This window comes from Haliotis rubra, unplaced genomic scaffold (genome assembly GCF_003918875.1).
Source record: "Haliotis rubra isolate DU_JTF1 unplaced genomic scaffold, ASM391887v1 Scf200, whole genome shotgun sequence".
In the NCBI taxonomy this organism is placed as follows: Eukaryota; Metazoa; Mollusca; class Gastropoda; order Lepetellida; family Haliotidae; genus Haliotis; species Haliotis rubra.
This window is the reverse complement of record NW_025766004.1, coordinates 831,659-903,747: the sequence shown is the minus strand read 5'-3', so window position 1 is coordinate 903,747 and position 72,089 is coordinate 831,659. Positions and strand designations below refer to the sequence as shown.

Below are 72,089 nucleotides of genomic sequence, written 5' to 3'. Positions count from 1 at the left end.
CACGTACTATGTTTATCTGAAAGCATGTTTATTAATGATGTTTTTTCAGTCAAAACCGCAGTAACCACTGTCAATGTGCTTTTCAGGGTAAGAACGAGAAGGTGAGTGAGCAATATTCCAGCAATGTCACGACAGGTTTACCAGAAACTGGCTTCACACACGAGACATCGAACCCGGTTTTCTGTGTGACGAGCGGAGATAATGAAGTTCACAACCACATTGTTTAACAACCATGACTTGTATTTTCTTGCCAAATAAAATGCTTTTCTCATCTTGATTCAATTCTGACTATGATGCCATTTCATAAATAGCTTGGGGTCGAGTCATCAGATGACTCATCTTTTATAACCATTCCTTGAAGATCTAGATCCTTAATAATCCCTGTGCAATAAACCCCCGTTCATAAGTTAGCCATGCTAGACTCCCCATCCTCAATAAAGAAAAACCACGATCCAACCCCATCCTTAGTTTCCTTACTATATGTACCCACCAGAATCACATCCAACAGAAACCCAATCCTTAGAGAACAATATTAATTAGAATCGTCCAATTATGAACTATACCGTTGGCAACTGTCACAAACATATGCAATGGTCAATCAATTGTTCCCCTATAAAACTCACATCAGTTTGGTCATTAATGCTTCAAATTTGGAAATGTTCCCATAATGTCCACTATGAAACGTTTTACTAAACCTTACTAAGGCTTGTTCATACTTCAGAGCAGGAGTTACTTGAATCAGAGACCATATAATAGATAATATCTATTATAATATGAATAGATAATATCTATTATATGGTCTCTGCTTGAATCTACGTAGAAAGAGCATACTCTGTTGTTCCCACAAATGTTTAAGGTAGACATCACTGTACAGAGTTGCTATGATAGTGCTTGACATAAAGGGAAGATTGACTTCTGGAAAATGAAGTCATCCATCCCGTCATACAGTCTTTATTACTCCCAATATTTATGCCTTGCGATAAGAAACAGTACTGGTGACCTCTGTTCTCTTTTATGTCCTTCCCCGTTTTTATTGCCCCATGGACAGGGAGTTGGTGCACAAAGTTGAACGTTTTCACAGAATTGAACTTGGTTGCAATAATCGAAGCTGATACTCTGGGTTTTGAGAAACAATATGGCATTCATCACTTGATGGGAATATATAGAAAATCGTTTCTTGACTGAATTAAGGTAATAACATGGTTAATCTTGTGACAGAGATTTGGTGGAATGTGTGCTGGAGACTATGGTGTAGTTCGCTTTAGACAGATTTGCTCATGGAGTCTTTGCACGACATTTAGGGGTGATACACATAAAGGCAACAATTGATGGATGTCAACTTCTTTATTTCATAAATTCCTGCCTTTACGTTTGCTCATGGCTTATTGTTGAAGATATATACTGTACAGAATCCACAACTTTGCTGATGCATAATTTAAAGGTCCTAAATGAACCAAAAATATGAGCATCCCGATCTTAAAAAAATCAAAGTTTATTGATTACTCATCTTTTACGAACGGTACATCACATAACACCAATTCTTAATGAAGCACATTTATTATGAGTTTGTGTACTTGTCATGCCTTACGTGAATCATACCCACCACAATCACCATCTTCTGTGAAACATACTCTGTAGAATGATACCCTTAGTGAAATATAGACTTCCAACTCTTAATTAATTACACTGCATCTGATCTCAACCTTAATGAACCTCACCGTACGGAATTCCCATCTTTAATGAATCATACCTTAAGAGCATCCACTCTTAATGAATCATTCTTTATGCATCCCATCACTACTGAATGAAACACCGCCTCCGTGGTGTAGTGGTTAGAGCGTCCGCCCGGAGAGCGGAAGGTCGCGGGTTCGATCCCCGACCGCGTCATACCAAAAGACGTTAAAATATGGTACTTGTTGGTCCCTGCCTGGCGCTCGGCATTAATGGGTACAACAAGGACTGGTCGGCTCGGAGTCAGTATAATGTGTCTGAGTGGGGTATCCATGCTTCACTGCGGCATGGTATCTCAATGGGCTAGCACTATAAAACCAGCTTCAGTCTGGGCTAGTACAAGCAGCCGCACATACACACACACACGCATGCACGTCGTCATATGAGCGAAATATTCTCAAGCACGACGTTAAATCCAATTTCACCTCACCTCACTGAATGAAACATTACAGACTCTAGCTCCCCTCTGTTAGAGAACTATACTTTCAACAGAATCCCAATCCAAAATGAACTTAACTATATGAATCACTATCCTTAAAGAACCAAAGCTTACTGAACCCCCGATCTTAATCAACCAAATATTAAAGAATTCGCCTTCTAAATGAACCATACCGTAGAGAATCTAAAACCTTAAAGACCAATTCCTTATAGAATTATTATCCTTAATGAACAATGATTTATTAAATAAATATCCTAATGAACGACACCTTAAAGAATCACCACCCTTAATGAGTCGATCATTAATGACTGACTGACTGACTGAGTTTGGTTTTACGCCGCTTTTAGCAATATTCCGGCAATATCACGGCGGGGGACACCAGAAATGGGCTTCACTCATTGTACCCATGTTGGGATTCGAACCCGGGTCTTCGGCGTGACGAGCCAACGCTTTAACCACTAGACTACCCCACCGCTCCGATCATTAATGAACTGTACCTAACACAATCCACACCTTTAATGTAAATAGAAGCGACAAAACCCTTTCCACATTCATAAGAACTCTCTGCCAAAAGCAGAGTCGATTGTACAATTGTGACTATGTCATGAGCCCCCATTCAGAACAAGGTACCAATTCTCAGTACACTATGTCTCATATCAATCCCAAATCTTAATGAACCAGACCTTATATAGAACCCCCATCCGTAATGTAAAAAAATTCTTGGAGTGACTGAGTTTGATTTTACGCCGCTTGTAACATTATTCCATCGATATTACAACAGGGGACATGAAAAACCGGCGTCCTCCATTGATGGGGATCGAACCCTGACCTTCGCCATGACTAGCAAAGGTTTCAACCAGTAAGATCCCCCACCGCACCAGAACTCTTACAGAATCTCCAAAGAGTACTCTAGCTTCGTTGTCTCTCTGTGAATCAGGGCCCCATATGTAGTCGACGAGTAAGTGTGCTCTACCATGTACATCATAATCGTATTTGAAAGGATGACATAATTAAACGCACCAACAGCAGCAAATCAGCGAGACAAACACCTCACCTACATCCTCCTGGGGGTAGATGCGGAGCTTGCACTGATGCGATGCTTGTCTCTGTGTTATATTCATCTACCTTTTGTAGATTATTTCTCTGTGCTGCCCTACTTGGTCGTTTGCCACTAATTGGGATATCACAACATGTATGTTAATAATGTAAGCCCTGCAAACGCATATTAATACATTGTAATTACATTGCACCACACTTCCTTTGCTTCAGTGGAGTACGAACGTCTTAGAAAGTGATCCATTTACGCAGAGTGTTACTACATGATAACGTCAAATCTAACTGTACGTTATATCACGACATTGTTGACGTCGAACGCCTCGTCAAATCTGCTGATTACTGCTAATTAATCTGCGAGCCTAATTATCATTATGCTTTTGAACTCAACCAGTACTGAGATTCGAGGCTGCGTCACTGAAACTACTGGCGTACACTTGGATTTCGTGTACCTACACCGTTGCCAACATTTTTCAACTATGGCGTCAGTAAAATGATGCAAAAAACGCCGTCTTTACGTCAAGAAAGTTCATTAACTTGAATGAGTGCCTGAGCTCGGTTTTATACCTACGGGACGGTTGATTATCTGTGCCCTTTGACATCGCCAATCGCTTGCCAAGGCTGAAAGGTAAAAGGTCACGGAGACTCGCAATGATTGATGTATAAACTTTCGTACTGCTCTACGTAACCTGGCTTAAGGTAACGATTTTTATAAGGAAATTGAATATATCGTCTTTAACATGAATATCCTCTTTAGAAGCATGCTGGTTCTACAGCTTAATGTTTCGTCGAAACTCTTTGACGTTAAATCTAATATCATGAGGATGTCAAGCTTAACATGTAAAACTGACCAATATCATCGTGAATTATACAAGAATTACACATCAGACATAACAGTTGAGTTGAGTTGGGCTTTACGTCACATCGGCATTATTCTAGCCATATAGTGACGAGATCAAGTTTCAATTCATTACCATATTAAGTCCAAGGTCTAAAAGAGTTATATTTTAAAAACATATATATTCATTACATTTCTATTTCAAAACAGAAAATGTCATAGCACCAAATACAAAAGCAAGCAATTTGTTATTCTCTTTACAAAGTTACAATTTATGATACAGGTCAACTTCCCTCAGGTAGTTTACAGTCAGATGCCCGCTCACGCGGGAAAACAGATCTTTCAGATTTCTCGCATCATAATGTGCATTCCTTGCAGTCGAAATGTCCACACAGTCATGGCCTAAGTCGGAGAAATAATCCTAAGATATAATTAGCAGATTCCCCTTAAACATTTAAACTATGTCTGGTGCAGTGCCGACATTCATTTACCAAAAACGGCGAAATCTCTTTAATTTGGGTGCGGTGGGGTTAAAACGTTGGCTCGTCATGCCGAACACCCGGGTTCGATTCCCAACATGGATACAATATGTGAAGCCCATTTCTGGTCTCCCCTGTCAAGACATTGCTGGAATATTGCTGAAAGCGGCGTAAAACCTTACTCACTCACTCTTTAATCTCGACGATACACTTGGGAGAACATATGCTAATTATTTGCTCGGCATTACTTACACACAGTAGTGTTCCTGTAATATTAATGACTTGTATAAACCCGACACAACAGAAAAACGTTTTGTGAAACATCTAACCCTCGTCAATGCGGACAGTATAGTTCGATGTCATTTTTTTTTAAAGACACAATGGTACGCAGCAATGTCCACATCACGCAGAAGACCAGAGTTCGATTCTCTACAGTCATGGGTACAATGTGTGAAACCCATTTCCGGTGTCCCCGGCCGCGATACTACTAGAATATTGCTAAAAGAGGCGTAAGATCATGCTCACTCACTCACTCAATAATATCTGAACGAGCGCAGTGATAATCGCCAGGAAACCCGGTTTCCGGACTGACAGGATTTCATGTGTGTATATCATGGTGCAGAATCTACAGTCTAGGTTACTAACCACCGCCAATACGTCAAGCGTAGTTCAAGCTAACACACCTGATTTCACCCAGTGTAGATAACGAATTACCAGTTGGTCGTGCAATCTATAACATCGGATGCTAAGCAGGCAGTAAAACCTTTATTAAAGAGCAAATGGAATTTGACAGGTAAATCATTTATCGTATTTACGCAAACCGCCCACACAAATCCACCCCATCTGTAATAAGTGCTTAATGAGAACGCGGACTATGGGAATCAATCAGTTTCCATTATTGGCCAGGTATTCTTGAAGACATCATAAATTGTACCGATGTATCGTAAGTGAACATTTGCATAGAACCGGTAAGAAAATATTTACATTGACCAAAATAATCCTGAATTGATGCGCCATTGCCCGTCGCCATATAACGGAGAAAGCAAATTATGATAAATCACAATACTGATCGTCATTTATATTGGGAAGTTTATTCTAGACATCCATTTAAGGCATTGTTTGTTCTTCTGGCCAACTACCCATAATAGCAAAAATATTTCCTATTCATATCACCGACGTCGTCATTTTGCCTCATTAGGTGGTGTGCGTTATCTCAGGATAAATCAAATTTCTTTGTGCCCATAGCCATGTTCCGTTCTTTTTTTGCTCTTGTTCAAAGGGTCATGTTATTTTCGTCCAAGAGCTGTTATATTTACAGTTATCACGTGTCCAATCGCCACAGTATACAGGTTGCAACCGGAAGAAAGGATTCTCGAGTCTCGCTCCTGTGATACCGTAAACGAGCGTCTGATCACGTGACGGTCGTTGTCTAAGTTTAGAGGGACTCCCGTCGGCTATAACTTGCCATCTTGCAACATCCTGTCTAGCCAATTAACTTATTTTAACAAGTGTGGCATGCTGAGCAAGGTTATCATTCGTGATGGATCATGATAAATGTATAATATCTATGAAATGTCGTGCAGTTGCTTACATTACATCAGCGGGGGCACTGGCACTTGCCGGAAACAGGTATAGTGTCGCTAAGTGTTGTGTTTACCGCGAGCTAGCCCGCTTCCGGTTTGCGGTTCGGTTCGAATGCCCATTCCTCTGGTAGGGTGGACAGTGGTATTTTGGAGGTGCAGTATCCTGTCTAGGGGACATCTGATCCCCTGCTGCCCATCGCTCCCACTGGCCGGATCTGGGCTATACCCGTGGCCCGCGTTTGACCAAGTTTACGACCACCCCCGCATGCCTAGTAGTGTTTCACTGCGACGATAAGGTCTATAACATCCTCCGTCAAGTAGGCTGTTTAATTAGCTGGCATCGTCGTCCAGCTACTTCCTCAACTAAACGTATCTTTTAAAAGTAACTATGTTTAACTATGCCGTCGTTATGAACAATATAGCACGTCCCACCACGCGTAGAGAGACGCGTTTGACATGGATCGCCTTCCCAGCTCCGCTAACGGATACCCAGCAGAGGCGGAACAATTTTTTGTGAAAGGGGGAAGGGAGCAATGGGGGTGGTAGATGAGATTGTGTGTGTAATATTTAGCATTTCTGTGTTGGGTAGGAGGAAATGGTGGAGTTGGGTTTGAAATATATCCGTTGGTGTTGAAGTTTAAGGCAGGCCTGATATTTTCAGTGTCACATGTTTTTAATATTTTAAATGGCATATGTCCTGAAGTTTTATATATTCAACAAATTAGGTTGATGCATACGTGCAGTTTGTTTCGTTCGAAATATGTGCATGTGGTTTTGAACGTGGTAGGGATTGGGGCGAACCACCGAATACACCCCCACAACCGCCATTACCCCAGCGTCACCAACACCTTCCTTTTAACACGAGATTGCCGGTGGTCGAATGTCAAATCCAACTTATTTCAATGGATCCTTCAATTCGACATATAGATATGAGCAAGTGGTTTTGAAAGTGGTAGAGGATAGGGGCGAACCGCCGAATACACCCCCACAACCACCCACAACCTCGAGTCAACAACGCCATAACTCTTATGGACACGAGACTGTCTGTGGTCTACATGCATCGTGACATCTTTTAGTCGACCCCTCAGTAAATTTAATGGATTAAAAAAAACCACAATGACAGAACTCTTCAAGGGAAAAGATGTTTTACTGAGTTAAAAGTCAGAAGGGAAGTCATTAAGCTGCCAGGCGTTCCCAGTTGAATTTGAGACTGGAGTATTGGTGATATCGCTGCTTGTTTCCACTGAGACGGTACAGCGTAATTTGACTGGAAGGCTATTGTTTGGCGTCGTGGACTTTCAACAAAAGAACTGGACCTGCAAATCTATGACGGTGTATGTACACACATGATTTCTCTTCATTTTACAAGTGATTACCGTAGGTGTATAAGCAATAGTCATGTAATAGATGAGTCCAGCTATTTCTTATTGTCAAAACTCCTTTATCTTGTACAGATAAAAGAGTTTTGACAAGAAGAAATAGCCGGATTCATCTTCTACTCACACGCACGCACACACACGTACTCACAGACGTCTCTGTCTCTCTTTCTCTCTTTCTCTCTCTCTCTCTCTCTCTCTCTCTCTCTCTCTCTCTCTCTCTCTCCTCTGTGTACACAGGTTCTAGCTACTGAAAATGAAGAGACTCTTTAATTCACTGAAAGTCAACTTGAAGAAGTACTCAAACAAGTTCTGAAACATGTTCATTGTTAGTTCAAATGATAGGGTTCGCTTCAATATGCTGCCGCCACTGAGCTTGCATGGTACTCGGTCCTGTAGCGTGTCTGTGAGAGATATATTCTATGGTTCCAAAATGGTCTCAAAAAGAAAATCTAATCAGCTGTGCTTCACATGAAATCAGCATCATATACAATGGAACACTGAAGAGAAGTATTCAGCACCACGAAATATATTTAGAGGAGAGAGCACTGTTCAGCAATTTGCAGTAAAACAACGTATTGCGTTCTAAAAGACGAAATGCTACTCTTGCCTTGGGATATACAACTGAAGTAAAACGAGTTATAGAACACAACTGGAAGACAGTGTGTTTGCAATACTGTTGTAAGTTTGCTGAGGAAGTTACACAATAACTAAAGCTGACAAGGTCAAGTATCACGTTTTCACTTATCACTCACATCATCGCTCGCTCATGGCCGTAACTGTGTGTAGAGTTACCTCCCTTGCAAGGCTTTGCTGGTCGCGAGTTCGAATCCCAGATTCGCAGTGGTTTTGAATCATGGTTTATAACCATCGTACCCGCGGTACGACGCTCTTACCAAATAGTTATTCTACATATTCCGGCTTTCATGTCACACATTAAGCTAAGACACCATGAAATGAGTGGAATACTGTTAAAAGAGACGTTAAATACTTTTAGTGAGCGGCCGTCTCATTATCAGACATATTATTCCAGTTTGTTTCCTGATAACATTTTAGTCATATTTTGGACAAAAGATGAACCTCCTCTTCTATAGAACGATGTTTCTCCCCGACCCCATACCCCTGGTTAGTAGGTTTGGCTTCTTGTTGTACGCCGCATTCAGCAATGTTCCATATTGCGGCGGTCTGTAAATAATCGAGTCTGGACCAGATAATCCAGTGATCACCAACATGAGCATCAATCTACGCAATTGGCCTACGATAACGTGTGTCAAACATGTCAGCAAGCCTGATCATCCGATCCCCTTAGTCGCCTCTTACGACAAGCATGGGTTGCTGAAGACCAGTTCTAACTCGGATCTTCACGGGTCTCATAATAGTAAACATACCCTAGCGTCTTGCTTTCTTGTTCAAATACATGTCAAATTATTAATCATTTCTTTTGTCAATTATACCAGATTCAACCATTCCCCCTTTCTGATCGGAACCTCCCACACCAAGTCACCAACAAGTCGTGACTGCACTACCGTGCACTCTGTAGTTGATTTAGATTGTCAACCGCATCTAGCGGTCCAACACAAATGACACTTTTATTCACGTAATATGGCTGAAATACTGCTGATATGACTATGAATTTTAACTCACTCACTCATTAACTTTAACAAATCAATCTAAGCCCTGCTTTGTTTTCATCAGGTTGAAGATCGACTTATATTCTCCTTTCTTCTGACAGAAGATCAAGTTCAAATAAGACCGCCATTTCTCTTCTCATTTCTACAAAATCAAGTTATATTCCTCAGTTTCGTCCCAAAGACAAAATATGATTTATGCTCGCTGTATTTACTGGTCAAATGAAAAATACCACTTCTCCCTGCTCCATATATCAAATCATTTTATCAAACTCCAGATTATTCCATCAGTTACATAATGACAATTTTGCTCGTCAAACGTCTTACAGTCAAACTTAGATAATTATGTTTTTCATTCAGTTTCTTTTTCAGGTCAGAGAAAGCACTGATTTCCATTCCGTCTCCGCCAGGCCAAAGATGATTCTCCTCTCCCCACTCTCTTTGTCAAGTCAATTAGTGTAATGGCCTTCTCAACCACCAAATCTATGTTTCAGGTCAAAGATGGCTGTCTTCTCCATTCTGTGTCTGCCAGCTCAAAGATATCACAATCTTCAACACACAGTGCGATTTTTATCATTTCTCTCAAGCTTGCCGGTCTCCGTTCTGTGTTTTTTGTGTGTTAGTATAGAAATATGTAACTTATGACTGTATGCCTGGGTCATTGATAATCATAACCTTTCACCACCGCTGTGAGTATCAAGTGAGTGAGTGAGTTTATTTGTTTACAGCGACCGTCTAGAAATAATCGAGTCTGGACCAGGCAATCAAGTGATAAACGGCATGAGCATCGATCTACGCAATTGGGATATGATGACGTGTGTCAGCCAAGGTCAGCGAGTCTGACCACCTGATCCCGTTAGTCGCCTCTTAGGACAAGCACGGGTTACTGCAGATCAATTCTAACCCGGATCTTCACGAGCCTTTGAGTATCAAGAGGCGATGGGATAGCTTAGTGGTTAAAGCGTTCGCTCGTCACTCCAAGGTTCCATTCCCCCTATGGGTACATTATGTGAAACCCATTTCTGGTGTCCCCCGCCCTGATAGCAAAGGTATCTTGTTCAAGGCGGCGCAAAATCTTACTCAACGCATCTGTCAGGTAAAATGTATCTGTCTTATGTCTGACTTTGTGTTGGGTCAAATGTAAGATAATTATGCTCTTCATTCTGTTTCTTTATCAGGTCTTCTAAGCCCTGTTCTCCGTTCCGTCCCCGCCAGGTCAAATATGATTCTCCTCTTTGTCAGGTCAATGTAGTCGTTTACGTTTCCCATGTCAAAATTTCTTGGCTTAGAAAGATGAAAACGGCTTAGGGTTGGACATGCGAAATGACGCACATACGCACGCACGCACATACAGGTTTTAATTTTATGTGAAATACAGTGGAAGCTCTCAAAACCGGCAGCCCTCCAATCCGGTATGCTCTCAATATCGGCACTAGAATTTGGTCCCGGGAGAAGTTAGTTAATTCATGATCATTTGCACGCCCGCTAATCCGGTGTCAGTCTATTCCGTATTTCGGCACAATTAAGACCGCCCTATTGACTGTTTGTACAGCAATTAACGCTCTCTAAACCGGCATCCGGTATCTCGGCTTTCACGATACAAAACCAATCATTTCACCTTACCCAAACCGTACCCTAGTTCATACCAAGTTGTCTTATCACTCAGGACCGACTTCATCTCAGCTGTCTCTGGAAGAAGAAGAACAACAACAACGACAGCAGCAGCAGGAAAAACAACAATTAATGACTTGAGACCCCTGTTTGAATGACCATCTAATGCAAGGTCAGCGTGGCCTTACATTCAAATACACTCTCGCGATGAAGAACCCTGTTCAGCAATCCCGAACATCGATTCTGACTTGTTAGCAAAACAAATATTTTTTTCTCATTTATGAAACAACTAATGGGTTATGAACAAATCGCTTGCCTCGTTCACCTGATCCGACATATTGGGATCAATTTCTTCCCTTTTTGTGTAACTTTCCCGCCAGATTTGCAAGTAGGCAGACACAGTTGGTGGAGAGTAGGGAAAATGGCTGAAACTGGAAGGAACTCTGAAAATGAAATTTAACAAAAAAATCCCAAACCCCTAAAGTCCCGAGACACAGGCTTGAGTTCGGACATGAGAGAGATATGCATTGTCGGGCGAGGCGCCGAAGGGTTGATGTATCGATCTTGTGGCAGAGCAGAGATAGTGATCGGCAGGCTCTGATCTCTAGTCTTCTTTCTGCTTCTTATTAAGTCGTCTGTGACCAAGGTTATATAACGCCCAACAATGTTCAGGACCGAGCTCATTACACCGTATTGCAGGGAAATAATTGGAGGCATCAACAAGTGTTCGCCTGCTGTTTGTATCGTTTTTGTGATTTCGCTTGAATAAACATTATAGAAGAACAACAATTTTCTGATTAACTCGGCGTTTATATCTAACAAAGACCCTATTTAAAAAGGCATCAAAGTTTGCATTCAGCCAGGTTTTAAGATTTTCTTGAGAGGAAACACTTCAAAACCACATAATTCTCCATGTCTCTTTCCACATTTCTATCCATCTCTCTCTGTCGCTCTCTCTCTCCCTGTATCTCTCCATCCCCCTCTCTCTGTTCAAATCACTCTATTCATCCCTGTATCTTTCTGTCCCTCTCCATCTATCTTACTTTGCCTCTATCCATCTCGCTATCTCTTCATCCATCTCTCTATCCCTTCATCTCTTGCTATCTTTCTCCACCATCTCTCTGTCTCCCCATCTCACTCTCTCTATCTCTTCATCTCTTGCTATCTTTCTCCATCTCTCTCTCAGTCCCCATCTATCACTCATGTTTATCCCTCCATCAATCTCTATCTCTCAGTCCATCTCTATCTCTCAGTCCATCTCTATCTCTCAATCCATCTCTCTCTATCCTTCTCCAGTATCCCTGTCTCCATATCACTCTAGCCCTCAATTCATCTCTCAATCCATCTGTTTCTCATGCATCCCTTTATGCCTTTCCATATCACTCTATTTATTCCTCTCTCTATATCTCAATCCGTCTCTCTTTATCTCTTTTTATCACTCAATCCAAACCCCACCCATCCCCACCCCCACCCCACCCTCTCCCTCAGTGTCCTGGAAGCACAATAGACTATCCATTGTTGACATTTGAACTGCTATGCCCAGAATTGTGTCCGGTTTCCAACCCCAGACTGGCATTATCAAACATGTCAGTTATCTAAGTATTAAATATCACAAATAACCGCTAAAGCTACCCACCAAATGTGAAAGTGGCATCATGGAATCTGTAATGGTGTCAAAGGTTGCGTTTATGTCGTGGCTCTCGTCACCTCTCGCCACGCACAGCGAGAGAACCCTTTAACTGTCTTTGAAGACATGAGGCTACAACCGAGAACTATCTTATCCGTTGATTACCTCCCTTTAAAGCACATCAGATATGTGTGATTAATTTGAGGGTATCTGGGACCTCCAGGTCGAGGCTGAAATATGATCCCGGGGAAAGTTTATCTTTTAGGTCGTGTGTGTGCGTGTGTATTTGGTTGTAGGCAGGATGTGTGTAAATTGTGGATGTTGATCTTAGGCGCGAGAGCGTGTGCGTTTTAGCGAATTGTGTGTGTATGTTGTTCAGTGTCAAGTGTGTTTGTGGATATGTATTTTGTGACGGGTAGTGCTTTTGTTGAGTAATCAAGGCTAAGTGTGCCTGCGTGTGTATGTGATAGGTAATGTGTGTGAGTGTGTATGTGTATATCGTTCAAGGTCAAGTGTGATTGCGTGTATTTGGTGATAAGTAATGTTTCGTATATTGTATACGGTGTACAATGTATTTGGTGAGGGATGATGTGCGGGAGTATATGTGTATATATTTCTTGGTACTGTGTGCTGTTTTATTTCTGTGTAGATGGTGTGTAGGCGGTGTGAAGTTATTGTCTGTAGGTGGTGTGTAGTTATTGTGTGTAGGCGGTGTGAAGTTATTGTGAGTAGGTGGTGTGTAGTTATTGTGTGTAGGTAGTGTGTAGTTATTGTGTGTAGGTGGTGTGTAGATATTGTGTGTAGATGATGTGTAGTTATTGTGTAGGTGGTGTGTAGTTATTGTGAGTAGGTGGTGTGTAGTGATTGTGTGTAGGTGGTGTGTAGGTGGTGTGTAGTTATTGTGTGTAGGTGGTGTGTAGTTATTGTGCGTAGGTGATGTGTACTTATTGTGTGTAGGTGGTGTGTAGTTATTGTGTGTATGTGATGAGTAGTTATTGTGTGTAGATGGTGTGTAGGTGTGTGTAGTTATTGTGTGTAGATGGTGTGTAGGTGATGTGTAGTTATTGTGTGTAGGTGGTGTCTAGTTATTGTGTGTAGGTGGTGTGTAGTTATTGTGCGTAGATGGTGTGTAGTTATTGTGTAGGTGATGTGTACTTATTGTGTGTAGATGGTGTGTAGTTATTGTGTGTAGGTGATGTGTAGTTATTGTGTGTATATGGTGTGTAGTTATTGTGTGTAGGTGGTGTGTAGTTATTGCGTGTAGATGGTGTGCAGAGATTGTTTGTAGTTCTTTTGTGTAGGTAGTGGTTAGTTATTGTGTTTATTCGGTGTGTACTTATTGTGTGTAGGTGGTGTGTAGTTATTATGTGTAGGTGATGTGTAGGTGGTGTGTAGGTGATGTGTAGTTATTGTGTGTAGGTGGTGTGTAGTCATAGTGTGTAGGTAATGTGTAGTTATTGTGTGTAGGTGGTGTGTAGATATTGTGTGTAGGTAACGTGTAGATATTGTGTGTAGGTAATGTGTAGTTATTGTGTGTAGGCGATGTGTAGTTATTGTGTGTAGGTGGTGTGAGATGGTATATAGGTGGTGCGTAGTTATTGTGTGTAGATGGTCTGTAGGTGGTGTGTAGTGTAAGTGACGTTTAGGTGGTGTGTAGTTATTGTATGTAGGTGATGTGTAGTTATTGTGTGTAGGTTTTGTGTAGTGTAAGTGACGTGTAGGTGGTGCGTAGTTATTGTGTGTATGTGATTTGTATGTGGTGTGTAGTTATTGTGTGTATGTGGTGTGTAGTTATTGTGTGTATGTGGTGTGTAGTTATTGTGTGTATGTGGTGTGTAGTTATTGTGTGTAGGTGGTGTGTAGTTATTGTGTGTAGGTGGTGTGTTGGTGTTGTGTAGTTATTGTGTGTTGGTGGTGTGTAGTTAGTGTGTGTATGTGGTGTGTAGTTATTGTGTGTATGTGGTGTGTATATGGCGTGTAGTTATTTTGTGTATGTGATGTGTAGTTATTGTGTGTATGTGGTGTGTATGTTGTGTGCTTGTGTAGTGTGTGTTGGTGGCGTGTAGGTGGTTTGAATATGGTGAGTTTATTTGGTGTCTAATGTTGCCAATGTTCCTCCTCCTGTAACTGCCAACACAGACACTGATGTCCATATCACGGCAACTAAGTGGATTTCCGACTGTAATGACGCGCGGTATTCATCAGACTGACATTGATATCGATGTAATTTCAAACTCAGTTTCCTGGCCTTGCAAAGGCACTGACGTTAGTTTATCTAACAACCCGATATTATCCAAAAAGTTAGAAGCCGTGAAACCAAACTTTTTTCACCATTGATGCCATAATATTCCGAAGTTACGCAATATAATCATTGTTTGTGACTTGTTGCGTAATTACATTTAGATGCACCGCTCCCATATTGATAAATGCAACAAGAATCATTATGGATACTGTTTCCGTCTCTTGATGGCATTAAAAGACATGCAATATATCCCTATGGATTTGACACAGACGAAAACAAATCTCTCTTGATGAATATCATAGAGAATCAATGCAACCACTTATCTAGATACGGGGAGCGATTTGGGGATATACTTATGACTCAGACACCCATGAATAAAACACTAGCAGGGTGTGGGAGTATGGGGGAGGGTGTCTGCTTGCTGATGCAGGGTTGTCCACAAAACACGGGAGTAGTCTCCCTTGGGTACGACAAGTTGGTCAAATCCGCTGATCATTACAAGATCAGATTACAAAATCACGTAAAACAGACAAGCGAAGTGTATTTGCTGTCTACAATTGACAAACCATTCATAAACTAAACAATTTAAAGGGATTAAGTCTAACCACGTAACTGCGTCTTAATGCGCCTAGCGCTTACCTCATCTCGATGATGTAGCTGTTATATCGGCGTTTACCATTGTTAAATTCCATATGTCTAAATATACTACATTACGTCATTTTATGTCTTATCGACCGTATCATTGTCAATGATGAATAGAAATATTTGCAAGAATGGACTACAGTAAGTGTGAGTTTAAACCATCCATCGAAACATATAACAATTTTCAAATTTCTACTTGGAAGAAATGGACATTTTTACTCCAATTTCAAAAATAAATGCTAGACGTCAGTGCCAGAGGATCTTTTATTGAATTCGATCACGAACACAGTTCCCACCCCCGCGTTCAATTACCATACTTGTTCCAAACCCGGGATCTACGTCCTCCCATAACTCATTTCAATGCAGATACCATAATTATAAGATGGGAGTATTTTCTCGAAGAAAATCTTCAACATCCCCTATCATAAGAAATTGTCCACTTCAATGGAAAAACTTAAGCATAAATATTGAGATAAAGCTGGGTTTATGTCGTTTCTACTTTAGCTATCTAAACTGCCAGACATATGTGCAATCAACCAAATGGACACATGGAATTTTGTCTCTGATGAAAGAATATTTTTGGAGGTAATCTTCATTTCAGAGACAGAAATCAACAACCAGCCTGTCCCGTGACCTAGCTCAAGGTCATTCACTGACAGAATGCTATTTTGATATAATCATAGCTTCTATCGTTCATCTCTATAGTCATGAATGGAGCCCCCATAAAGGAAAATCACCCTATGCATATACCGCCCCCACTGTGGCGAGTGTAGCTCTCGTATATCTCCATTCACATATGAATCACTTAGTCAAATCCACTTTCACAGATCGATCCCTCTTGGCCAAATCCTGGGGTCTAGTTGACAGCAAGGCCGATAGCATCATGTAGCCTCTCTACCAGAGTCTTTCTTACTGGTTACACGGAGTCGTAAATTACTTCATTTGTCGCCAATAATCCATCCAACCTTTAGGCGCGTGGGTGGCAATTTAGACGATGTGCCTTAATTAACCTTTTGTATTGAAGGATGTGGGAGACTGGCTGCGAGCAGAATGAATATTTACTTCGGTAGTGAGGAGACACTTGGGAATAGAAAAAGGAACAAAAAGAAGCGATTTATAGATATTCTTCACATTATTTTTCGGGTTTGCTGACAACAGCCTCGACGTGGAACTAAGCACGGATCTGGCCCCCAAAACGAGAGGGGGAGGGGGAGGGTCACCCGGTGCAGCGTTTACCTGGTTTCCTGAATTTACAATAAAGAGCAAATTTACAGACGCACTCATAATGATTGGCCCACACTTAGGACTGACTGACTGAGTTTAGTTTTACGCCGCTGTTAGCAATATTCCAGCAACATCACGGCGGGGGACACCAGAAATGGGCTTCACACATTGTGCCCATGTGGAGATTCGAACCCGGGTCTTCGGCGTGACGAGCCAACGCTTTAACCATTAGGCTACCCAACCGTCCCCGACAAGGAGCCCGAGAAAGTACAAATATAATTAGTTCAATAAAGAAGCCCCCCCCCCCCCCACACACACTTAGGATGATTATCACTAGATATATTGGTATTAGACATGGACTCCCTTGAGGCTTGCGCCAGACAATTTAGCCCATTACACATTCATGTATACAACAGAAGATTATGTTAGCCACGAGTTTATCTCTCGCTAAACTGAATGTAAGTTCCCCTTCTAATTGTCCCAGATCAGAACACACTCAAATGTATCATCTGAATTCATCTTATAACCAAACGTCGTCTTAATAGTTCTCCAAGCGCGTACAGATCCGTCAAAAGAGCTTCGACCTTGCGGCCAAGTTCCACGTACACGCGGCCTAGACCTTGACACAAGATAAGCGCGCAGTGGTGTAAACAGTGAACATTTCCCGCCCTGCTGTAAACCACCCTGCTTATCAAATCGCGTTTAATGAGCCTATGGCCCCGGAGCAAGTTTGGTGTTCATATCCAGGTTTATGGTTATGACTGGGCCACCACTGCTTGCACCGTAGTTAACGCCTATAGTCAGTGGGGACTACTCTGCCTGGCCTAGTGGCCTCGTTACCGTCCCATCAATGAGATAACACCTCAATCAAAGCACGGCAGGGCAACACATATTATGAGATTGTGATAAGCAGAGGAACCTTTCTATCGTTAACCCACAAGGAAGCGCAATTAGAGGGGAGGGCGGAGCACGGTGGCCCTCGCATGCCAGTCAGACCTATCTACACTTTTGTTTATTTTCTGTGAATACGTCATTATCACGTGACTTGTAAGTTGGCCAATCGCATCGCTTGATACGAAGATGATTGAAATACCTCGCGGTTCAAATATCAACTTACTATCCGTGTCGTCGGATTTTTATCGTTGTGATTTATCTAGAACGAGACTTTCGTTGACTCTGGCAGTTGTGGTGATTTATTGTCTTTGAAAAAACTACATTTCTTGAGATGATGATTTGTCATGTTCCCATATTTCGTTACTCTTTTGAAACAATGATGACCTTATGTGTGAAGCTAGACCGTATGAAGCAGCTTTGGTAACATGAAGAATGTTGGAAATATTCTCAATATTTTCTCAATGGCAATTACACTCCTGCTCATAAATACTTACCACTTTTTGCCATCGAACCTGGTAATTCCTCAAGAGTAAGGTTGTAGTACCGCTTCAGCTCCGCTATCGTACCGCGGTAGTTCCATAATTGTACCGCTATGGTACCACGAAAGCTTTCGAAACAAAGGAAGTGGTATCCGTGGACAGGAGTGTACCATAGCTGCACATGTTAGCGTTGTTCCAGAGATTAAGTGGCTAAATCGTTCGCTCGTCACGCCGAAGACCCGGGTTCGATTCTCCACATGGGTACAATGTATGAAGCCCATTTCTGATGTCCCCCGCCGAGATATTGCTGGAATATTGCTAAAAGAGGCGTAAAACTAACCTCACTCACTCACTCCAGAGATTTGTACATGAATAAACCCTTATTACAAGTCTAGATCTATTAAAAGGGTATCTGTTTCCTGTCAGTACCGTCTCTATGTTACCTCAAACAACATCAGCATGGAACTGGACTACAGAGCGGCCGTATTAACCGTTTAAGGTACAACACAGGTAAGAGATGTCGCTCGTCTGGCAAGCCAGGAGATATAGCATACTGTGTTCCTTGCTCCTGTATTCTTGAAGCAAAGATTGTTGTTGTTCTTTGTTTATTAATGCCGGGCACAGCAGTATTCCAGCTATATGACGGCGGTCTGTAAATAATTAAGTCAGGACCAGACAATCCAGTGATCAACAGCATGACCATCGATCTACGCAGCTGGGATTCGATGACATGTGTCAACCAAGTCAGGGAACCTGACCACACGATCCTGTCAAATACGACAAGCTTAAGTATGGGTTACTGAAGACCAATTCTAACCCGAAGCAGAGACTCCAAATCTCACGTGAATGGCGAAATCCCGAAGAAAGTTCTTGCTGTTTTATTTACTGATGCTCCAGTATGTCATTATGATGCAACAGTTATATCAAGTCTAGACCAGACAAACCAGGGGTTGATATTATGAGCGACATCACGTCTGGAGTACGATGACACTCAGTTTACCTAATCTCCCAATCTTAGATCGAACAGAAATCCATTCCGTCGCCTCGTACGGCAGTGAGTGAGTGAGTTTAGTTGTACGCAGCTTCTAGCAATATTCCAGCAATATCACGGCGGGGGGACACCAGAAATGGGCTTCACACATTGTACTTGGGGAATCGAACCCGGGTCTTCAGCGTGACAAGCGAACGCTTTAACCACTAGGCTACCTCAACGTCCTTCTTACGACAGGTAGAGGTTACCACGATCAGTAGACTAAGGTTCATTTTCTGAAAATATAGAACTTTGAAAAAATCAGTAAACCATTTAAATTAAAAAAGAGCCTTGGTAGGAAATACACATTATATGTCGGAACCCGTGAAGGTTAATAATATTGATCTTCAGTAACCGATGCTTGTTGTAAGAGGCGACTAACGGGATCGGGTGGTCAGGCTCGCTGACTTGGTTGACACATGTCATCGGTTCCCAATTGCGCGGATTGATGCTCATGCTGTTGATCACTGGATTGTCTGGTCCAGACTCGATTATTTACATACCGGCGCCATATAGCTGGAATATTGCTGAATGCGGCGTAAAACTAAAACACTCACTCATTATGTCGGAAAGCACACGTTATATCTCCAAATCATCAACATTGGTGGGGTGAACCTGAAAAACGAGATTTGCTTCATGTTGGGCATTTACGTTGCAGAAACGGTTGGGAGGAAGATATAATAATATGGTTCGTGGACTGTGAGACAGACTAAGGCTTCAATTTTACCCCTGAATACCCATGGGATGAGGTATGTACTACATGCCTGACCCTGTACAGTCCAAGGGTTAATTAATCGTCTTGAAGTTAAAGTATGAGGTAAAGGGACCAGCTAATGAAAGCAATGACATGGTTAAAGGGTATAATCACTGAGCATATTCAATCCTGTACAGTCCAAGGGTTAATCGTCTTGAAGTGAAAGTATGAGGTAAGAGGACCAGTTAATGAAAGCAATGACATGGCTACTGAGTATAATCACTGAGTATATTCAATCCTGTACAGTCCAAGGGTTAATCGTCTTGAAGTGAAATTATGAGGTAAGAGGACCAGCTAATGAAAGCAATGACATGGTTACTGAGTATAATCACTGAGTATATTCAATCCTGTACAGTCCAAGGGTTAATAAGCAGGTCAGAGGACCAGCTACTGAAAGTATAATCACTGAGTATATTCAATCCAGTACAGTCCAAGGGTTAATCGTCTTGAAGTGAAAGTATGAGGTCAGAGGACCAGCTAATGAAAGCAATGACATGGTTACTGGGTATATAACTGAGTATATTCATGACCTGCCGTCGTAGATGCCGTCCCACGACAGTTGCAGCCTGAACCCAACGGCGAATGTCGTTCACGATGCTGTAGGTAAGGAGAATAGCGATATGGGGAAGTCAGGTACCGCCAACAGATGCCGAGGTCATCCAGCGTCGGTGACATATTGGTATTTGTCACGATAACGTATCACCGAATCTTGAACAATGTTCAGGATTTCGAAAAAACACATATACAGGACCACACAGAGCGGCAATAAGCCCTACCGAGAGTTGGGGATGCAAATATGTCATTGGTTGCAACCCCGTTTTGGAATACTGTGTGAAACGTCAAGAAGAATTATGCGTCTATAAAAGGTTTTTTTCCACAGAAATATGTGTCCCTTCTTTGATAGATTGTGTTGTGAAGAGTAACTCACATGCTAGCGGAGTAAAGAGGCTGTCGTGTGACCGAGTTCTCAGATGAGTGATCTAAGTGGTATTTACATCACGAGCTGACATGAGAGCCACAGACACAACACACCGCTCTTTTCAGACATTGAAAATACAGCAGCGATCAACTTTGGGACCTAGATTATTCCTTAACCGAACCGGGCAGAAAGGCACAGTTGAAAACACAGGCAGACAGACCGACTCACCAACACAGGCAGACAACTACATTCGCCGCCACAGACAGACAGGTAAACAGGCAGACAGACATACTCACCAACACAGGCAGACAGGCAGGCAGATAGGCACAATCGCCACCACAGACAGACAGGTAAACAGGCAGACAGACATACTCACCAACACAGGCAGACAGGCAGGCAGATAGGCACAATCGCCACCACAGGCAGATAGGCACACTCACCACCACAGGCAGACAGGCACACTCACCAACACGAACGGACAGATAGACAAACAAATGAAAGACACTCACCACGGCAGAAAGACAGGAAGGCATACAGGCAGACAGGCACAGTCACCAACACGAACGGACAGACAGACAGACAAATGAAAGACACTCACCACGGCAGAAAGACAGGAAGGCATACAGGCACACTCACCAACACGAACGGACAGACAGACAGACAAATGAAAGACACTCACCACGGCAGAAAGACAGGAAGGCATACAGGCGGAAAGGCTCATTCTCCAACTCTGGCAGGCAGGTGGGCAGACACATTCACCATAACAGGCAGACAAGTAGACAGACAGAGAGACACACTCATCAAGACCGCGGAGAGGCACCCTCATGAAGACAGACGGAGAGGCACCCTCATCAAGACAGACAGACAGGCAGACTGGCACACTCACCAGCATTGGCAGGAAGACAGGCAGACAGACATATTTACCAACACATGCAGACATACGGGCACACTCACCAACATAGACAGACAGGCAGAGAGGCGGGCACACTTACCAGCACAGGCAGGAAGACATTCAGACAGGCACATTTACCAACACAGGCAGACAGACGGGCACGCCCACCAGCATAGGTAGGAAGACAGGCACACTAACCAACACAGACAGACAGGCAGGCAGACAGACGGGCACACTCACCAACACAGACAGAGAGACATACAGAGTGACGGGCACACCCACCAACACAGACGGACAGGAAGAGGGACGGGCACACTCACCAACACAGACAGACAGACAGACGGACACACTCACCAACACAAATAGAAAGGCAGACAGACAGAGTGACGAGCACACCCACAAACACAGACAAACAGGATGACCGACAGACAGACAGAGTGACGGGCACACCCACCAACACAGACGGACAGGAAGAGAGACGGGCACACTCACCAACACAGACAGACAGACGGGCACACTCACCAGCATAGGCAGGAAGACAGACAGACAGGCACATTTTCCAACTCAGGGAGGAAGACAGACAGACAGACAGAAAGACGGGCACACTCACCAGCATAGGCAGGAAGACAGGCAGACAGGCACATTTACCAGCACAGGCAGACAGACACCAGACGTTCGGTGACCATCAGAGCAGCCTCAAAGCAACGTGAAACAATAACACACTTATTTTTATCGCACCATACGTACAATGCGGTCACATCGACCACAACAGAGAAGTGTATCTCCATGTTACACCCACCTGATATATATCTACACTTAATAGTTGCATTTGGAACTAAGTATAAATATTGTGTGGCAACTTTATTGTCGGATTATTTTGGCAGATGCATTTTAGTACAATGCTCCTGTTGAAAACGTAAACACGTGCATCTGGTGCACTGGATATAAACCGTCGAGGTGTAAGTCTGATACGGCCAATACCGTTACTCAAAAACCAGAAAAAGCCGAAGCAACAACTCGTCTAAACATTCCGTGATATTCGGGTTAATTGTCTTGAAGGGTTGGATACTATTGGCAAGATAACCGATGAGACACAGAAGATGGAAGATACAATTCATGAGTCACGCGTTTCATCAAGATGCACTTGTTTAGTTCAAGTGATGCTGTTATTTCTCTTAGAGACACACGGTTGCTGATGAGGAGGTTTAGGCTGGAAGGCAATGACACGCTAAACTCGATTATCCAGTGCGTAACGTCCATTCTGGTATGACTAATACCTTTGTACTTTTACTGCCGTAGTTTTCTTGGTGTGCTTTCCTTCCTGAGACAAATGATGGATTATGATGCTAATTTTATAATGTCAAAGGTTATAGGAAGAGTGACTTATCTTTGAGGGTTTTCTTTCAACACATATACGTTTTGTACTGTAACAGCAATGCAGAAATATGGGTAAAGGTGAAGGTCGGTTTCAAATGAATGAATTAAACAAAGTTTCATGTAGTCTGAAAGAAAAGAAAGTCTCTGAATCATTTTATGAAATTTAATTAGATACCTTAAGAACTGGCAGTGTTTCTAAATTTATACAATATATTCACTCCAGGGAAAAGATGATAGTTTGCTGGACACATTGATAAAACAACAAAAAAACTGTCAGGCAAAAAGGGGTGAGTGAGTTTACAAAAAGTAGCCTTAACAATATTTCGACGGGTGACACCAGAAATGGGCTTCACACATTGTATCCATGTTGGGAATCGAACCCATGTCTTCGACGTGACGAACGAACGCTTTAACCACTAAGCTATCCCACCGCCCCTCAGCCTAAAGAAAGTATACACACTGATTTGATGGTGGCTGTAAACAAACCCAACAAAAAACAGCTATTGGACGTTGCTGTATTTGATACGGGTATGATAGTTGTATTCTGGGCCTTAAGCTTGCAAGGGGCGGTGGGGTAGTCTAGTAGTTAAAGCGTAGGCTCGCTGAATACCCGGGTTCGATTCCCCACATGGGCACACTGTGTGAAGCCCATTTATGGTGTCCCCCGCCGTGATATTGCTGGAATATTGCTAAAAGCGGCGTAAAACCATACTCACTCAACCTTTTTTGCAGTGTTTGCAGCCTGGTAACATTTTGAAAACGGTGGTAATATTTCGGTCAAAGATCAGTTTTCAGATCTATACTTTTTTCCGGCACTTTGGCTCTTTGTTTCACGAGTGTAAGTTCAAGATTGATTATTTGAGGTTCGTTGATGTGTTGCTTAACGCCGCACTCAGCAATATTCCAGCTATATGGCCGCGGTCTGTAAATACTCGAGTCTGGAACAGACAATCCAGTAATCAACAGCATGAGCATCAATCCACGCAATTAGGATACGATGACATGTGTCAACCAAGTCAACAAGTCTGACCACCCGATCTCGTTAGTAGCCTTTACGACAATCATGGGCTACTGAAGATCTAATCCTTATCTTCATGGATACATAACATACCCATTTGAATATACAAGTCAAAACAATAATTACACAACAGTCTCGTTTCCTGTTGACTGGGTTCCGACCTATTGCGCAACTTAGTACAATAACCAGTCCAGAACTTTTAGACTAATTCATTTAGCTTGATACATAAATATTAATCCATATTATTTGATACATCTAAGCACTTGTATATTGCAACACTACGCTCCTTTTAATCCTTGCAAACACGTCGTGCAGAGTGCATTGTCGTACAGCAAGCTCTGACAAATGGAAACCTGGAAATCGTGGAAATCTCAAAACGAGGCTCTGCCGCTAGAAAAGTTTGGCGGTCTGGTACGGACTTGATATTGTATCAGTCACATTGTGCGTTACAGAACTACATTGAATAAGCACAAATGAACACATAACAGGTGTAACCAGTGAGCCAGATGCATTGTGAATCATTTTACGACCTCATCAAACAGGGGCAGTCTGTGACGTCTAAGTTAAGGTCATGCTGCCTACACCTCGCCATAAAATATAGAAATACGATGTTATTAAACTTTAAAATTAAAATTCATTTGTAAATACCATTTCACTATGAAACAAGGAATTGGAATTCAGTGTAACCATAGTTGTTTGTGATGTCTATTTTCACTTTCACAAGAGAAATTTCGGATCGGCTGAAAAGTAGGTCATTGTCTGAATAGGTTGATAAGACTCATGTTTCAGTTTGAGTCTAATATATATCAGCTAGCCGTGGGTAAAAAGGTCTAGGTCACAAAGGTCGTTGAGGTCACTCAGACCGTTAATGGTTTTTACAAGTGAAACACAGGAACGCGCTGGATAACCAAGGATGATAATAATTGATGAATCTGAGATTCGAACCCTTGACCCACAGACCACTGAGCCACCCCCAGCTCAGTTTTGTCCTTTAGTTTTGAGTTTTGTCCCTTAGTGTACCAGAAACCTATGATCGAGGGTTCGAATCTCATGGTTTTGCTTCTGTCTTTGTCATGCGCATGCGCATTCAGTCTACCAAAGTCTAAACATATCTAAAACCAGCATCAGTCCTCACACACAAAACGAAAGCGTAATCCGAGAACCCCCATACTGTCTGCACTGTTAAAACCAAGTCTGCTCATTCATTTAGAACCCATTTTGCTGTTTCTGTATGACACTGCGATTCAATGGATGTATCAACGCCCCGCCATGTTGAAAACCTTTCCGCGGGGAATGAAATTTTGTCTTTGAAAGATTAGGATGAAAAATGTTTGTCTGAGTATGTGTGCGCAATATTTATAGATCCGCCAAACCAATGTCTGTGTTTATTTCAAAACTAACACAGATTACCATTCGACCTTGGGAGCCATGTTCCGATCCAGTGATATGGCACCTAGTCTCGCACCAGTTTGATCAACCCCCGCTCCTGAAATAAACACATGTCAACATAAAGGTGAAAAAACCCTTCCAGCAGTAAAACAATATTAATTAATTGGCATCGGTGATAGATTAACAGGTTATCTTTCATTTCCTGGATGGCAGTCTTCACGTCTTCATGTCTTCACGCCATTTTCAAGCTGTACGTTATCTCAAAATGAAGTCGACAGGGGTTAAGTCGGTGAGACACGTACCCAATATAACTTCATGATTTACAAAAGAAAACATTTTAGACTGCGTGTTAACGCTAAACATGTCTGACCGCGATTCCGAAGGATATATTAGGTCACGCAATTCTGTGATGTAATGTTGACGAGGTAAACTTCGGTGCTGAAGTATCTTGATTTATGGTTTTGTGGAAAGAGCCATTTGTTTCAGAAATGTCACAAAAAGCTTTAAAAGATCAAAATCCCCCGAATTCACGCTTAATAAATCAAATTTAATCGTGATACGTTTGCGTGTTGTGTCACATGTTATAAATGTTTTGTTATTTGTTCGAATGTTTGTTTAGCTGGGAATGTATATTACAACAACAAATAGATTAATGGCAAAAACATTTGGACATAAGTATGTAAATATCATGATGCCTGGAATTTCATTGAGGTATGGCACAGAGTAATGGGGCGGGTCTGCGCAGCTATGGGGAGGGGGGAGGGGGGTAGCCGTGTTGTTAAGGCGTTCGCTTGTCACTCTGTTACGTATCCCAATTGCGTAGATCGATGCTCATGCTGTTGATCACTGGATCACGATTATTCACAGACCGCCGCCATATAGCTGGAATATTGCTGACTGAGGCGTGAAACTAAACTCACTCACTCACTCCTCTTACTGAAGGCAAAGGAACGTAAACACCCAGGGTACGTCGATAGTAATGTGTGTTATATGGGTATCACGGTTTGGTCAAAGGATAGGTCTTTATCTACAATACTTCTATATGCCTTCAATCACAATGTCCAAACCTGAGGGGAGTTAAAACAACTTCATCTCTGCGACAACGCCGACGAGAGGTGTAGCATATGTTGCTGTTGGGAGTTGTGTCCCTTACCCGTGGGAACAAGGAGTTAAATACTGCTCCAAGGGGTGTTTAAACTAACAACTAGTCTCTGAAAAGAATATATTTTACTGAAAAAAGGTTCATAGTAAAAAAAAATATAATAAAAAGGCTTTCTTCATTTTCAGACTGTGGAAATCTAGACTTGCCACATTTTCTAGACTTGCGTCGTCTTTCTTGGATAATATTTGCTTCAGGGTCTGTACGAGAGACTAAGAGGCGTTCGTCTCATACGCTAAATCACTCATTCGATATTTAAACTGATGCTTAAGCGTACACAACCTTTTAGTTTTGAATCAACTTCAGGCAAGCTGGAAGTTGTAAGAACTACAATTAACTGATCTAACAGCGTTGCAAATTCCATTTTGTTCCCCAAATTTAAATATTTTGAGATTTTACAGTAATTTGTATTTAGGAATAGCATGCAACGATAGTTTCTTAACTTTCAGAAATTGGAGAAATCCAGACTTGTTGCGTTATAGATCTTGTGTCTCCGGGCGTGCATGTTTCAGGATCTCAGAGACAAAAGTTTCTTTTCAAACATTGACTCAACTGTGTTGGACAATGCCCCGAGAAAAGGCCATATTTTATTAACGCTTCTATCAATCCTAACTCGGCGCATCCCTCATCAATTATTTCTGAGTTGCATCATACCTGTAATTAATACACGTAATGACTCACGATATTAATATTCACTAAAGGGTTGGCACAGTAATTACTGACTGGAGGCTGAAGCATCGGTCTGGCTTGAATCAGAAATTAATCTTATCCGCTGGCCCACAAATCCACTGATACCACCATGAGGATACGCAGTAGTGACCAGCTTGCCCTCAGGGCAGTTTATGTGCTTCGTAGCAAATCAGGACAAAGTGGAACAACTATTCTCGTTGGTCAAGGTCAAGGTCACCATTAAGCTAATCAAGATGGCGGAAACTGACCTAGACAAAATGTGTCAGGTCGCTCCCATTTATCACGTCTTACGTGTAATTTGCGCGTTCCGTGCTCAATTAAACAATTTTCATAGGTATGCGTTCATCAGACACATACGATAACAACATAATGAACTATGTTGATTTAAGGGCCGGCAGATCTGAGCATGAGCGAAATGATGGTATTGATGGTATGTGCCCATGAACCTTGTTTCGTGATGTTTATAAATTTTTATTTTTATTAGGAATGCGTCCAATACCTGTCTAATTTCCACGGGCATACATTGTGGAATGATATAAGGCAGGGGCGGATACACCTTATGAGAAGCGAGGGGTGCACACTCTTGAGAAAGGGTGGGGGTGGGGTTAGGGTGTCATTTAATAAACGTTCGGAAGCACACCCTCCCTCTGGATCCGTCTATGTAAGGAGAGAGAGAGAGAGAGAGGGGAGAGAGAGAGAGAGAGAGAGAGAGGGTTTATTTTTATTAGGAATGCGTCCAATACCTGTCTAATTTCCACGGGCATACATTGTGGAATGATATAAGGCAGGGGCGGATACACCTTATGAGAAGCGAGGGGTGCACACTCTTGAGAAAGGGTGGGGTGGGGTTGGGGTGTCATTTAATAAACTATCGGGCGCACCCCCTCCCCTCTGGATCCGAGAGAGAGAGAGAGAGAGAGAGAGAGAGAGAGAGAGAGAGAGAGAGAGAGAGAGAGAGAGAGAGAGAGAGAGAGAGAGAGAGAGAGAGAGAGAGAGAGAGAGAGAGAGAGAGAGAGAGAGAGAGAGAGAGAGAGAGAGAGAGAGAGAGAGAGAGAGAGCTCTGTCAGTGGCTGTGTGTGTTTCTGTGTGTTGGATGGGGTGGTGCTACCTTGTGTAAGAAGCAGCAATTTGCCATGCAGAGTAACGTCCCTTTGGCGTGGCTGAATACAGTGCTTGTGTTCGCAAACCTTCTTGTCCTGGGCTCGTGAGAGAACACAACCGCCGCGAACTGTCTCCATCACTTCCTCTTTCTGTATACACTCTCTACATGCTGGGGTGGGAGACAAATCACTTTAAGGAATTTCACATAATTCTACAGTACATTCATGAACAGAATTCTGTTAACGTTATTCGAACAAATGTGCGAGTTAGTATGAAGGTTTCTATCGACTCTGGGTGAGAGGCCCCAGTTAAGTCAACAGGTTGTTGAGCTATAGTGGCCTTGCGGTTAGAGAGAGGCCTGAGTTTGGTTGCTGCTCTCTATACAGAGACGGCAAAGAGCGGTGTCCGCAGCCCCATAGTCTTTGAGTGTGAGTAAGGGGTGATGGAGTTATGTGCAAGTATATTTATTGTGTATTGCATGATATGGTGACCATGAGCCGGGATAGTTACTAACAACATCACACACAATAAACGCGCAACTGAATATTGGATGTGTTAGTTAAATCTGTTGTCAGTCCCACATATACGAGACATTTGACCTTGACCTCAGTATTCAAACCGAGGCTCCAGCACTGCCTTTAACCAAACCAAGAGTGCCGATCTGTTTGACAACAGGTGACCCTTGATTGGCCTTTTTCCAGCCAGGACAACAATAATTGGAATTCCTCTGACAGAGAGCCACGCGAGGACAGTCGTAGCGAGCGCAGACAAGACATAAACCTCTCAAGTTGGACAGAACTCCACAATCAGCTTGTTGATTTATGTGCAAGCAAGTCGCAACATTGGCGCTGGATGGCCTCTCGTGGAATGATCGAAACCTATATCACTACGATCATTGCATAACTCACTTCAAAAGTAATAGTTGTAATGTTTAGAATCCAATATAGATTTGCTGATTGCTACAGTTTTACGGCTTACACCAACAAACACACTTTTGTGAGAGAGTATTAAAACGAAAGTAAGACGCGATCAGATCGATTGGCTCGACGTGTTTACAAACATGGTTGAAATTTCTTATGTTGTCGCATCTTCTAAGATTACAAAAGTTATCTCATTTAGAGTGCAAATTTTCAGAACAATGTCAAATATACCATTACAACATATTTGTTTGCTTATTTACCATTTATAGATGTTTTGCGAAAACCCTTAACAAGTTCATCCTTGAACGTGATCAGTGAGTGAGTGAGTGAGTTATTATTTAACGTCACATCGGCAGAACGTCATCAGTATTACTTAGGGCAAGTAAGCGTGATTCAATAAAATCAATCATGCATTAGGAAAAAAAGTACAAGAAAAGTTCACGATAACATGTTTCTGTAACAGAAAAGTTCTGTTTACTTCAGAAAGTGGGTCAGTCGGTCGCGGACTATGTTTTCAGATCGAACTTTGTTTAATTGGCCGCGTTTATTACTCCGCTGTAATCCAGCAAGGCTTTGGTTCAATTGCATCCAGACACGAGAAGAGCCCTGGCTCTCACAACGTTCCCAACCTTCACGTTCTCTATAACACTGTTGCATCTTAATCAAACGTAAGATTGAATTTTCTTTTCACAAGTTGAATACATCTATACGTCTGTAGGAATCACAGATAGTTGGTAAAATGCCAAACAAGTAAAATTTCATGAGTTTTTGTATGTCGACAGCGGTATTAAATTGAGGCTATTAGATGAAGTCTATTAAATCAAGTCATCGTGCACGGAGGAGCTTTTCTTTACGTCTGGCTGAGAGCTGCTTCTTGCACCAAGGCCTCAGGTCACGGATTCTTCAAGGTTACGATGACCTTGACTGAGGTACGAACAAATGAGGTCACGGATATAGGTACCCTGAGCTCTGCACAACCATCAGGTCGATCGGGGGCTAGATCAATTACTGGACAAGCTCTTTACCGAATTTCTCAAGAAGTTGCAAAAAGTCTGAAGAGCATAATAAAGCTTCCTATCAAAACCTGACGAGTAATGTTACAGAACCATTATAAGACAAGCTAATAGATCGCCGAGGTAATTACATCAATTTGTCAAGGAAAGCAAATCGAATATTTCAAGTCAGTTTGACCTTCACTTGATAAATCTTTAACAATGCATCGAGTTGGATTAACTGGTGACAGTGATGTCTAAAGTTAATGCATCAGCGGGATTGAAACACGGGTCTTCCCTCGCTACCCTAACGCTAAGAAGCCATAGACAAACAGAGCTGTTCAGAAACATGTCTTGATTTCACAGAGCACCACAGAACCACGTCTCCTTGCCATGGGGTGACGTTTTCCACAGATCATTATACGAACGTTTGCTCTTTCCATCTGATGTTTTGACATAACACTACACAAATACAGGCAGTTTCCATCAGGTGATGTTTTGACATAACACCACACAGATACATGCGTTCACAGACTATAACCGACGAAGATGATGCGTCCATCTGGTGATGTTTTGACATAACACTACACAAATACAGGCAGTTTCCATGTGGTGATGTTTTGACATAACACTACACAAATACATGCAGTTTCCATCAGGTGATGTTTCTGACATAACACTACCATCAGGTGATGGTTTGACACTAACAAATACATGCAGTTTCCATCAGGTGATGTTTTGACATAACACTACACAAATACATGCAGTTTCCATCAGGTGATGTTTTGACATAACACTACACAAATACATGCAGTTTCCATCAGGTGATGTTTTGACATAACACTACACAAATACATGCAGTTTCCATCAGGTGATGTTTTGACATAACACTACACACATGCAGTTTCCATCAGGTGAGTTTCCATGTTTCCATGATGTTTTGACATAACACTACACAAATACATGCAGTTTCCATCAGGTGATGTTTTGACATAACACTACACAAATACATGCAGTTTCCATCAGGTGATGTTTTGACATAACACTACACAAATACATGCAGTTTCCATCAGGTGATGTTTTTGACATAACACTACACAATATACATGCAGTTTCCATCAGGTGATGTTTTGACATAACACTACACAAATACATGCAGTTTCCATCAGGTGATGTTTTGACATAACACTACACAAATACATGCAGTTTCCATCAGGTGATGTTTTGACATAACACTACACAAATACATGCAGTTTCCATCAGGTGATGTTTTGACATAACACTACACAAATACATGCAGTTTCCATCAGGTGATGTTTTGACATAACACTACACAAATACATGCAGTTTCCATCAGGTGATGTTTTGACATAACACTACACAAATACATGCAGTTTCCATGTGGTGATGTTTTGACATAACACTACACAAATACATGCAGTTTCCATGTGGTGATGTTTTGACATAACACTACACAAATACATGCAGTTTCCATCAGGTGATGTTTTGACATAACACTACACAAATACATGCAGTTTCCATCAGGTGATGTTGTGACATAACACTACATAAATACATGCAGTTTCTACCAGGTGATGGTTTCACAGAGCACTACACAGATACATGCTTTCACAGACTATAACCGACAAAGATGATGCATATGCGTCCATCTGGTGATGTTTTGACATAACACTACACAAAAACAAGCAATTTCCATGTGGTGATGTTTTCATAGACTACAACAGAAACGCATGACATGATTCTGACAGAACACTTCACAAACATTTACAATTTTCACGTGGCGATATTTTCAAAGAGCACCACAGAAACATATGCAATTCAGATCTGCTGATGTCTACATGTGTGTCACATAACAATAGATGAAATATATTTTGCAGTTTAGACGGTATGTGCAGAATGCAAAAGAATTATATCCTGACCCTGTGACGATAGGTAACTACTGACTCGGTTATTGTCACTTTGGACAAGACTCAGGCCAACAGACCACAATTAAATGCTCCACGCTAATCATTGTGATTGAGCAAATTGTAAAGAAAAAAACTGACCACTGTTGAACCGTGAGAAAGAGTAACATTAGAAATTAAACAGTATGACGATGATCTTGTCTCACATACACAACTTGCCTGACATTGTCCGGGTCTCAAGAAAAGGGGCAAGATTTAATCAAATTACCTGCCTATGAACACTTATTTATCTTAAAAGGTACCCACGATCTATTCACTTTAAGCGTAAAGGTATCTTTCTAATTTAGGCCTAGTGCTTTCAAATGCCTCTTCGGCTCCAAAGAAGTACAGCTGGAATCTAAGATTCGTCTCGTTTCACTGGGACATAGCTCATGCTGACAAGACAATCTGGGCAGCCTGCAAATATCCCTTCCCACAATCCTCGACTAAACTCCACAATCCGCGCACCTGTTAACTCTGTACGGATCCTCAGCATTGCTGACAGTGCTGGAACATTAAAAGTTCTTGTTTACAAACAGAAGTTAGTTCGAAGTTTGGGAAAAGTTTGTTATGAGCAAACTTGTTGATCAGAACGTCAAATATCAGTTCAGTTTGGGAAATGTTTATTGTGCCTTCGCGAACGTGGGTCAACATAATCGATGGTGTGGATAGGGCCCAGCTGAAACTGCAACCTTAATCGATAGATTTCAATTAACATTAGTTTGCAGCGGTTGGAATGGCTGCATAGTTTCCCTTGCTCTCCTGCTGCAAGTGATACAAGCATGTTGATGTAGGGTACTGTTCACCGTTGGAATCGGCGCTTTGAGTTAAAGAAGGAAGGTATTGATGCACGAGTGAACCATCATGCATATGAGTGAGTGAGTGAGTTGGGTTTAATGCCTCAGTGAAGAGTGTACCACTTACATTAGAATCGCAATACACTCCAAGAAAAGGAAAGGTATGTTGGGGTGAGCTACAGTAGGTCCCTAACTTGTTTGTTGTTGTCTTCACGGAATAGGCGAAGAGCAATGTGTTGTGTCCGTAGTCCCATAGCGATTGAGGTTGGGGGTAGGGTGAGGGGTTTATCTCACGTTAAACTGAATGTAACCCCCTTCCCCCACCCTTTAATTGTCCCAGATCAGGACTAAACGACCTCTTAATTGTCCTCTCAATGCGTATAGTGAATGAGTGAGTTTAGTTTTATGCCGCACTCAGCAATATTCAAGCTATATGGCGGCGGTCTGTAAATAATCAAGTCTGGACCAGACAATCCATTGATCAACAGCATGAGCATCGATCTGCGCAATTGGGATACGATGACATGTGTCAACCAGGTTAGCGATCCCGTTAGTTGCCCTTTACGACAAGCATGGGTTACTGAAGATCAATACTAACCCCGATCTTCACGGGAACCAAACGAGTATAGATCTGTCAAAAGTCCTCTATAACGCAACGGACACACTTTTCTACCGATTGTAGTAAGTTTACAACATCGTTACCACAAACATATCACTAGAAAATAATATGCTTTGGAGTACATAGTTCTTTAGAATGAGAATGATGATTTTGTTTCTTCATATACAAAATACAATATTTTGTACAGAGAGATCATTGCCACTGGTGTAGTGCACAAACGCAACCGTTGAAAACTGAACTTTATACAACAATGTTTATTTTGACAGCGCATACATGCCCTGGGTGCCGTTGTACAAAACGATCTTTGCGCTAAGGTGACCGTAACTCCCATACCTTAACATAGACTTAAGGTAGCCTGAGCGCTAAGGTTGTTTTGTACAACGGCACCCTGGAAAGGAAATCAAAAGCAGAATGCACGTGAAAGTCATTTGCAGGGACAATGACTATAACGGATCAAACGTCAATCAGCATGTTGTTACGTTTGTCGACTAATTAAAAGGGGAAACATTCCAAGACTAAATGCAGATAATATATAGATTCATTGACACCATTGCCTATATACACCCTTAGATCAGGGCCAGCTGGTAGAAAGGATCCCAGGACCCGGTTGGCCATACAGATCACGGGAACAGCGCCATATGCATCTGGCTGTTATATGGATTCCCGTGAACACTGACCATAGTGACCGAGGGAACAGGTACCCTTTTGCATAGATTCCTAAAAAGAACAATTGACGACATACACCCTTATAACAGAGCTAGCTGGCAGATATGATTCGTAACAACAATTGACTCGCAGAAATGATCCGTGTGAACTGTTGTATATATATGACAGGAACATCGTTATCTGGTAGATTCTGGACACAACTGGCTACATCATGGTGGGGACAGTGCTACCCTATTTAATATATTCCTTAAAGCAACTGGTGTAAACACAAACTGGACAGCGATATCTGGCCAACAGATTTATAGCATCTGTGGACCGAATATATCTTTGTTATTGACCACCCACAAAGACCAAGTTCGAACCGATGGTTACATCATTGTGCCGGTAAATGTATGCTTAATTCAGACACAACTCAGAACAAAGAGTGAGTGAGGTTAGTTTTACGCCGCTTTTAGCAATATTCCAGCATGTCACGGAGGGGGGACACCAGAAATGGGCTTAACACATTGTACCCATTGTACCCTGGCGGGCACTACAACCACGACACTACTCCACCGCCCCTTCAGAACAAAGAACCTCATGATTGTGTGTATGTAACAAGTGCACCGTATGAAGCAGCCAGGTCCAGTATACAGAACGTATTGTTACATAGAATACAAGGGCGTTAACTGTGTCACGTTATGATGTCGGGGGAGGGGGAAGCAGGGAGGGGGGACACCCAGCAGTACAGTTCACCATTGCCACCACGAGACGCTATTACCTAGTTCGTTACCTCCCGAATGTTTCCCCCGAGGAAGCGTGTGCTAGCTTAATATAGCTCGGATAGGCCTGTTGCAGTTTAATTAATGTTAATGAATTGCTGGAATGGTAGGAACCTCATGGTTGTGGAACACCTCCCTGCTGTAGTCCCAGGCTTATTACCAGATAATGAAGTGGGCAAAAACCTTCCATATTACATATCAAAAGAGTACATATAAAATACGATTCATTATTACACGGCGTGCATTATAAGTCTCACCAAATTGTTAGATGTCTATCGCGCTACACTGGTAATATGACCATTAAGTAATGCTAGGGTATTATTTATATCACAGTGCCTGTTCATAATTATGATGAAGTTAATTACCATGACACAAGACTTGCTTCCAAATATTTCTGTTGTCATGGTAGAGTGGTTATTGTGAGGTGATATTGCCCTTGTGACATTATCACACATTGTACACCACCTGCCTACTGTCAATGCGAGTCGATATTGACATTACTCACACAACATTTACATTTAATGTCGCTACAGAGATATTTATTGACCGTTTACAAAGACGCAATTCAAATGTATTATTCAAGGGTGAAATTAGATTAATATTTAATAATCCAATTCTTTCAAGTTTTAATTTTTTATTGATAAGAACGAGGGCAGCTTAAAGGTCGTGGTCATCAACATAATTAATGTCATGAAACCAATAATACTCTGGCATCTGTTCAGATAAAAGTGTGTGGGACCCAAACTTTAATCCAGTTTAGACAGAGTGCGGATTAATGAAATTACACAGGATGTATGGCTCTTGCTTACGAACACTCACAATTGAAAACACATGTAAAACAATGTATTTATTGAAAATTAAAAAAAATTCATGCAATGGTTATCTATATAAAAGCCCATTTATTGTATTTAAGACGTTTACGCATAAAAATAAAAAGGTATCCACTGAAATATACGTTTGAATTAATATTTTTTTAAATCTATATGATCAGGCATACCACATATATATATGAGAAAATGTGAAAATAGTTTTTAAAAGATTTAAAAGATTTTACTTGATAATACCGTGGTGGTTCATCGCCGTTATTTACAGTGTGGCTACTGCTTAAAATCTCCCAGTTCGGGAGCCGAAATACATCCGACATTATTAACCATTTACTAGACCCTTAAGTTCATTTCGGATATGAATTGCAGTGATTTACTGAGGTCTTAGATCGCCATTATTTCAAAACAGGGGACACGCAAATTTCTCAGGGTATTCGTGAGTGAGTTAATTCAATTTTACGTCGCTTTTAGCAATATTCCAGCAATATCACGGTGGGGGACACCAGAAATGGGCTTCACCCACTGTACCCATGTGGGGAATCGAACCCGGGTCTTCGGCGTGACGAACCAACGCTTTTACCACTAGGCTACCTCACCGCCCGGTGATATTCGGGATGTTTATCAACATTATAAGATATGTCAAGAGACGTTGAGAATATTTTATTGAACCAATAAAACTTGATGCTTCGAAAATATATAGTATTGACAAAATATACCTCGCAATCAGTTTACTACATCGTTCCAGCAACTGAAGAATCATTTTCGGGATCATACCCATGGGGCACTCCTTCGTACTTTAAGCCATATCATGACACACTGCGTGTACCTCGTGGCAGATCGATTTACTACATGTATCTCCACAATGACGAGAAACGTCACAATACCACGGTGTTCTTGTTTACAAATCACCTTGACGCCGCTAGCTGTCAACTAGACTCAGGTTATTTATAGCCTGCTTTTGTTAGCTTATTAGCTTGGTAGTCTGTTGAAGCATGGCGTTTACATATGGTTAATACCTGTCCACAACTCAGGTTGAAGCATGACGTATACATATGGTTGATACCTGGCCACAACTCAGAATGTGCATATCTAATGCAACGTGTCGCTGTAGACATATTCTTAGTTACGATGGACAATGAAGTAGGGCAGTTCTTAACAACGGGAACACTGAGCTCCATTGCTTAGCGTGTGTGCAGTCCTGTGTGTTAGGCAAGGTGGGTCTGATTGCTATACTATCTAAGTATCAGATTAGCGAACCCTTTGAACGCCATGAATATGTTGTACATGCTTTGATCTGGGGATCTGATCATTATATCACGATACACCTGGTCATAGATTGAACGTATGTCAACTGATCACCGTGTGTCTGTGTTAATCGATATTGTCCATATTGCCTTTGCATGTAGAGGTCTTCGAATGAGTACTTTAATGATTTTTGCAGCTCTGATCAGTCAGGTGTTTTCCTACCTAGTTATGAAATCGATTTTGTGACATATTGGGGAGCACATATTTTGTGAGATATGTCTGCATGATATAACGTTGTGATTCCGATCTACCAGTTCCCGTGTGACAGGGGTTCGGTTGAGGGGTCATGTTTGTGAGTGGATAGACGCAGATAGGGTGATAAAGCCTATCTGTCTTCTGTCCTGTTGTGACATTCGGGTGAGGAGGTGTTCGTGCCAACTCGGGTATTCACTGAACTCGTTCATGGATTACATACATTTGCTGAATGTCCTCTCACTGTGAATGTGTTTCATGAAGCTGTTTTCGTCCACATATTTTCATTACCCTGAGACCAACTTGTGACTTAATAATTATCCACAAGAAGGGTATACAGACGTCTTCTGACACCAGCTGCCTAAAACAGCATCCGCCTGAACACCGTGTGATAAGTATGAAGAGGTCTCTTTGCAAAACCTCCAGCGCTCCAGAACCGTTACCAAGGATTTCACATCGAAAAAAGACGACCTCGAACAAGAGGCAACCAGAGTCCAAATCAAGACATTATTCAGACTTGGATATATCTCCATGGCGTCCTTTGACAGAAGCTGATACCATGGCTCTACCGGTGGTGCTTCACAATAGGCCTACGCAAATAGACAGAGGAAGACCTTCAGAAAGACAGGGTAGCATGTCTGACAGGTCCTGGCCTGTCAGGAGAGACTCGGATCTGTCCTTCACACAAGGGATGGTGACAATACTTCGCACGGAGGATGAAGCTGACGATGACCTTATGTACACACCTACACGTCTATATGCTTATGATGATGTTCCTGAAGGAAGTCCTGTACCAGCCCACTCGCATACACATTCACATTGTCATGGACTTGAGCTAGGAACCTATGTAAACTCTGGGTTAGGGATAAATCATAGCTTGGGTCGTTTCCGACATAGTGAAGAAGGGAAGCATCGTCTACATATTCATGTTCCTGCCAATAAAGAAGTTCCTCGGAGAAGTCCTGTACCAGTCCACTCGCATACACATTCACATTGTCATGGACTTGAGCTAGGAACCTATGTAAACTCCGGGTTAGGGATCAATCATAGCTTGGGTCGTTTTCATCATAGAGAAGAAAGGAAGAATCATCTTCATGTTCGTGTTCCTGATAATAAAGAAGTTCCTCGGAGAAGTCCTGTACCAGTCCACTCGCATACACATTCACATTGCCATGGACTTGAGCTAGGAACCTATGTAAACTCCGGGTTAGGGATTAATCATAGCTTGGGTCACTTTCATCATAGAGAAAAAGGGAAACATTCCAGCTCACGCTCCGTTCTGGCACCCGGTGGTGGAGACACCGGACTACATGCTGGTCCTAGGCCACGACACGTGTCTTTTGATCGTCATACCCATCGTCCGAGACACATAAAGATAAGAATAGGCCCACCGATGACACCGACAGTCTCTCCAACTGGAGATCTTGGAGTTCCTGTACACCTAGGTGATCTGGGACCAAGAGGAGACCTTCCAACTGCGCGTTCAAGTAAGTAAGCATTATATCCAAACTACTTCAGTTGAAGTATCAGTGAAGATCCGGGTTAGAATTGATCTTCAACAACCCATGCTTGTCGTAGAAGGCAACTAACGGGATCGGGTGGTCAGGCCCGCTGACTTGGTTGTCACGTCATCGTATCTCAATTGCGTAGATCGATGCTCATGTTGTTAATCACTGGATTATCTGGTCCAGACTCGTCCAACGTCAGTTGAAGAATATTTAGAGACAGTCACTGTAACTGTTATTCTGCACTGTTAAACTTGCTACTATGGTGTCACAATCGAAGACTAAATCTTTACAAACAAGGATGACACACGGTTATTCGTGTCTAACAAAAATTATTTCCTTTGGGGATGGAGGTCAATGGAAAACACAGGCCCAGATAACTTATTATGCATGATGCACTTCTGTCAGTTCGGCATGTTGTCTAAAGTTATCTAGATTTGAGAGTAGAATATACTGCGACATAATGGTTTATTCAGAAGGCACACGCAATGTGACAATGCTACATTTAGAAGTCTTAGAACGAAATGTGACAACGGGTCACTTAGAAGGCACCGGACATTATATGGCAATGGCACATTAATAAGACATATAACATATTGTGACAATGGTACGTTTAGAAGACACAAAAGTAATTTGACACGTGTTCATCCAGAAGGCATAAAACTTAATGTGACAATGGTACATTTAGAAGGCACAAAATATATTGTGACAATGGCACATTTAGAAGACACAGAACATAATTTGACAAAGGTACGTTTAGAAGGCACAGATCATATTGTGCCCAGAAGGCACAAAAACCACAATGTGACAATGGTTCATCTGGAAGGCACACAACATATTAAGACAAAGGTACATTAAGAAGCTGAAAACGTAATGCGACAGTGGTACATTTAGAAGGCACATATCATATTGTGGCAATGGTACATCTAGAAGGCATAAAAATAATGCGACAATGGTTCATCTAAAAGACACAAAACATTAAGTGACAATGGTACCTTAATAAGACACAGTACATAATGTGACAGTGGTTCATCTTGAAGGCACATAACAATTTATGACAATGGTACATTTAGAAGACACAGAACATAAATTGTCAAATGTACGTTTAGAAGGGACAGAACATGTTTTGACAATGGTTCATCCAGAAGGCACAAAACACAATGTGACAATGGTTCATCCTGAAGGCACAAAACAATTTATGACAATGGTACATTTAGAAGACACAGAACATAAATTGTCAAATGTACGTTTAGAAGGGACAGAACATATTGTGACAATGGTTCATCCAGAAGGCACAAAACACAATGTGACAATGGTTCATCAAGAAGGCACATAACAATTTATGACAAAGGTACATTTAGAAGACACAGAACATAAATTGTCAAATGTACGTTTAGAAGGGACAGAACATATTGTGACAATGGTTCATCCAGAAGGCACAAAACACAATGTGACAATGGTTCATCAAGAAGGTACATAACATTTTATGACAATGGTACATAGAACGTAATGTGACAGTTGTGCCTTTAGAAGGCACAGAACATGTACATGGCAATGGTACATTTAGAACACACACGACATTGGGTGACAATGACATTTGTAAAATAACATGATGTGACAATGTATGCCAGCTGGTTACCAAGTTAAACACAAAGGCTATCAAACAGAACTAAATTGTGAAATCATTGAACGACTACAGATGGCAGAAAATACATTATATTTGAACACTGGGTTAGGGTCACCATCACAGATGCGGAACTATGGGTAAAATAAGTTATAACAACAGCAACGTACATGCTTTACTACTAGTGTTGGGAATTGGTTAAAATCTCATAATTGATGATTGGTTCTTTACAACCGACCAATCATCGAAAATAATTGGTTAGCGTCATTTATGAAATTTGTTAATGCACATAAAAATAAGGAAAAAACCAATGTAGTTCTTTTGGGGCTTTTGGGCAAAATTTCACATCTTTAAAGGATGACTAGTATGTTAGGAACATAAATTTCTTGGAATCTTTATAATAAATTCAATCATGACTTGAAACGAGCTTGTAGTGCTTACAAAATGTAACAGACAAAACCAACCATGTGAAAAATATTGTTAATGAAAACGAGTGTTCCAAAATTGGTTGTGTTCGATTATGAGAAATTATGATCGATTGCTTGGTCGTTTTGTCACTAGGACCAATCTTCGATTATTTCAATTAATCGGACCACCACTATTTACTACACAAGTCAATGCACGTCGGACTTTTCAGATGTCCCTTGATAGCCTTGGTAAATCATAATTCAAATTACACACGGTCTGGGATTGCCCTCGTCTAGCCCTTTATATAGCTACAGCCAGCTTTCTGAAAACTGTTACCTCGCAAAGCTTCTGAACAGAAAGTGACAATGGTACATGTAGAAGGTACAAAACATCAATACTAAGCGCCTAGTATCCATCGACAGGTACCCACTGACGCTATGACTAAGTTGAATCCAAATTCATGCACATATACACAAACAGTTGGGAAAGTCTAGTGGAATGCTGAGCGGAAGAGGTGGGTTTTATTTAGGAGAGACTTGAAAAGGTCTTTGGATTTGGTGTTTCTTAATTCAGATGGCAGAGACAATAGTTCATTTAGAAGGCACAAAATATAATATGACAATGGTGCATTTAGAACTCACAGAACACAATGAGACAATGGTACAATTAGAAGGTCCACACACCTTGTGACAATGGTACAATTAGAAGGTCCACACACCTTGGGACAATGGGACAAATAGATCAGAACCTACAGTGACACTGATACCGGTAGATGAAGATGGCATAGTGATGTCTGCACCTGCAATGACATGACACAGAGACAACGGAGACAGTGTTGCCTCTCTTTAATTCTTTTATACTGACTGACTGAGATGTCCTAAAATCACAGNTTTGGTTTTACGCCGCTTTTAGCAATATTCCAGCAATATCATGGCGGGGGACACCAGAAATGGGCTTCACTCATTGTACCCATGTGGGGATTCGAACCACGGTCTTCGGGACACCACGAGCCAACGCTTTAACCACTAGACTACCCCACCGCCCCCCCACCGCCAAACACGAAGTACAATATGAAATAACAATATGCATCATATTTAGGACATTTGGTTCTAACCAGCTCTACCTTGACATAAAAGACGGCATAAATAGCTAAACATGTTGTGGTTTCTTTCTTGAAACATTTCATATTGTGGTGAGTGAGTTAGTGGGTTTAGTTCTACGGCGGTTTCAGCAATATTCTAGCAATATCACGACAGGGAACACCAGTAAAGGTGCTTCACACATTGTACCCATGTGGGTATCGAACCCGGATCTTCGGCGTGATTAGCGGACGCTTCAACCAGTAGGCTACCCCACCGCCCCTTCAGAACAAAGAAGCCTCGTGAGTGAGTGTATGCAACAAGTGCACCGTATGAAACAAACAGGTCCAGTTTGTACCCATGTGGCGAAACGACCAAGTGTTTTTCGGCGTTCTGAGCGAACGTTTTAACCACTTGGCTACCCACCGCTACCCCACCGCCAATTGTGGTGAATTCAAATACACACTCCAACTGAATATCAACCAAATCTGCTTTTATTTCTGTTTCAGGCCGTGAGAGAGTATGGGGGACAAGGGAACTACATCCATTCACGTACCTTACGCGACGTTCAACCTGAAGACGAGCAAAACACCCAAAATGACGACGCAAAACCAAAACTCACGTGTCCCGGACTTACACAGGAAGTGCTAACATCCGGGTTGTATAGTGATTCCGAGCAAAGGGAGGACCGAGTTTCCGATTGGTTGGAAGAATGTGGTGGTAAACTGACACCCGCATCGCTACCACCCCACTTGCCTGAAATAGACAGTGAGAGATAGTCTTCTATTGGATAAACAGTCTAACTGTGTTAGTTGTTTCAAATCTCAGTCCCAGCATTCTTCAAGCAATACAGTTGTACAGTGAACATATTTTAAACGGCTACCAAAATAACTGTGAACATTAAAGTGAAAACCAAACACGATGTATGTCCGATATACGTCATCTAATTTGACTTATGCCATATGCTCCAGTGTTAATATGTACATGTATTCATGTGAGCTATTGACTTGGCTTTGCGTGTGTTAGTGACGGGGGTGCCCAAGAGAGTAAGTGATTTTGGTTTAACGCCGCTTATAGCAATATTCCAGCAACATCACGGCGGGGGACACCAGAAATGGGCTTAACACATTGTACCCATGCGAGGAATTGAACCCGGGTCTTCGGCGTGACGAGCGAACGCTTTAACCACTAGGCTATCCCATCGCCTCTCCCAGAGAGGTAATACAGGCTCGCATGTTAAGAGAACAGCAGGTTTCTTCCTTGTGTGATGTTGATTCATAAATGCATGCTTTTATTGGACATGTTTTATGATTATAGAAAATTAATAAAATGTATTTTCCATTGGGACTTGCCATGCTGTGTATAATTTGCGATTGCCAAGAAATTGCTTAATTAGAATTTCGTATGTATTTTCAGCATATCTATGTTACAATGCCACATGTAAATAGTCGACAACCATGAACATATTTTTGCTACTGCTTGAAATACTGTAAATAAATTCAGTTTGTGTGAAGATGGTTGGGCCACGATGAGATAAAACCAATGATTTTGTTATCATTTTACGACCGTTTCAAACATTAATGCCTTTCGCTGAGTTAACAATGATACTCTTAAAGCAGTCACACAATTATTGTTCAACACAACGGATACATATTCAGCATTATTGTGAACTAAAATTTACCTATTTATTACCAGTCCTTTTAACTGCCTACAATAGGCTAGGTACGTCCAAGATATCACAGAAATTCCTGCAACTTTTCAGGACTACTACTTGGCCATTCAGGGACGATGGGGTAGCCTAGTGGTTCAAGCGTTCGCTCGTCACGCCGAACACCCGGGTTCGATTCCCCACATGGGTACAATGTGTGAAGCTCATTTCTGGTGTTCCCCGCCATGATATTGCTTTAATATTGCTAAAAGCGGTGTAAAAGTGCACTCACTCACTCAACTATCTTGGTCATTCAACATCATCAATCCTATGACTTTTACGTTTTACATGTATAATGCAGATGTTGCCATCAACAAATAAATCCAACCCATGGTCCTTGCTAAGAGAATTGTTTGTTTGCTGTTCAACGCTGCACTTAGCAAATTAGCAATATTCCAGCTATATGGCGGCGGTCTTTAATTACTCGAGTCTGGACCAGACAATCCAGTGATCATGAACATCGATCTACGCAGTTGGTATACGATGACATGTGTCAACCAAGACAGCGAGCCTGACGACCCGATCCCGTTAGTCGACTCTTACGAGAAGCTCGGGCTGTTGACGACCTATTCTAACCCGGATCCTCACGGGTGCTAAAACATTATAATGTTCTCTGAACAAAATTTTGATTAACATTAAATATTTGTCTCATGTTTTCAAAATAAGGGTGAAGGGACATTAGTCTGATAAGCAACGATTTAGCCAAAACTGTGTGTTTATCAATCTAAGAAAGACCCAGTATATAAGACACCTGGTATTTATATCAGAAGGAAATTATTTTTTGCGTGTAGATACCGATGGGAAAAAGGTGTTGGGTAAGCTCGGGAACAGGGTCCCTTCGTCCGGGAGACGACTGCTCTACCACAATACTCATCATTGATGTGTTAAGCAGACAGGAGTTATTCCCCTTTGTCTACAAATATTTAATGTCGTTTGTGTTTGCGGGTAGTGATTATAGTTTCGAATGTTATAAGACGAATTGGTCAAAATTTCAGCCCAAGGAAGCGTTATTTGTTCAACTATAAGAGGTCATGAAATCTGAAGTGTGGAATGTTTGAAGGGGCTGTAAAATCTCTCTGTGAAGCAGCATCACGTGGCATTATATGTTTGTGTATGTCTGTGTGTTTGTGTGTATGTGTGTCTGTGCGTTTGTGTGTATGTTTCTACTTGCGTGTCTGTATGTGGTGGTGTGACTTTATAATTATTATATAACTGGGCTATTTATTCCTCATAGGCCATTTGGCCGGATGCTGTTTTAAAACCCTGGAATAATGAAATGCCTTTTTATTGTAATTCAGCATGTGACACAGCAATAAATTATACTTCTTCTTCTTCTTCTTCTTCTTCTTCTCTTTGTCTGTTTCTTTTGTTGCTAAAGTGTGATATTGAGGCTTAATGTCCTCAGGTGTAACGAACTGGCAAATCTAGAATACGAGCAAGTGATGACTATGATGGGTTCGTGGGAGACTTAAAGCGCCGTGTTACCAGTATTTCATCAACACCACGGTGTGTTAGCATGACGTTATGGAGAGAATGAAAATGACACGATTCACCGTCGTATACTGCTGTGGTCGAATTCTCGATTACAGGTGTTGACAGGTGAAGGATGGTGGGAATTTATACCTGAAGTCTATTCTCCTACTTTTGATATATCAGACTCAAACGCCCAGCGCGTGCGACACTAGAGTAATGCCCCTTGCATAGGAATTCTCCAATGACCACCGAGTAAAAACTCTGCTACAAGTGATTACAAACTCCTTTGTATTGAAGTTTGATATGTCGAACATACGGTTGTCCCGAAATATAAACTTGTCCTGTGCATTCCTTCTTTAGTCATTATCTTACGGTTGTGTCGAGCCTGCGGATAACTCGAAGCATTTACTTAGGTCACTTGAAGTTCGACACAAGGGTATATGGCAGTATTTGGAGGCCGAGCATTGGTTGAAAGCTTGTTGACAAATCAGACAAATCACAAATGGCAAGCACCCGATGTCATAAGCTTAGGGTAGCATGTTGCATTTGTGTTGAACCTCGGATAACTCGAAGCATTTACTTAGGTCACTTCAAGTTCGACACAACGGTGTATGACAGTATTTCGAGGCCTAGCATTGGTTGACAGCTTGTTGACAAATCATCAGACAAATCACAAAATGGCAAGCACCCGATATCATAAGCTTAGGGTGGCATGTTGCATTTGTGTTGAACCTCGGATAACTCGAAGCATTTACTTAGGTCACTTCAAGTTCGACACAACGGTGTATGACAGTATTTCGAGGCCTAGCATTGGTTGACAGCTTGTTGACAAAACATCAGACAAATCACAAATGGCAAGCACCCGATATCATAAGCTTAGGGTGGCATGTTGCATTTGTGTTGAACCTCGGATAACTCGAAGCATTTACTTAGGTCACTTCAAGTTCGACACAACGGTGTATGACAGTATTTCGAGGCCTAGCATTGGTTGACAGCTTGTTGACAAAACATCAGACAAATCACAAATGGCAAGCACCCGATATCATAAGCTTAGGGTAACAGTAAACCTCTTTTGTCTGAAGTCCCCATTGTATTTCGCACATTTCTATGAGGCGGTGTAGTAGTCTGATGGTTAAAGTGTCCGCTCGTCATGCAGAATACCCGGGTTCGATTCCCCATATGGATACAATGTGTGAAGCCCATTTCTGGTGTGCTCCGCCGTCATATTGCTGGAATGTTGCTAAAAGTGGCGTAAAACCTTACTCACTCAATCGCGACCGCGTCCGTGGTGTAGTGGTTAGAGCGTCCGCCCAGAGAGCCGAAGGTCGCGGGTTCGATCCCCGACCGCGTCATACCAAAAGACGTTAAAATATGCTTCTTGTTGGTCCCTGTCTGGCGCTCGGCATTAATGGGTACAACAAGGACTGGTCGACTCGGAGTCAGTATAATGTGTCTGAGTGGGGTATTCATGCTTCACTGCGGCATGGTATCTCAGTGGGCAAGCACTATAACACCAGCTTCAGTCTGGGCTAGTACAAGCAGCCGCATATACACATACACACGCATGCACGTCGTCATATGAGCGAAATATTCTCAAGCACGACGTTACCCAATTTCACCTCACCTCACCTCACCTCACCTCAGCTCATTCAATCGCAACTATACTGACGTATATAAGAAAGTACACACCTGGTGTTTTGGGACTATTCCCATTAAGTCCATAAATATTTTGCTAGCAATGTTGTAATTGGGTACAATATATGTGGTGTTTTGGAAACACTTGCACAATGTTTCTGACAAGGCAGAATAAAAACACTTTTTAAATATTATCCTGTTTTAAAGAAAATATTATACCAAAGAATCAGGTGTGTACTTTCTTTTGAACATCAGTTTATATTTATGTCACCGATATATGGAACATAAATATATCGTCAGATTAGAAATGCTAGTGAAGACACGGCGTTTAAGTGACATGAAACACATATCGATCCTGGAAGCTTAGGTAGTCCCCACGTGATAGCTCCAAATAGATATATTGTGTAATGTGATCTGCTGCCATATCTCTGTTGACAAACTCATTAAAACATGCGGGGTCCGACTTGCGTTGTCAAGTTTCATGTCATATAGTAAGTAAATATTTGGTGGATAGTAATACCGTGACATCATACCCCCTGCGAAGAAAATCCGAGACGTTTGAGGCCTTGCAGTTGGTTAGGATTAATGTATCTATAAGCTCTTATTTTTAATAAACTAATGAATATATTCCGGCAATGCGAGGGGGAAAAGGTGACGATTATTCATGAAACATTTTATCATCGCAAAGGTACTACTATGGGCCTGATATTAAACCTATGTACTTTGTTTGATATAGGATATATATGGTGATAAGGAATAGTTCGTGCACCTGGCAGCGCCGACGCGATGATACAATGTACTTATTCTGCAGCTGTGCAGGAGTTATCTCCCTTTCATTTCACATGTTCGGTGTGAACTATTGCTGTGTGTGTGTGTGAACTTCGAAAATCTCAAGTTTTTTGTTATTGTTGGTTATTGGGATTTTATCTGTGATACACTTTAGCCATATTATTTTTTTAACTTCAAATGCTAATGAAATAAATAGAGATTGAGTGAGTTTAGTTTTACGCCGCTTTTTGCCACATTCTAGCACGGGGGACACCAGAAATGGCTTCATACATTGTAACCATATGGGGAATCAAACCCGGGTCTTCGGCGTGACGAGCGAACACTTTAACCACTAGGCTACCCCACCGCCCCAGTAAAATAAATAAGGGTCATGTCATCTTCAGTGTCGACAAAAATACAGTAGATTTCATAATGTTGTTTATTTTGGTTTTAAATATATGTTCTAAACTTGAAATGTCTGAAAATGCTTGTATTATATCAATACTGTAAATGAAATGTAATTTCTGTACCAACAATATCTCCAGTTTCACATGATTGCAATTCAATCGACATTTGAAATAAGAATTAGAAACAGCAGGTATATATACTCTTAAAAATTAGATTTGCCCCAAATACACCAAATATTATCAAAATGTGAAAGATGACGATCAAACGGTGATACCCATATCAAATACATTGCTATCGACGTTCCCTGGGTGTTTACGTTCCTTTGCCTTCAGTAAGAGGAGTGAGTGAGTGAGTTTAGTTTTACGCCTCACTCAGCAATATTCCAGCTATATGGCGGCGGTCTGTGCATAATCGTGAACCAGTGATCAACAGCATGAGTATCGATCTACGCAATTGGGATACGTAACATGGGCTATTGAAGACCAATTCTAACCCGGATCTTCACGGGTCTTCAGTTAGAGGAACACAGACGTGATCTCATGATGGGGTGATTATTAAACTCGGTCACGTACAACATTACCTGCAAGAAATAGTCCCAGTTGATTGTACCAATCACCGACGTATGCTTGATATCTATGTAGTTACCATTGTGGTCAAAAACCTTTGTGCGTCACTTTGTTGAAGCCCACGAGCACTGTGTCATGACAAGGAAGGATACGAACACAGACACGTGATTCAGCCACGCTCAAGGGACGTTACTCTGCATGGCAAATTCTTGCGTCTTATCCAAGGTTGTTGGTTTGTTGGTTGGTTTATTTAACGGTTTGTTGGTTTGTACTGCAGCCACGACGCTTGAGCAGACAATCCAGTGATTAACAACATGAGCATCGATCTATGCAATTGGGATACGATGGCATGCGTCAACCAAGTCAGCGAGCCTGACCACCCGATCCCGTTAGTTGCCTTTCAGGACAAGCATGGGTTGCTGAAGACCAATTCTAACCCGGATCTCCACTGGTATCGTATACAAGGTACCACCACCCATCCCCTAACACACAGAGACGCTTACAGCCACAGGCTGATGTCTCTCTCTCTCTTGCAGTCAGCATAGCGGTGGGGGAACCTAGTGGTTAAAGAGTCCGTTCGTCACGCCAAAAACACGGGTTTGATTCCCCACATGGGTACAATGTGTGAAGCCCATTTCTGGTGTCCCCCGCCGTGATATTGCTGGAATATTGCTAAAAGCGGCGTAAAACTAAACACACTCGCCCATTGTTGTCAGCATATTCTGTCAGGAATTGTTTATACTTTCAATCACAGGATTGTCTGGTCAACACTCGATCAGTCTCAGGGGGTCTTCATATAGCAGGAACACTGTGTAGGGTTAAACAACTAGCAATTTATGACAGGTAACGTTGCTCTTGAGCGACGTGGTCCTGAGCGACATGGTCCTGTCGTTACCAATGTGATAATTCCTGGTAAAACCATCAGTTGAGGAGTTCAGGCTTTACAGGGATGTTATCCTGATGATATACTGTCTGTCGATATCAAGAACATTGCTCAACGCTGTGGCCTTGTGCCCTATTGGATCTTACTAGAACCCGCGTCTGATTATGATGATTGTGCGTGCATTGTTAGAACAATCAAGCCTATTTCAAACCTTTCTGGGTTATCGTGACCCACACATTTATGTCACGCTGACCAGACGTGCCAGTACTAAATCTGCTTGTTTATAGTGATAGGAAACCATTGGTTTTCTCTAAGACAGGAAAACAACCAGTGTATTTCGCTACGGCCTCCGGGCACTTCAGGGGCAGTTACTCAAGTAGAAGAGATGAGGTGAGGCGAAACGGGGGTTTACTGGATTACTGCATGTACATATAACGACCGACATGTGTGTTTGTCGCAGTGTGTGTGTGACTGCGTGTGTGTGTGTGTTTGAGAGAGTGTGTGATTATGTGAGAATGTGTCATAGTGTTTGGTGTGTGTGTGTCTCTCTCTCTCTCTGTGTCTGTGTGTGTTTGTTTGAGAGAGTGTGTGGTTATGTGAGAATGTGTCATTGTGTTTGGTGTGTGTCCCTGTGTGAGTGTCTCTCTGTGTGAGTGTCTCTCTGTGTGAGTGTCTCTCTCTCTCTCTCTCTCTGTGTGTGTGTGTGTGTGTGTGTGTGTGTGTGTGTGTGTGTGTGTGTGTGTGGTGTGTGTGTATGTATCTAAGAGAGTGTCTGGGTACTGGCATGTGTATGTCTGATCACATGGAGGAATGTTTGACAGTGAAATGACCATTCCCGCAATTTGTCCAGGGGTCCTTTTTACAGAAGGAATCTTCATGGCCGAGTATGGTAATCGCATAAATGAACTAAAGGCCATGAGCTGACGTTGGTCAAATTTGCACAAGTCCAGATAATGGAGTAAAATCGAGTGGAACATTTGCAAGTTTATTGTCAAAATCAAAATCACATAAAATAATTCTTCAGTCACACTAATATCTCAAACATACAGGTAGCCAGTGTAACCTTAGCAACAACAGATGTGTACAAAGTACCCGTTATAATGTCATACCAGTGTATCATTCTAGAAACCTTCGCGGACATATCGGGCCCCTTAGGGAAAGGCGACAGAAAGTATTTTCTGATTCTTGCACTAATTGATCGTCAATCAGATTCAAGTTAAACTTTCCTCAGGGTATAGGGAAACCATTACAGGTTTCCGCTGCAGTAATGCAGGAAAACAAGACTTGAGACTTTAGGACTGACCTTAATAAGTTCTAAGAACAACAAGTCGCATTAAGTTTACATTCCTCAGTGGTGCTTGGGTCCGTCGAGTCTGGGCTCGAACCTCAGTCTTGCCTCTTTTTCATAATAAGATTGATGTTGATTTTATTATATTGAATACTGAGTTCCTTTCTAAATATAACTGACACGCCATTATCGCGGACACAAAATGCAGCTCATTCACCTTCTCATATTTGCCCATGTTGCGTTAAAAGATAATAAGATTGATGTTGATTTTATTATATTGAATACTGAGTCCCTTTCTAAATGTTACTTACATGCCATTATCACGGACATAAAATTCAGCTCATTTCTCACATTTGTCCATGTTGTGCTAAAGGAATCCCATTTGAGGTAGCGCATGTGCCGAGAACGTGTATGAAAAAAGGAATGTTGCGTGTTGTCACTTCCTGTTCTGTAGGAAGTGATAGACAGTCCGACTTTTGAGATCAACCAGTTCATTCTCTTGATTCTCAGGTTAATGAACACATCATACATGAAGCACACGTTGGTGAGTATTCAACCAGATATTAATACTATATACGGTAGCTCACTCATGGGATATATAAATCTTTTCACTGTATGAAAACTACCAGTGAATCAATGCCCCTGAACCATTTTGTCATTTACGCTGATCAAGCAATACTGGCACTCAATCGTCATGTTTTGTAAGAGACATACACGAAGTCTGGGTACTCTTTCTGAGAATAATGGCGAAATAGCTGTGTTTTACTGATAATGGGGGTAATTATGAGTTTTATTTGTATGTTTATTGTTTACGCCGCACTCAGCAATTCTCCAGCTATATCACGGCGGTCTGTAAATAACCTAATCTGGACCAGACAATCCAGTGACTGATATCCTGAGCATCGCAATTGGGATACGATAAACTCTTCTACACAGGTGGTACATATGATACACTCTTCTACCCAGACAATCCAGTGATTGACATCATGATCATCCGCAGGTGGGATCGGGTGCCGTCTATCAATCAAGTCAGGAAGTAAGACCTCCCGATTCCGTTAGTCGCCTCTTAACAAGCATCGGTTGCTGAAGATCAATTCTGAATTCAACGCGTGCTTGTCGTAAGAGGCAACTAACGGGATGGGATCGGGTGGTCAGGCTGGCTGACTTAGTTGACAAATGTCACCGCATCCCAATTGCGTAGATCGATGCTCATGCTGTTGATCTCCGGATTGTCTGGTCGAGACTCTAATATTTACAGACCGCCGTCATATAGCTGGAATATTGCTGAGTGCGGCGTAAAACAACAAACAATCAATCAATTCAACAAAGTCACCTCTGGGATAACGGCATTGAAGGGGCCATCGCAGATAGAACAAACACATGGTAATTTCGACTCCCGTCATAGGATATCCAGTCCGGTATTGTCTGGGGTATAAATAAAGTGCTTTTCACGCAACTTTTATCCGAACATCAACACGCGCGCTTACCCATCCTGACCTTCGTCGATATTCTGTTCTATATCCGCTCTGCAAATAATTTGAGAAATATCGTTACTTGCGTCAGATTCAGATTCAGAGGCATGGGGATATCCATTGGGAGGACATAGGGTACGTAAACAGGCATGTGGAACAGGTTCAGTTGGACACGCACAACATTCTTTTGCTGTAGCTGTGGCGAAAGGTCACCAACACACAGAATTCTCACCCACACACTGACAGGAAGTACTCAAAGTCGTTCAGCGCATCCCCGTCATGTAACCAGTCCCAGATTTCTTGGTTCTTCTCTTCCGACAAAAACTGCGACTTAAATGCGACGGGGATTGTAATTCGTGGAGGTTTAGCTCTCCGTAACTCTTCGTATGAGTTGAAATGTTGCTTCCCGTAGGGAGAATCTATCTTTTTAAACCTGTTTGTCAGGGAAGACACTCTTTGGTTACCATCCATTACCATGCTGTCGTCAAAGACGAGTGTTTTTCTCCTTTCTGGGACGTGAGTCGTGTCTTCAACGTTGTCCTCGTGGACTGCGCCCTTGGATTCATCATATTCACCATCATCCTCTTGCACGCTCTTGATGATTTTCTCTACTTCTTTTCTGATCTTGATTGCTTCCGGTGGAACCCGTGCCTTAATTGGCAGGTAGAGATTAGACCTTTTTCTTAACTTACCAGGGTCGACGCCCATCCTTCGACTTGCAGACGCACTGGAAGGAGCCGACCGAGTATACAACTTCCGGACCTGCTCAGAATTAGCATTAAGTTCAACCGGAAGTGATCGTAAATGATCTTTTGTCCATTTTGTGTCAGCTGTATTAGAAGTGAAGTGGACCTTGGCACTAAGTTTAACTCTACCGTCATCGTATTTAAGATCATCACTTGCATATGGTTCCTGAAACATGGCTCGCAAGTCCGTCCTGAAATGACTGTTGATGGAATTTTTACCCTTGTCAACCGGAAGTAGATACGTGATGCCGTTGCTGACTCGTCTTCTCGTGATGGCGTCCTTCATGTTTGGGATGGGAGGCAGGTCGGGCCACTCATACTCTAGAAGTTCTATTTCATACTCGCCCGGCCGGGCTTCTTCCCTCCCAACCGCCTGACGGGCACTCAGTCTCCCCCCGGAGCTCTGGGAGGTGCGGGGACGAGAGGGGGACTGACGCCGAGTCGCAGACGTAGGCATTATAATGATTTGAAAAATTAAACGTTCTTCACAATAAATCTACGTTCTGTATACCTACATTCACACTATAACCCGCGTTATAACAGTACAGGCAGCTTTGATATCACATGAGACACTCCTTTTATCGTACTAATAAGACATGCTCTCTCAGACGTACGTGAACTTTAATCCTCCCTCCTTGTCAAGCCTTTGCCTGAAGATGTTTGCGTTTAGCACTTGGTGACCGGTAAACAGGGATTAGTTCATAGACCCACACCAGTATTCTGTTCTCATGTCAAGTTGTACTGGAGTGTCTCCAGCTTATGGGTAATGACTTGAATAATCCCTGACATAAATCCTGTGACCAGTGAAAATAGCTCCGTGAAACAAAATCCAGGAAAACCACATCACCGAAATCCCTGTTCCTTGAAGGTCAAGTAGTCACTATGCATATTTACCACATATTCATACAAATCCAACCCTCTTCTGTGTCAACATACACCGATATACGGTCCCCTGGTCAATTTAGTCATCACTCATTGTTGTCATGGTTACAGTTGAATGGATATATATGTAGAAAGTGTCCAGCTGGCATCAGCGTCAGTAACGTCTGTCTGCGGCTCGTCTGGTTCCATACCTCCAACTGCACGACAACATCATGGCTTGGTGACAGATAACGGTAAAATGGTATACTGTTACCTGGACCTTGTTCCAATGAATACAAGATCAACACCAGCGACACGTGTCTTTGTGAAGTTGTAAACAGCTAACGTAACTTCCTCTGAAGTATTGTTCCTCAACAAAACCCAACACAACAGGGCAGGATCACACGCCCTCCAGTGATGCTATCTCCCTCGTGTTACACCAGCTCGGAAGGGAGATGGCCCTTCTCTCCCAGAACACGTGCACCCCTCCTGTGTCCAATACTCTGTATGACTGCCCCTCTTGGCAACAGGGTCGGAACAAATCTAATCTGGCGAGTTCATTAATCTCCATACACTGAGATCCCTGACCTACGATAGGGGTGTATTAGCTGGCCAATCTGCCCGCCTCCCGTGGGGGAATTAATGCTGTAGATTAAGACCTACATGTTACGATCTTCTACCTTGTTGTAGTTCTCGCCAGCTGAACAATTCGTTCTGTAGTGTATCGACATATAAGTACTCCCGCAGTCGTGTAACCAGATCAAGCTGACACGAATATCTGATTGTGCATTGTGTTAAATCGTCCATGACATCAGCCATATTGTGCCCCTATCTCGCCACGACTTGGCCAACGAATACTTGAATATAAGACCCACAGCTTAACGCTTATCTCAGATTATCAGAGTTACTTATATAAAATATACAGAAACTCTAACAGTGGTATAAAACACAGCATTACAACTGTGATGTGCTCGTGAGCCAATATGCACAACAGATAGAACGGGGTGTACCATAGACCCGGACAATCTAATCTAAAAGCGTTTATGCAGGCGCATATAATATACTTGTCTATCAGGATCTATATAGTGTCTATAAGCATTGGAGCGACGCTTACACAGATCGATATCTTCTAGGTAGAAGTTCAAGATATCCTGTAGCTGTACGTTAAATACATAAAAACCCCGGATCGGATGTAAAGCGTCTCTTAAACATAAATATCACATGCGTCCACAGATCTGTGGTTTAAGATGACATTCAGTCTACCTGGACTCTAAACGTAGTCATACATTACTGCATGTATTATGTATGGAAAACTGCAAGGGACATTCTCGCGATCTCGCATTCTCGCGATCTCGACCTTTGGAAACAAGGTAAAAATGCCAAGAGTGCGAGAATACGAAATCTCGCGTTCTCGCGATCTCGCATTCTCGCACTTTTAGCATTTTTACCTTGTTTCCAAAGGTCGAGATCGCGAGAATGCGAGATCGCGAGAATGTCCCTTACAGTATTCCATAATTATGGGGTTAATTCATGCCTAAGTGTTCATTCTTATCCACTTAGGAGATAAACATAATGTGCTGGAAAATCAGGGGGATATAACGGAATTATAATAGCTCTAATTTGTTTATTTAAAACCTCAAGCTACACGTTCGGTTTTAAATCAAATTTAGAGCTATTATAAGTATGTTTATCTCCATTCTACCATAATTGCGTTCTTAAGATTTAAAAAAAATACATACTGTGTTGGAAAATCAGAGGTATATAACGTGATTATATACCTCTGAATGACTTTAATTAACCAATCACAAATCCAGTATTTACTGAAGTCATGGTAGAATTATGTTTTATGTCTGACGTATTTACCCTATCCAAAGGAGGCACATAATTGTGATTAGTATGAAATGGTTTCGGTGTATTATAAAATAAAGTATATATATAAACACCTTACATTAGATGACTGTTCGACTTTTCATGTGACTGCCTTCCTGTCTCCCAGGGAGAGCTCTCCGTGGTCGTCGGTGTGGGGATGTAATGGGGTGTAAGATCTCCGGGGGTGCAACTGGGCAGATCTGGGAACAATGTATATGATTGGTATTCATTTACAACCTCAATGGTTACTCCATACAAACGGATTTTACCTGATCTCCCTGTACAAATCGCCGTCATGCGTTTACTCGGTTCAGTTTAGCAGTATCAATAGAAGCACTGGGCTGTGTATGAACGTGACGTATCTCGTTACAGTGCTCGGGGATCAAAGGTTTTTCTCCCAAACGGGGATTAAAGTGATTCATCCAAACTCTCCGTGCGGCTCGGTCATACTTTGATCTGAAATAATTCTATTTGAAAGTTGTTTCTTCTGCTTAAAATAAACACTATATCAGCGACGTTAAATTATTTCATAAATTTTCATCGTTAAATGTGAACTTTGTGAAACACAGATGCTTTTGCTCTTAACGTCGAAGACCGGAGTTCATGTTGCGACATGGTTACAGTGAATGAAACCCATTTCTGGTCTCATCCAACGTAATACTGAGGCAATATTACAAAAGACGGCATAAAATCGTATCCACTCACTTAAGCACTTAAAGGTTTGTATGTACACAACAGTACACAACCCTGTTCACTTAAAAGAACCCACGAATCCGTTGGTACATGACCAGATGGTGGCCACATGAATACGTGCAAACACCTAGTTGCGGGTACAGCAACGTGCAGTGAACTTGGACAAACGCACTGTGACTATGTGTCCCAGTACACCCAGCTGTGAATGGGTACCTCGTTAGGATGAGAAAGCCACAATAACTCGGTGCGCCTAGTGGCTGCAAGAGTTGTATACTCCCCAGGGAGTTGAGATTGATAATACGATGTGCCATTGAGATTGACATCCAATGATCGAGGGAAAAAAATACCAGCGCCTTGAGCAAGCACTAGTTGCCTGGATATGTGCGCTATATAAATATCCTATAATAATAATAATAATAATAATGGACTACGTGCGTCTACTTAGTTCGTATGTTGTTTTACGCCGCAACCAGCGATGTTCTAGTTATATGACGGCTGTCTGTAAATAATGGAGTCTGGACCAGACAATCGGATGATTGATATCATGAGCATGAATATACGCAACTATGATCCGATGACATGTGTCAATCAAGTCTGCAAACCTGAACCGATCCCGTTAGTCGCCTCTTTCGACAAGCACGGGCTGCTAAAGATCACTTCTTACTTCGGTACCCGTGAAGGTCCGGGTTAGAATTGATCTTCAGTAACCCATGCTCATCATAAGAGGCGACTAACGGGATCGGGGTCCATGTCCATGGTCGCTGGCTTCCATATAACCGGTCGCTCACTCGCACCAAACATGACTGACACTGTGAAGACACAAAAAACCCAAAAAACCACTCCTACCCCCACCCCCACCCACCCGCTGCACCACACCCACACCCGCTCCCACACCCACCCACGAAGCATATACTCTCCCCTTACAACTGGAGGGTGGAGGGATCGATGGGTAGCATGTTTGCTAAAGCGACTGGGTTCGATTCTAGACATGTGTTACTGGAATATTACAAAGAGCTATGTGAAACCGTACTCACTCACAGGGCGGTGGGGTGGCCTAGTGGTTAAAGCGTTCGCTCGTAACGCCGAAGGCCTGGGTTTGAGTCCCCACTTGGGTAAAATGTGTGAAGCCCATTTATGGTGTCCTCCGCCGTGAAATATTGCTGGAATATTGCTAAAAGCGGCGTAAAACCATATTCACTCACTCACTCACAACTAGATCCACCCTCACCTGTCATGCAAGTGTCACACCCTCTTATATAATAAGGTCACCTAGAACATAGCGGTACGTAGTTCGCACGTGGTGTGCCAGCAGTGCGATGTAGGGGAGATCGTGCACAGAGAGGGTCGGGATATGTAGATCAATATACACACGACTGGATGTCATGGGGAGAACATCACGCCAGACTGTTAAGGGTTGTAGTGACAGTGAGAAAACCCTGGACATATCTGTGTTGTCCTATACGGTGTATGTATCACGACTGTTTGACGCTAAGTACGTGTGTTAAGTGCGTGAAGTCTTATGGACGCTAAGCCGATAAACACTGTCTGCAGTTGGCTCGGTTCATCAACCCGTATCTTTGGGTTTAGTCTGTGTACAGATATGAAGCCAACAAATCGTAAGCGTCTTAAAGTGGCGCTCTCCGCACAGATTCGACCAGGAATGCTTAATTGATTTTGTCATTCAGATGACTCTGTCGTTTTCGTGTCTTGGTTTGACAAACATGTTTAAATGATAACAAGAGTAGGAGTCCGTTTGCTGGATTTAGATCCAATCTGAACAGTTTTGTTCTCACTGTGTCAACTTGAACGATGAGGTGAGGTGAGTGAGTGAGTGTAGTTTTACGCCGCTTTTAGCAATATTCCAGCAATTTCACGGCGGGGCACACCAGAAATGGACTTCACACATTTTACCCATGTGGGGAATCGAACCCGGGCCTTCGGCGTGACGAGCGACCGCTTTAACCACTAGGCTACCCCACCGCCCCTGAGGTTAGGTGAGAAGACATGAGGTATGACGTCCTGATCAACATTATTACACTTATGAAGCGACGTTTTGAGTGCGTCTGTGTGTGCGTTCGTGAGTGTGCGTGTGCGTATAACACTGTGTGTGTGCGTGCGTGTGCGTGCGTGTGCGTGCAATGTTGTCTGCTGCTTGTAATTGTCCGGGGTAAAATATCTGAGCGCTTGGCCGCTGATGTACTAAATCACATAATGTAGAAGAAGTAGGTGTGAAAAATACAAACAACAAAGAAATGTGCTGTAATTAACAACTGTATTCTAAAATTAACCAAGTCCCCCAACCACTACAAAGGTATCACTATGAAGGTACAAATTAAATAGAGTGGCAGTACCGTTTCAACGGTAATGTACATGTAATACAAGAGCAGTGCTTATAGTAACAAAGACAATGGTCTTTCCTTGTATTCAAGACGCTAGGAAATTCTACAATATAATCTAAGGCATATGATCCTCCTATTCAAGCTCCTCCTCCTCCTCCTCCTGCTCCTCCTCCTACTACTACTACTACTACTACTACTACTACTACTACTACTACTACTACTACTACTACTACTACTACTACTACTAACCGCCTCCGTGGTGTAGTGGTTAGAGCGTCCGCCCGGAGAGCGGAAGGTCACGGGTTCGATCCCCGACCGCGTCATACCAAAAGACGTTAAAATATGTTACTTGTTGGTCCCTGCCTGGCGCTCGGCATTAATGGGTACAACAAGGACTGGTCGGTCGGCTCGGAGTCAGTATAATGTGTCTGAGTGGGGTATTCATGCTTCACTGCGGCATGGTATCTCAGTGGGCTAGCACTATAAAACCAGCTTAAGTCTGGGCTAGTACAAGCAGCCGCACATACCCATACACATGCATGCACGTCGTCATATGAGCGAGATATTCTCAAGCACGGCGTAAAACCCAATTTCACCTCACTTCACCTCACCTCACCTCACCTCACTACTACTACTACTACTACTACTACTACCCGTGAAGGTCCGGGTTAGAAAGAACCTTCAGTAACCCATGCTTGTCGTAAGAGGCGACTAACGGATCGGGTGGTCAGGCTCTCTGACTTGGTTGACACATGTCATCGGTTCCCAGTTGCGCAGATCGATGCTAGTGCTGTTGATCACTGGATTGTCTGGTCCAGACTCGATTATTACCGCCCGCCGCCATATAGCTGGAATATTGCTGAATGCGGCGTAAAACTCACTCTCTCACTACTACTACTTGTTGTGTCTTACATGTGGAGTTCAGTGAGTAAGTGAGTGAGGGGAAGTGATTATAGTTTTACGCCACTCTACCACTATTGCAACAATGTTTAACAGAACTAAATACCGGGCTTCTCATATTACCCAAAACTGGAATCGAACCCAAACATTCATAGTGGAGAACGAATGCTTAAATCACTATATTACGTCATCGCAACCTCTGGAGATGCGTATATCATAGGATTATCTCAACTTCTGTGTATTGACCTCTTCTGTTACCGATCCGTGAAGATCCGGGTTAGAATTGGTCTTCAGCAACCAATGCTTGTCGTAAGAGGCGACTAACGGGATCGGGTGGTCAGTCTCGCTGACTTGGTTGACACATGTCATCGTATCCCAGTTGCATACATCGATGCTCATGCTGTTGATCACTGGATTGTCTGGTCCAGGTTTGATTATTTACAGACCGCCGCCATGTAGCTGGAATATTGCTGTGTGCGGCGTTAAACCACAAACAAACCAAACCCAAACTCTTCTATTGCCGAAGGGGCGTCGGGGTAGCCTAATGGTTAAAGCGTTGGCTCATCACGCCGAAGACCCGGGTTCGAATCCCCACATGGGTACAATGTGTGAAGCCAATTTCTGGTATCCCCCGACGTGATGTTGCTGGAATATTGCTAAAAGCGGCGTAAAACCAAACTCAGTCAGTCAGTCTATTGCCAAATGGAGGTCACGACACACGGGTCACTGTGACATGCTGACGGGAAGTCGATCATTACCACTCTGCTAATCATTCCAGAAATAAATCTGAAGACTACGAAGTGTCACAATTCACTTCAATTATTTCTAGAAGGTGCTGAGACCGAGCCCACGTGACCAATTAGATATCCACAGCAACAAGCTGCCAGATCTGTGATTTAAATAATTGCATTATTGTGATACATTGAGGTAACAACAAATTGATTTGTTTATAAGGAGTGACACGATAAATTTGATATAGAGTTTATGACTGGACTTAATATTGATTTAATTCACCTACAACGTTGCCTCGGGAGAAAAAGAGATTCTGAAATATTCGCTGAAAACAGTGAGTTACTGTTTGTCCAGCGCTCTTTTACATATAGTATATGAATTGTAGTTTCGAAATAAGAATAGTACAGCCTCTTTGGTTTATCACGGTGCTTTGGAGGAAATCCAAAATTAGTGCAGGCCTGAGCTTAGTGTCAGTCGAAGCCTACGGGTATATGGTGAACAGTAAAATCAGCCCAAATCTTCGGACCAGCTTCCTGGAACAGCTAAGGGACGCAACTCTGTACGTCCTACATGTACAAGAGTCATGTTTGAATACTGTGCCATGTGTATTGAGTGAAATATGTAGACACAAACCGTAGAATTAAACTCACATTTAATACTTCTAACGACATTGCCTATTATATTGACAAACATAACCCAGTAACCTGTGCTTGTCGTAAGAGGCGACTAAGGGGATCGGGTGATCGGGCTCACTGACTTGGTTGACATTTGTCATCGGTTCCCAATTGCGTAGATGCTCATACTGTTGATCACTGGATTGTCTGGTCCAAGACTCGATAATTTACAGACTGTCATGTAGCTGTAAATTTGTGCGGCGTTAGGGGGCGGTGGGGTAGCCTAGTGGTTAAAGCGTTGGCTCGTCACGCCGAAGACCCGGGTTCGATTCCCCACATGGGCACAATGTGTTAAGCCCATTTCTGGTGTCCCCCGCCGTGATATTGCTGGAATATTGCTAAAAGCGGCGTAAAACTAAACTCAGTCAGTCAGTCAGTTGTGCGGCGTTAAACAACAAATGAACTGACCAATCAACAACCAGCCCCTCACAAAGCAAACCAGAGAAAAAATCAATTTGTATTGTATTTAGTGCTGGCCTCTCGTCCTAATTAGTGTTGCGTGTTATGGTCCTGGCCGGACGGAGACACTTGTAGTTAATTTATATCGAACATGTTTAATTGCTTCCTGAAACTTGTCCCGCAATAGGCTGGGTCATACCGACCTGGTGTCAGTTACATCAGGTAGAAGTTCAGAATCCTTCTGAGGCAACTCTAAACCAACATCCCTCTAAACCGACATTTTTCTCCGGGCCCGAGCGATGTCGGTTTAGAGGAAGTCCACTGTAACATGGTAGAATATCACTGAAAATTGTGTTTCCTAATTTACTCCTTGTCAAATATCGTCTTTTGCGTAATCTCTTGTGTGCAAGTCTTGCATAAAAGCAGCTAAAATTCACAGTTCTTTATTTATATATACCTCCTTTAGTTCTTTGTAACGAGACCCGTGAAGATCCGGGTTAGAATATTGATCTTCATTAACCCATGCTTGTCGTAAGAAGCGACTAACGGGATCGGGTGGTCAGGCTCGCTGATTTGGTTGACACATGTCATCGATTCCCAACGGCGCAGATCGATGCTCATGCTGTTGATCACTCGATTGTCTGGTCCAGAATCTATTATTTACAGACCGCCGCCATATAGCTGGAATATTGCTGAATGCGGCGTAAAACTAAACTCACTCACTCACTTTGTAACGAATTTAGATAGCTACCTATTGCCGCTTCATTTGGTGACACATGGATACAATTGGTAAACCCTTTTTAGGTGTTCCCCATCGTGATATTGCTGGAATATTGCTAAAAGCGGCGTAAAACCATACTCACTCCCTCATTTGGTGAATACTGACTCAGAGTAAGAAATGAATGGATAATGGGTGGATTTGTGGTTGGTTGAATAGATGGATGGAAGGATGGATGGACATATTTGCTAAAGTGACTTCATCTCAGTCCTGTATTGCTTGTAGACGCCACTAACCTTTCTTTGTCAACCAAACACTTTCCAGTCATCGCGTTTCTTCAATATTGTTGTGCTACCCACCTGAAGTGGTATGTACAATTTAGCGATCATCACAGTCACATTCCTCCAGACTGAGATAGTGATGAAGGCTGTCAAACATACTCCCACTTAGGACCGTTTCTCTAACACGTTGAAAGAAGTATATTCTCTCACATGCTATACCATAATCGGCACGTTTTCCCAGAATGTGTGCATTGATATATTACGTTGAAAGGTCAGTGGTTTGTCAACCGGACAGTGACCTATGGCCACTGAAGTTCCAACTGAAACCTGTTTTTAGATACTGATTTTTGGACTGTTTTTGGTAAACATGGTATGATGTAACAACAATTTGAATGATTGGAATCTTTCAAAAAAAAATGTTTTAATTTAAATTACTGTTCTGTCTGAAAGTTGTATGAAAACTTTTTAAACGGACTAGGGTATATGGGCAGGAGCGGATCCAGCGGACCCCAGGATGGTGCGGCTCCCCACCCCCGAATTGTTTTTCCCCTAACCTTTGCACTTCAGGATCTATGTGCACCCCCCTTCTCCAAAGCCCTGGATCCGCCCCCTGATAGGTAGGCTTGGTTCCATTGCTGTATAGTTGAAATAATGAGGATGTGACTCATAATTAAGTGATGTCGCCCATCATGCCACTTAGATCTAAACAAAACCTGACTTCTTTATTGAACTAATTACTAGTATATTTGTACTTTCTCCTTGTCCCTGATGGGGACGGTTGGGTAAGCTAGTGGTTAAAGCGTTCGCTCGTCACGCCGAAGATCCGGGTTCGATTCCCCACATGGGGACAATGTGTGAAGCCCATTTCTGGAGTCCCTCGCCGTGACCTTACTGGAATATTGCTAAAAGCGGTGTAAAACTAAACTCACTCATTCACTGTCCCTGATGGTCAGCTCTGACTCAATCGCCTCCAAAAAATGTTTCTTCAATTTAAAAATTGAAGACACTAACAGTTGTACCTTTCGTATTGGCATATTTATCCACAAATCATTCAACAAATACGCATGGTATAGCCAGGGGAGAAATCTGCCCAATATTTATTGAAAACGATACCCTTGGTTGTTAAAAGTGTTGGAATACATCAGCTCATATGACTAGAAATGTGGGCAAAAGTCGTAAGCAAATGTACATTTTAGCCCTTTGATAATAGTATGAAAAGATGATAGTATCCTTTATCAGGATGTTCTTGAAATATATACTAGACAAAAATAGTCAGGGATATATGTAAATTTTGAAATTATGAATAATGATCTATTTATTCATTGACACACTGATAAAATATAAATCATAAAAATACCAATATCCCTAACTTAGTTTGTCCAGTATCACCGCAGCCCTCCTTATGCATGTTTGAGTACGGATTAGTGGAATTGGCGGGGTGAGTAAGAATTATACGTTTTACAAACTACTCGAGTAATCATTTTCCGAGGAAGACACTTCTTGTACTTAACAAATGTATATTTATTATGAATAACACAACTTTCGTATTATTAATCCGAGTTCGTTTTAAGTTACATGCTTCTCTCTTTTCACTGTGGCATGTATAATTTATTTTTCTTTGAAGAAAACGAGCATGAATTTTGCAAGAAAGCCTGATGAAATTACCTTTGACACTCGGAATCTCCACTGAGACTATTTCAAAATAGAATAGACACGCAATGTTCTCGAGATGGGGAAGATAAACTATTTATACACACCGTGGTAAGAAAATACCAACTCGTCAATCTTGGCTTTCTTGCAGCTTAAGCGCTTTCCACACCGACCTCGGTCTTTGCCCATGGGATTTGAAAGACGGAAAACGTAGACAATACAGGGGAGAGCACTCCTGTCGGAGTTGTTGGGATTCGCGCCAGGCCTCAACTTGGTTGTGCTCCTGAGCTACAACCACGAGCAGTTTGACAGGAAGTTCCGAAATAAAGTCACTCAGAGCAGATTTACATTTTTGCGGCCTCCGCTCAAAAAAGGCACTTAAAACATCACAGAACCTATTTACGTGACGAAAGTGCAGTTTGAGAAAGCCACAGTAATGAGAGCGATTTTCTCATTATTGTTTCGCTGTTTGACAGCAGTGAAGCTGCTTGGAGTTGCATGCACGAGCTCCAGACGTAAACAGTGCAAGGTTGCGTTTTGGTTGCAAAACCAACAAGGTGTTTAAAATATGGACAGTGTCCAGATAATTCCCGTTTAATGAGAGGGTTTATAGCGATTAGTGATTGGGTGAGTGGGTTTGGTTACAATTGCTTTGTTTGTTTGTGGTTAAACGTCAAACCGCTGTATATAGCGGCGGTCTGTAAATAATCGAGTCTGGACCAGTCAAGCCAGTGATCAACAGCATGAGCATCGATATCCACAATTGGGATACGATGACATGTGTCAACCAAGTCAGCGAGCCTGACCACCCTATCCGGTTATTCGCCTCTTACAACAAACATTGGTTGAAGACCAATTCTACCCGGATCTTCACGGGTCGGTTTGGTTAGACCGGTACATGTGCATATGCAGGAGACGGGGTTGGAGAGGGAGGTGGTGAGGACATTCGAGCCTAGTGGTTACAGCAATAGCTCGTCACGCCGAAGACCCGGGTTCGATTCCACACATGGGCAAAATGTGTGAAGCCCATTTCTGGTTTCCCCCGACGTGATATTGCTGGAATGAATGAATGAATGAATGAATGAATGAATAATCAGATAACTAAGTAAATAAAAACAAGTTTTACATGTAAACGACATTATTGAAGTCCTGACCTTCCATTCTATCACTTGATGTAATCAACCTTGAAAGCATGTGGCAAAACACGTTTTGTAAGACAAAGCGAAGTGAAACGTTTCAACAGAAACGTATACTGTGAAAAATATTTTGTATACGCGCGCTCCTCCACGGATTCGGCAGGAGAAATCGGTATGGTAAACAATGGCATGATAAGTTGTTACGAAACACTTAGACAGGTGGAACAGGCTGCCAAAGCCCTAAAAGATGTTTCAAATAGGCGTCAGTTTACCTGTGTGTTAATTGATCAGGTATACATCCCATCTCAGCTTCCAGACATGTTGTAAACACACAGTCCAGGAACAAGGGTGCACGCTTCACTGTACTGCACGTCACCCACGTTGTTATCTTGTACGATCACAACACCGAAGACAGACATGATGTTTTCAGATAAAATAAACAACATTAATTGGGTCTAGAATACACAAACTGGCGCCCAATCGTCATGTTTAGCGAAGGGATAAACACATGTTTGGAAATAAGTTGAGGTTTCTGAGGATAATGACGAACTAATTGTGTTTTAATGATCAGACAATGTGGTAATTATGAGTTTCATGTATTTGTTTATATGTTGGTTAACCCTGTACTCAGCAATATTCCAACTATACATATAATACATAATAGCCATCCATCCGTCCATTCATCCATTCGTCCATCCATCCGACCGTCCATCCATCCATCCATGCTGACTGACTGACTGACTGAGTATGGTTTTATGCCGTTTTAAGCAATATTCCAGCAATATCACGGCGGGGGACACCAGAAATGGGCTTCACAAATTGTACCCATGTGGGGAATCGAACCCGGGCCTTCGGCGTGACGAGCCAACGCTTTAACCACTAGGCTACCCCACCGCCCCCATCCATGCATATCTACACACATACAAGTACACAGACACTAATCGATTCTTGGCAAGATAATCCAGGGATTAACATCATGAGCATCGATCTACGCAGTTAGGATAGGGTGTCATACATCAGCCATGTCAGCGAACCTGTCCCTTCGTTCCATTTAATCTCCTCTTACCACAAACATATGTTGCAGGGAGCCTATACTGTACCCAGTCAGTACTAGTACTCACGAAATGTTACACTGCTCGACAATAACAGTAAAGTACGATGGTGTCTTGTTTACAGCATGTTTGTTTGCTGTATATTTTTGAGAGCAATTTCACAGCGGATGCACCAGAAATGGGCTTCAGACATTGTAACCAGGTTGGGAATCGAACTCGGGTCTTCGGCGTGACAAGAGAAACTTTAACCACTATGCTACCTCACCGCCCTCGTATATGCTAGAATGACCATTCTGTATGTTTTGAAAAATCTTCAGCTGTTTTTACTGGCGACCCGATATGTTGTAATGTTTACAAATCTTAACTAACGGAAAGTGTTGAAAATCTGCTCTGTCAACTTGCATCGATAACGAACTCCTGACAGAGAAACAACAAGCAACGTTTTTGGGAATGGAACAGTCAACCTTGCGGTCTCCTAGTAGACCATATATCCTCTTGACCAAAGATGCAGTCTTCACCAAGTGACAATTGAATTCAACAAGTATTTGAACCGAAACTGAGCCCTCCTTTGTGAAGAAGCTCAATTATGCAAGGCGATAAGTTCCATAAACATTTCCCAGGTGGCGCTGATCTTCCTGCTATCAGCATGACAAAAACGTACGCTGATATTGTTTGACCGGTTAAATCCTGACACCTGGGGAGTACAATCCCTATTACTAAAACATGATCGATACGGAAGTTCACTCGAGATTGCTTCTTGTTTAGGTGTGCGACTCTCGGGATTTCCTGATTGCGTGTGCTGTGTTTTTTATTCGTATCATGTCGTCCTTTGACGACGACTAATCATGGTACATGAAAAATGCAAGCACGAAAGAAGGAAGTCTGTATTGTGAACCTAGCGTGGCTGATATCCCTTGTGTCTGTCGTATAATGTAGCTGTTGTACCCGAGTGTCTGCTGTGAAGAGCATTGATGATGCCCGGGAGTCTGTGTCGCCTTCTATAAATAAAAAAACCAACCCCCTCCCAAGCACATGTATACTCGACTGTAAGATTCGGTTGATCCTCACTGTGATTCATGGAATTTGCTGATTCTATGTCACATATACTTGGACTTTAATTGTAATGTTTTTCAGTGCTAACATAAAATGTAGTTTCATGCAGTGCTATGAAGTCCAATGCTTATTATTTCTTCTAAAGTTTTGATATTTATGTATGAGTGTGTGTGTATATATAGTTAATATAAATTGTATATTTTATGAAATAAGTACTATTGAGTATGTTATTGTACTGAAAAATAAAAGTTTTAACTTTGTGTCACAGGTTTATGCTAATACGGTCCCCCAGTAATCCCTTTGGTTTGCTATTTGACATGCCTGATTGCTACAGTAAGTATGAACAAAAGGTGCCTGCACTATGAGGAGACCCCTAAGATTTTTACCACGTGGGGACGGTGGGGTAGTCTAGTGGCTAAGACAGTAATACTAATCGCCTTTGATGTGTCCTAAAACAGTAAACCAACAGGGCTTTAGGGAACCTCTACCTAGAACAATAGGTGCAGGCACAGTGAGGTGTCCCCCATTCTTCTTCCATAGCTTCTTTCAAATCAGGGGCTGTGGGGTAGCTTCGTGGTTAAAGCGTCCGCTCATCCGAAGACCAGGGTTCAATTTCCCACATGGGTACAGTGTGTGAAGCCCATTTCTGATGCCCTCACCGTGATGTTGCTGGAATACTGGTAAAAGCGGCGTAAAACTAAACTCACTGGCTATAATCATGTAATGAGCATGTGTTTATGAATCAGTATCAAATAGTGAAGACACCGGGTGTTTTGTGTCTTTCTCCACCGGCGGATCAAGTCACAAACACACGCAAAGGCAAGTCAACTACTTATCTGACAAATCATGGTAAAATACTGGTAGTCAAATAGGGAATTGCATAGTTCAATATGTTTGTCACTAATGCAGCATATATCGTTGTTTTGAAAGTTTTGCTGAGGGTTTGAATGCACAGATAACCTTGATTACACAGATAAGCGATCGCTAAGTTGATTGTATGTCCTACACTCTAACATAAACGCAGTAGTAAAATCGCTTTGCGAAGCCCTGGTGTTCGGAAATCTCTGGTGTCTGGCGTCCATAGTGCCCCGGATGTCCAGCCGTCCCATATGTCTCCTGCGTCCAGGATGTCCCGGATGTCCAGTAGTCTCAGGTGACCAATCGTCCCTGAAATAATAGGTCATGTTTTTAATCGCAACGTGCCAAGCAGGTGTAGTTTCAAAAGTGACGATTACCTCCTCAGACATCACATTCTCGTCACTGTCACAGTCCCAAATGATCAATTAATTATGTACAATGGCTGGCATCGAGTTTCATGCTTTTACCACAGTTAACCAAATGCTTAATCTACCACAACGCTTCCGTGTCCGCTCACTGGGTTTCGTGATTACACGAGACTGACGCTATCGAATAAATGATAGGCCATTATGCACATGTATTTATACCACAGGGACCTACATTTCCGAACTGGGCATCTGTCTAGTAATACATCTCACATGCACGCGTAATGACCATAAACTGGTTTACTTCAACAACAGCGCTGCTACAAACACAAAGACGCCATCTTTTTTGCTGGTTTGATGACGTGTAAACTGCGGAATATGCTACAGGGAGACGAAGTGGCGTGCTTCAAGATAATCTGATCTAATGAGTCTCGATACGTTTACTCCAGTCGGCATAACCATCCTGTCTGGAAATACATTAATGATTAGTTCACCCTTGGTCTAGTGTGACCGTTGATGCCTTTCCCAAGCCTTTTGTCTGCAACACCATGCCATCAGTGGCGCATAATGGATGCTGTATATAATCCATATAATAAACGTTGACGGCAGACTATTAGAGACTCAAATGATTGTGCATGAGACCCCGAGGAAGCCTTCAACAAACATGCAAAATGTCATCTTTGAATATGGCATATCCGCTTCACGTAACAGACGCCATCTTAAGTGGTGCCATGAGGAAGAACCAGGATCTCTACTGACGCCATGTCTATTTTAGGATATTCATGCCTCAACGACATATTCCCGATTCATGATAATAGAGGCATGTTTGAATATTTATCAGCCCTCGTCTGTATAAATGCATTTGCAAGAATACACATGTCGGAACCCTTAAAGGATCGAAATTGTAAAGGACATGCTAGACAGGAAGATACATCGTCATGTTGTGTGGTCTTAGACTGGGGGGATGTATCGTTCTGTTAAGTGGACTTGTCAGACTGGGAGAATACATCGCCCTGTTAAGAGGACTTAGACTGGGAGAATACATATGGTCACATTAAGTGGAGCTGAGAAGGATATATGGTCAAATCTTGACGGAAGTTTCAGATTAGGAAGAAACTTCGTCATGTTTTAATGACTTGTCACATTAGAAAGATATGTTTTCATTTTTTAATTGCTAGTCACATTAGGAAGAAACATTTTCATCTTTTAATGACTAGTCACACAAGGAAGAAACATTTTCATCTTTTAATGACTAGTCACACAAGGAAGAAACATTTTCATCTTTTAATGACTAGTCACACAAGGAAGAAACATTTTCATCTTTTAATGACTAGTCACACAAGGAAGAAACATTTTCATCTTTTAATGACTAGTCACACAAGGAAGAAACATTTTCATCTTTTAATGATTAGTCACACAAGGAAGAAACATTTTCATCATTCTTTTAATGACTAGTCACATTAGGAAGATACATCGTCATCTTTTCATGTCTAGTCAGATGAGGAAGAGACACTGTCATACCAGGTTAAGAAGATACAATACATTTGTAGCTTGTTTTGATGACTATTTCAGATTAGGAAGACCAATCGGTATGTTATTTGTACTTGTGAGCCTGGGAAATATATATGGTCCTGAATAAATTGAAAGCAATCTAATTCATTTCACAACCGTCAGTCGGTTCAGTATTTCTCTGGGTGAAGAACTAAGGACACCTTCACATGCTTCATCTGGTGATCAGGAGCAGTTAAATGATGGACGAAAGCGTTCTGGAGCCAACCAGATGCCATGTTACCGAATCTCTTCAGTGTAGTTTATATACGGCATTGACTGTCCATTGTTTGCAAAGCCACTTAATGACAAGATTAAAAAGAACAGATTTCGAAGTTACCCAAATTGGAAACAGATTGCCTAGCTTATTTACGAGATGAACTCCCTACCGAGGTTATAGACAAGTTTATTTACGAGATGAACCCCCTACCGAGGTTATAGACAAGTTTATTTACAAGATGAATTCCCTTCCGAGGTTAAAGACAAGTTTATTTACGAAAAAGCATAAAGGACCCATACCAAAGATAATGAAAATATTCTATTTGATTGTGATACGGAATTTTGTCCTTAACACCTGTAACGACACAATAATGATCGTGATTTCAGTAATGAAAATGTGCCAGGTGCTTATTTTGTCAAAGTAACGACGCTCTATAGAAGCAACTTCCTCAGACCTGTGACAGTCACAATTAATCTATTGATATCATTATCATTGCTCGGTTGCTAATGAGGTAGATGCAGTTAACATATTTAGTCCAATGTATAATCTGGGACGAAGCTACCGTATCCGTTGATTGGGTTCCTTGAGTTCGGGAGACCGATGCTTTTGAATAAATGATAGGTCATTATGTACCTGTATTTATACAACGTTCAAGGGGTCCACCTATTTCGAACTGATACAAAGAACGTGGGTCATTGACCGGGCATGATGTTCAGCCGCTTTAAGCAACATCTATACAATATCATGGCAGGGGACACAGCTTTACACATTGTACTCACGTAAGGAATCGAACCCGGTCCAGGGAGTGATGAGCACGCGGTTCACCGCAAAGCTATCCTGTTGCCATATATGACTTGCCATCCCAGTCATCATGCCCTAACGATGCTCAGATTCGATTATCTCTCAGCCGCCGTGATTTGACCATTGGTGGCGGAGAAATACAATATCCATTCTACCATGTATATCTCTGTCTTCTATTGCCGACGTGGGCGGGGATCAGTGGCAGGTAACGTTAGGGAAAAGTAACAGAAAGTTCTGGAAATTTAGTACTCTGATCTAAACCAATCATTAGCAATAAGGACTTGTTTGTTTGTTTATTGTTTAAAGCCCCATTCAACATATTCCAACTATTTGGCGGCGATCTGTATATAATCGAGTCTGGACCAGAAAATCCAGTTATCAACATCATGAGCATCAATCTGTGTAGTCGGGATACGATGATATTTGTCAACCAAGTAAGCGAGCCTGACCACCCTTTCCTTAGAAGCAAGTGAGTGAGCGAGCGAGCGAACACTTTAAACAGTAGTCTACCCCACAATAAGGAAAGAAAGCCATAGAAACCTAACCAAATATTGTTTGCGCGTCACTAATTTCCATTATTTAGTTTAGGACAAAGTGTGACGTAAGACCTATACATTGGCCTCAGCTGCAGACACATCTGCCATGAAAATCCATCACCGTGGTAACCACGAACTAAGGGCTTATTGAAACGGAATGAACTTTTTAGTTGTTCAGATCCCACAAAAATAACCTTTCATCTGTTCAGTTTGACCAGTTTCTAAGAGGAAGACATCTTCAAACTTGATTACAGAACAAGCGAAACGCCAGCTAGTAGTTTGGAAGAGGCCGAGGGCCCCTGGCGCTGATTACAGGACAGATAAGTTAAGGACCCTTCTGCCTGCTCTAGCATTACCTTCGTTTGCTGAAGCGAATGGCATCTCACTAGAAATCAGTGATGGACCCTGAATGTCAAGCAAGCCCTTGGGTCGTCTGTGACCTCTGTTCCCCTGTGACTGGACAAGCAAGACATGCACTCGGGGCTACTGGCTGGACAGCAGGACAGAGGTTACCGACTGGGCAGGCAACAAGTGAAAGGTCTTCTGCTGACATTTAGGACAAGATTGCAGACTGCCTGACTGGACAAAATGAACACAAAATGGCTGACGAGATGTAAGCGAATTAT

At 42.2% G+C, this 72,089-nt stretch overlaps 2 protein-coding genes across 2 annotated transcripts; one reads left to right on the top strand and one right to left on the bottom strand.

Moving 5' to 3' along the window:
* Positions 1 to 36,648: 36,648 nt before the first annotated feature.
* LOC124275632 lies at positions 36,649 to 42,957 on the top strand. Its single transcript, XM_046711240.1, has 2 exons — positions 36,649 to 38,703; positions 42,343 to 42,957. The coding sequence occupies exons 1-2, from the start codon at positions 37,613 to 37,615 to the stop codon at positions 42,608 to 42,610; spliced, it is 1,359 nt and encodes a 452-aa protein (XP_046567196.1). The 5' UTR covers positions 36,649 to 37,612; the 3' UTR covers positions 42,611 to 42,957.
* An 8,842-nt stretch (positions 42,958 to 51,799) lies between these two features.
* Positions 51,800 to 53,902, bottom strand: LOC124275631. The gene has a single exon (XM_046711238.1). The coding sequence runs from the start codon at positions 53,233 to 53,235 to the stop codon at positions 52,261 to 52,263; it is 975 nt and encodes a 324-aa protein (XP_046567194.1). The 5' UTR covers positions 53,236 to 53,902; the 3' UTR covers positions 51,800 to 52,260.
* Positions 53,903 to 72,089: the final 18,187 nt, after the last annotated feature.

Coding starts and splice junctions, on each gene's coding strand:
- LOC124275631 (XM_046711238.1), bottom strand. CDS start 53,235: ATGCCTACGTCTGCGACTCGGCGTCAGTCCCCCTCTCGTCCCCGCACC.
- LOC124275632 (XM_046711240.1), top strand. CDS start 37,613: ATGAAGAGGTCTCTTTGCAAAACCTCCAGCGCTCCAGAACCGTTACCA. Junction 38,704..42,342: donor CTTCCAACTGCGCGTTCAAG/TAAGTAAGCATT, acceptor TCTGTTTCAGGC/CGTGAGAGAGTATGGGGGAC.